We start from the raw sequence: 72089 nt of genomic DNA on the forward strand, positions 1-72089 counted from the left end.
ATAATATTTTATATTGGAAAGTAGATAATCCCACTTGTTCATAATAATGTAATTAATCTGAACTTTCTACTTTTATCAGTAAAGGTTAATAATTAAATAGAATTAACTTTTTTTTTAATCATGCTCCAATTTTAGAAACAGAGAAGTAACAGTTGGTATGATAATTGTTCTATCTGACCTACTGACTTTATTTAATAAAATAAAAAAAAAACTTTGTTAATAGTATGTTTCAATGTAATTTATTTCTTCATCACTCAATCATCATTTCAAGATAAAATCATTATGTTTCTTTTTTATTTTTGACTGTAGAAATAGCTGGAACCATACTTATATGCCCTTCAAGTTGTCAACCTTTCAAACCTAATTATTTCATTTTGTTGGATTGACACCTATAGGAGCTACAATCATATTGATCCATTTAAAATCTAAGCTGTTTTCATTGGTTTCATGGTTTCCTTTGACATATGGTTAATAGCTCTTACTGTGATCAGTTCTCAGATTCTATTTTTTAATAATCAGTTCAATAATGGAATCTCATATCTGATCCTGGGTTCTATCTACGGTACTATTGTCTCTGGAAGACAAAACAAAACACTCATGAGAAAAAAAAGGAGACAAAATCAATGTCTGGTCATACATGAAAATAATTTGAAATTGTAAATTAACTTGAAAAGACTTAGGTACTTTTAGTCATATCCAACATATTTGTAGTATCTAAATAATTGTAAAGGATCAAAAATACCTATTAAGTTATAACTAATCTATGGTATTTGAAGCTTCAACTCCAAAAATAATTTCATGTGCACCTTTAAGTGTAACAAGGGTATTGAGAAGAAAAATAAGGCTCCCTACTACACACAATGTTGCTTAAGGTCACTTTACAACCATTAAATATGCTACCTCAATTACAATCATATCACCAGGAAATATAACTTAATTGATAAAAATTAATAATGCTCACTACTAATTTTTGGATGTGAGAAACAAGGTCTAAAACACTAAAATGATCAGCTTATTGTAAATAAGGTAATATGAAATATAAAGTATCTAAGAAACAAAGACACTCTTACTGAAGGAGATATAGCTTACAATGACAGATTTCATAAAGTGCCTGATTTAAAACCTTGGCTTCCAATTACAGGAGACTCATCTACCATTTTGTCATGTTAAATACATAACTGCTTGATGTTTGAATAATATTAGTAATAATATAATTAATGAAAATTCTCTTAACGCAATATGGATTAAAAAGTCAGTCTTAGGACCTCCCCTGGTGGCGCAGGTGATTGAGTGGCATGCTGTGAAGATATCCCCAGCCTCAGCAGCACGGGTTCAATCCTGGCCAGCCAGCAACGGGCTCACATGACAAAGCAGACCTCTCCTATCTCTCCTGCTGCTCCCATCAGCAGTGTACTTCGTCAGTCTACCTGTTCTGTGCCCTTCTCTGTCTCTGGTGAATCCTCTCACCCTCTGGTGCATCTATCCTGTTCCTCAGTTTTTGTATAAATAAATAAATAAATAAACAAACAAACAAATAAATAAATAAATAGATAAATCTTTAAAAAAAAAGTCAGTCTTAAAAAACAAGTCATGCAACATTTCTTAAATAAATATGTAATTGTGTCAGAATAACAACTTTCCCCTCTGACAATAAAGTTTAGATTTCTGTATAAAATTTGGTAGAAAACTGTACTCTATAATTCAGTCTTTGACTTGATAGCTTCCCCTTCTTTCTCATTACATCAGGAAAATTGAATAATTACAACATCTTCAGACTTCACAAACCAAAGTCTTACGTAAAATACCAGTCTATTTCATGTCTGGAACTAGAAATTCCATGTTTAAAAAAGGCAAAAAGGTCCTCCCTGGTGGCACGAGGGTTAAGACACAGCACTATGAAGCTATCCACAGCCACTGCAACAGAAGTTCGATCCCTGGCCAGGGAGGTGACACACACGGTGCAGCAGACTTCTCCTGACTCGCCCACTGTTCCCCTCAGTGGTGTATTTCAGTCAATCTGTCTGTTCTGTTCCCTACTCTGTCTCTGGTGAATCCTCTCACCCCCCAAATCTCTGGTCTGTGCCCCAGTTCTTGTGTGCATAAATAAATAAATATTTAAAAAAAAGCAGATAGTTTCTTAGTGCTATGTCTTAAACACTTGCGCCACCAGGAAGGCCCCTGTTTATTTAATATTGAATTCATTTTTCTATTTCATGTTATTTTGTCACTAGAAGTACATTACCACATTTGGCTATCACAGTGTTTGAGAGGTTCTATAATTTATTATGTGTCTCCTACAATCACAGCCTTTAAATCTCTTCATAAGTAAAAGTTTGGAAAACTAGCCTAAAAGCAAATGGATATAAAAAAAAAAGCCAAGGACAGGTACATTTATATCAGATAAAATAGACTTGTAGCTATAAAAGGAAAGAAGAGAGAAAAAGACTTAATCAGGAAGAAATAGAAAATTTGATGATCAATTATAAGCAAGGAAATTGAAACAGTAATCAAAATATTCACAAGAATCATGAGCCAAGGATGGCCTCTCCAGTGGCGTGGCAGGTTGAGCACAGTGCTGTGAAGCTGTCTACAACCTCTGAAGCACAAGTTTGATTCCTGGTTGGCCAGGGAGATACCCACATGGTGTGGCATACGTCTCCTGTCTCGCCCACTGCTCCCCTCAGCAGCATATTTCAGTCAGTCTGCCTGTTCTGTTACCCTCTCTGTCTCTGGTAAATCCTCTCACCCTCCCATGCCTCAGGCCTCTACCCCAGCTCTCTTTTACAAATAAAATAAATCCTTAAAAAAAAAAAAAAAAAGAATCAAGAGCCCAGGAGCAGATGGCTTCAGTAGGGAGTTCTACCAAATCCAAATGACGCACTAATATCTATTAATCTCAAAAGTTATAAAAATGGAGACATAAAAAATGACAATCACAGTTTACAAGAATTACATCATCTTGATAATGAAAAGGAACATGCACCATGACATACTGGGATTTTATTATTTCCAGAGATGTAAGGAAGTTAAGAAATGTGTATAGGTAGTTAGTTAGGAACATTGTGCTCCAAACCCAAGCCCATTAATCGATCTGAACTATCACTGGGAATCAGGAGGGTGCCCCCCCACACACACACACAAATCCAGATGCCCTTAGTCTGTTTATAAATCTGATTAAGGGACAATAATGGGACTAGGAGGGTGCCCACACCCAGTTAAAAATGGAATATTCAGAACACCGAGACAATAACACAAAATTAAAGCAACAGACCAAAGCTGGTTGCAGAAGGCAGGCCAGGTAAACACATGACACTCATTCAGACTAAGCAGCCTAGAAGACCCTACAGGCATAGCCAATCAGCAAGAGACACCAAGTAGCCAACCCCCACTCCTTGCCCACAATACTCACATAAACTAATGCTTCTAACTCATCAGTGGCAATACATCTCTGTACAGAGAGCTTTCCCATCCTTCTTCCTACCTATCAATAAATCTCTTAATTTTCTGTAAACTTGGCCTTGATGTTGAACTCTTTCCTTTTCAAAGATAAGAACTGAAGAGAGCCTACAGGGGTCCTTGGATTCTGGACCTGAAACCCAAACCCCAATTCATTATTTGGTTCAAACTATGCTGAAAAGCTATAATAATTGAAGCAACATGGTGCTGGATTAAAATTAGACACAATGACCAATGAAATATAATTGAGAAACATGAATTAAGCCCATACTGACAAAAAGTTAATCCACAAAAAAGGAGCCAAGACTACACATTTTAGAAAGTCTTTTCAAAGAATGGTGCTGGGAAAACTGGACAGCCTCATGCAAAAGTAAGAAACTGGGTTACTATCTCATACCTTTAACTAAAATCAAGTCAAATGGGAGTATTGACTTGGATGTACATGCTGAAGACATACACCCAGCATCACTGGCCTCAACGATGTAGGGGACTCAAATCCCAAGACAAGGGAACAAAAGCAAAAGTAAACAAATGGGACTGCATTAAACTGAAAAGCTTCCAAACAGTGAAAGATATTATCACTAAAATAAGAAGATCCCCTAATGAGTGGTAGAACATAATTTCACACAACACATATGACAGAAACTGATGTTTAATATCTCTAATGCTCTGTAGAGCTATAGAATAATAGAGCTTAACAAAGATCTATAGAGCTCAACAAAAAGAATCCAAGAAAAGACTGGAGAGAAACATATAGACACCAAATAAGACATCAGTGTAAAAAATTAGTAACTGTATAAAACACAACAACGCAAAAACAGATAATTATAAATCAGAGACCTACTACAGGGGAGGGGGAGGGAGAGGGATCAGAGGGAGGGAGGGAGGGAGGAGCACAGGGGGCTGAGGTGATGGTGCATGGATGCATTGGTGAAGGAAACTCTATGGGGATTACACCTGAGGGGGTGGGGGGAAGCAAATATTGTTTAAAAATGAACAATGGTGTAAAAAATTAAAGAAATAATAATTAAAAATGAAAAAAAAAGATATTCCTCCAAAAAGGAAATAGAGATATCAACTAAAAAAAAAGTCATTACCATTTCTTATGGGAAAATGCAAATCAGAACCACAAATTATTACTATCTCACACCTATGACAATAGCCCATAGAACGGTGATCAGAAACAAGTGTTGGTGAGGATATGGAGAAAAATGAATATTTATACATAGTTAGAGGGAAGTATACTGATTCAACTTGTATAGAAAACAAGATGGGTGGATGGACACTTCTAAAATATTTTTTAAAGATTTATTTATTTATGCTTACAAGAACTGGGATACAAGCCAGAGGTGTGGGGGGTGAGAGGATTCACCAGAGACAGAGTGGGGAGCAGAACAGGCAGATTGACTGAAATACACTGCTGAGGGGAGCAGTGGGTGAGTCAGCAGAGGTCTGCTGCACCGTGAGGGTAGCTCCCTGGCTGGGCATAGAACTCATGCTGCAGTGGCTGCAGATAGCTTCATAGGTTGTGTGTTAGCCCCTTGAGCCATCAGAGAGGCCCACTTCTAAAAATATTAAAAAAGATCTAAGATATGATACAGTCCTCTACTCATGGCGCTGCTAAAGATACAAAAAGTTATTAAAAGGGATATATGAACCTCCGTGTTCATTATAATACTATTTGTTAGCTAAACCATGGAACTGACCTACCTAAGTGTCCAATGAAATGTGGGGATTTAGATGATGTGGCAGTATACTTAATGGGATACTACTCTGTGATTAATAAAACAGAATATGAACCTGTGTCATGTATAGCACTGTGGATTTACTGGGGGATTATGCTAAGCAAAATAATTCAGAAGAAGATGGACTCATATGAGCTGGAAAAAAAAAAAGGGTCAGACTAATCCAAATGAAATAGTCAAGCTTTGGAATCTAATGCTTAATGACAGAAATGTGGAGTAATATAATGTAACATATAGACAGAGTGAAGTACTATTCAGCTATGGGAATATGAACTCCAAATATATAAAAAAAAAAATTACATTCATGACAGTTTGGATGGAACTGGAGGTGAATAGTCAAGGTGAAATAAGTCAGCAGGAGAAAGACAAATAGAGGCTTATTTGAATCATAAGTGGAATAAAGAGGAACAAAAAAACATTAAACTGGGCCACCCTGTTGGCACAGCGGTTAAGTGCTGGACTGCAAAGCTGCCCACAGCCTCTGCAGCGCCAGTTCCATCCCCAGCCACTGGTGAGGGTCTCACATGGCGTGCAGACCTCTCCTGCTGCACCCGCTGCTCCCCTCAGCAGTGTACTTCGTCAGTCTGTTCCCCACTCTGGTGAATTCTCTCATCCTCCTGTGCTTCTGACTGTACCCAGTGCTTGTATAAATAAATAAATAAGTCTTTAAAAAACAAACAAACAAACAAAAAACATTAAACTGAAACAAAAATTAGAAATATGTCTGCAGAATTGAGGCTACTGGAAGTGGTGGGAGGGTAGATATGTAAGCAAAGGGAGGAGGGTAGCCAGAGGTTTATGGTGAACATCTACAGCTGATTTGGTGGTGGGCATGATCTGTGGATATCATCTGAGGAAGTGTCTATGTTTTCCCCTAAATCATGTATCTTGTTATAGACAACGTTAACTCAATAAAAACTTAAAATATAAAAAAAAACTAAACATGAGAACAGTTTAATTAATAATTACAAAAAATAAACCTAGTACTTATTAATGCAATACATTTTTATAAAAATCACTTTGCTTCCAAAAGCAAAAAATGTAATGAATGTTTGGTCAAAACCTTTGGAATGCAACTGATATACAACCTCTTTTAAATTCCTACACAACTTTGTGAGTATATAAATATAAAATTGTCAAATAGAACTTTTTTTTTTAGATATTTATTTATTTATTTATACAAGCACTGGGTACAGTCAAAAGTGTGGGAGGGTGAGAGAATTCACCAGAGCCAGAGTGGGGAACAGAACAGGCAGAAGGACCAAAGCACACTGCTGAGTGGAGCAGAGGGTGCGGCAGGAGAGGTCTGCGTGCCATGTGGGACCCTCACCGGCAGCCAGGGATCAAACCCGCATTGCAGAGGCTGTGAGCAGCTTTGAAGCTCAGCGCTCAACCGCTGCACCACCAGGGAGGCCCTCAAATAGAACTTTAATATTATAAAAAGTACTTGACTGTAGAGAACCCTTGAAGTGTACCATAATAGAGTTTATTATATATCCTGAAGTATAACTCACTGATAGGGTGAAATTTGATGAAGAGAGAAAATGTCAAGTCAAGGGAGGTTTCTGGATACTGATTACCTGTGAGTACAAAACCAGACCTATCAAGCTTCTAGCAGTGTAATCAAGGTCAATGAATATAGATTATCTATATCTTCAATTTCCTCACCTGCAAACTAGGCATATTAAGAAGAATGCCATCCTTGCAGTGTTGACTACGTTGATATTTTATTAAAAACAAAAAATAGTGTTTCATATACAGCATAATCTGGCATATGATAAAGACATGAACAAATCTAAAGTAGGGTATTTCAGGACAAAGATTTTTCTGTTAAAAAAAAAAAGTAATATGTGGGCCTCCCTGGTGGCCCAAGCTGTTAAGACACAACCTGTGAAGCTATCTGCAGCCACTGCAGCAGAAATTCAATCCCCGACCGGCCAGTGAGCAACCCAGATGGCACAGCAGATCTCTCCTGTCTTGCCTGCTCCTCCCCTCAGCAGTGTATTTCAGGAGATCTGCCGGTTCTGTTCCCCACTCTGTTTCTGATGAATCCTCTCAACCCCCACCTTTGGCCTGTACCCCAGTTTTTGGATGCATTAATAAAATAAATCTTTTTTAAAAAGTAATATTCTTATATCTAACCAGTCTGGAGAAATTATAGGGTAAATAATCATTTTCCAAAGCAGTTCTGATACTTAATGCTCCAACCCATAAACTCAATTTCCTTTTTCCTTCCTCACTTATTTCCTATTTTATGAAATGCAAATCCACTCAATATCATCTCTGTTAAGTCTGTAACAATATCTAATGTTCAGTGGATGCTCACCTTTACTACAAAGGAAAAATAAATAAAAATCAAAACAAAACGTAGAATTATACCATTAGTTATTGAGAGACAAAATAGCTTAATTCTTTGATAGGGCTAAAATATAATAAGAACATCATTAAAGCTGCTAATTTGAGTTATATCAAATGTACTGAGTTGATATGTAATATATTAGAAATGTGTGTCATGGAAATGTTTTTAGACCAAATTTATCCTTTTAGCCATGATTTTTTGGCAGCACACTTAGACTTTATTGCCACTAATCCACTTATGTAAATATACCTTTACTCATTTGAATGGACAACATTGATAATAAAAATATTTGTAAGATTTGATATACATTATTTTATAATTTCAATTTTATATTGCCTCAATTATTTAGATTTTTGTTTGATTTCCTAGCTGTTGGATATTAATCCACAAACACATCTCTGACATTTATGTTATAGAGTATTTTTGCTATGTGTTCTTCTATTTTATGGTATCAGGTATTATATATAAATATTAAATTAATTTTGTGTCCATTTTTTGTGGTGTTAGTGATCACTCAATTCTATTCCATTGTTTTGAGTGTCTGCTTTACTTTGAGCATTATAGCTTTGTATTATAACTTGAGGTTTGGACTTGTGATACTACCACACTTTCTATGTTTTCAGTCAGGATTGTTTTGGTCTCTCAGACTCTTTTCTGGTTGCATATAATCATTGCATAGTGTCTCTCCCTGTCTCTTGTTACATTTTCAACTGAAAATATATTTTGCCTGACATAAGTACAGCTTTCCTGGCCTTCTTATGTGTTCCATTCACTCGTAGGATTCTTTTCTAATCCTTTACTGTAAGCCTTATGAATTTTATATGTCACCTGGAGACAGCAGAAGGTTGGAACCGTATCTTTTTTTTTTTTTTTAAAGATTTATTTATTTATTTACACAAGCACTGGGTATAGTCAGAAGTGTGGGACGGTGAGAGGATTTACCAGAGCCAGAGCGGGAAACAGAACAGGCAGACTGACGAAATACACTGCTGAGGGGAGCAGCGGGCATGGCAGGAGAGGTCTGCATGCCATGTGGGACCCTTGCCAGTGGCCGGGGATTGAACATGTGCTGCAGAGGCTGCAGGCAGCTTCACAACCCACCACTCAACCACTGCACCACCAGGGGAGCCCCTGGATCTGTATCTTAACACAACCAGGTACTTGACGTCTTTTAAATGGTGAGTTCAGTCCATTTTTGTTGGACTGATTATTGATATGTGATGGTCTTTTGCTGTCATTTTATTTTTAAATTTTGTGGGTCAATATACTTTTTTTATTCAGTTCATTTTGTATGTTCCTCTCTTCAGTTTAGATTTGTAAACTCTTTTCTATAGTTCTTGGAAAGATGTTTAGAGTTTGCAAACTCCTTGAGTTTCTCTATATCTGGAAAGGCCTTTAAGTCCCAGCTAAAGATAAGAACAGGGCCTCCCCTGTGGCACAGTGGGTTGAGCTCAGTGCTGTGAAGTTGTCTGCAGCCTCTGCAGCACAGGTTCGATTTTTGGCCAGTCAGGGAGATACCCACATGGTGAGGCAGACCTCTCCTGTCTCACCCACTGCTCCCCTCAGCAGTGTTTGCAGTCCATCTGCCTGTTCTGCTTCCAACTCTGTCTCTGGTGAATTCCCTCACCCTCCTGCGCCTCTGGCCTCTACCCCAGTTCTTGTATAAGTGAAATAAATCTTAAAAAAAAATAAATAAATAGGGCCTCCCTGGCTGCGCAGGTGGTTGGGCACAGTGCTGTGAAGCTGTCCACAGCCTCTTCAGTGCTGGCTCTATCCCTGCCGGCTGAGGAGATACCCACATGAAAAGTAGACCTCTCCTGTCTCACCTGCTGCTCCACTCAGCAGTGTTTTTCTGTCAGTCTGCCTATTCTGTTCCCCACTCTGTCTTTGGTGAATCCTCTCACCCTCCCACACACCTGGCCTGTACCCCTTTCTTGTATAAATAAATAAATCTTTAAAATAAATAAATAAATAATAAAGATAAGAACAGATAAAGCAATCTGGTCTGTCCCTTCCTTTTCCCACTTCCTGGACAGCTACTCAGTAAGAGTTCTTAGACAGACAAGTCTCTGATCCTGAATACTGAAAAGGAGGTGTATTGATAGTGCTACAAACACAATTTTCCCATTTCAACCAAAAGGAAAGTTAAAATTGGTAAGACCCTATTAAAAAATGTGAAGAAAACATGTGATGTTTAACAAAATATTAAAGAAAACATGTGATGTTATCAACATTAACATCATACTCTATGATGAAAACTGAAAGCTTTTCTGGGCTTCCCTGGTGGCACAGTGGGTTGATTGAAATACACTGCTGAGAGGACCAGCAGGCAAGACAGGGGTGGTCTGCTGCATCATATGGGTAGCCCCTTGGCCAGGGATTGAACTCATGCCTCAGAGGCTGAGGCTTGCTTCATAGTGCTGTGCTGAAACACTTGCGCCACCAGAGAGGCGCCTAAGCTATGCATTTTTATAATTTTAAGAGTATTTTTAAATTCACAGACTGAAAGATAGTATGTATATATCAGACTCTTCTCTAATCCTGAATTTTTCAGCCTTATCCTCACCAAAACCTGTGTTCTTGGAGATAATGTTATAATTAACTGAAATTAAACTAACATATTGAATATTGGATTCAAAAGCAAAGTGCCATGGCAACCAGGAAAAGACAGTGTGCTTTTAATATGTGTTAAATTGGGTTATAACAAAAAAGTCATTCAGAAGACAATAAGAGGATAAATGCTCTTTAAAAATCTACAGCTGGAAATATTGAAATAAGATTTTTCTTCTGCCTTAATCTGATGATAAAAAAGATTAAAAGTTTCTTGTTTCACTATAATTATCATAAATGAATATAATAATATACGCCACGTGTAATACTACTACACACAAGAGATTTATAGTAAATTGTTTATTATTATTATGAAATATACTTTTTGTGACTTATTATTAAAAAGATTTAGTCAGTCATACATGAATGACAATATATAAGGCTATGATGTGAATAAAAAAAAACACTTCTAATTTTTTTTTCCCAGCTTAACATTGTGGATAAATTCATCTATTGATACATAAGAAATAAAAGGGATATATTTCATTTCTTGTTTTAGTGAAACTTCTAATGATTGTTTCTGAAACTATTTTAGAGAAAATATAAAATCTTACATTTTAATGGAAACCTGATTGATTATACTATGTATACATTAGGAATATGATTCTGGAAATTTAACATTTGCAAATATAAGAATGATGATGTCTCTATTTTTGTGCTAAACAAAAAAAGTAGGGCCTCCCTGGTGGTTCAGGAGGTTGAGCACCGCACTGTGAAGCTGTCCGCAGCCTCTGCAGCGCGGGTTCGATCCTGGCCGGCTGGCGAGAATCCCACATGGCCACATGGCGCAGAAGATCCCTCTTCTCTCGCCTGCTGTTCCCCTCAGCAGTGTGTTTCGTCAGTTTGCCTGTTCTGTTCTCCGCTCTGTCTCTGGTGAATCCTCTCACCCTCTTGGGCATCTGGCCTGTCCCCGGTTCTTGTATAAATGAATAAATCTTTAAAACAAAAACAAAAACAAAAAACAAAGTAATATTGTATATTACTCCATATTCCACTATTTTTTTTAAGAAGTTTCTAATTTTCTTTCTTTTTTTTTTTTTAAATTTTTTATACAAGCACTGGGTACAGTCAGAAGCGCGGGAGGGTGAGAGAATACACCAGAGCCAGAGCGGGGAGCAGAACAGGCAGAAGGACCAAGGTACACTGCTGAGGGGAGCAGCGGGCGGCAGGAGAGGTCTGCGCGCCATGTGGGACCCTCCAGTGGCCGGAGCAGCCGGGGATCGAACCGGCACAGCAGAGGCCGCGGGCAGCTTCTCAACCCAGCGCTCAACCGCTGCGCCACCGGGGAGGCCCCATATTCCACTATTTTAAATAATGTCTTTACCTGTAATGTTACCCCTCTACTGTTTTTTTTTTTTTTCTATGAAAATATATTTGGTGTCATGTAACCTTTACATCAAATAATGTTCAATCAAAACATTATACCATTTATTCCTAAACAATATCCAAAAAAATTACTGAAATAATTATACTGAAAAACCTATACTTTAGATTTCATTTATATCAATATAAAGAAACATAAACAAGCGCATATATGTATAGATGTATAATCAATTATGCTATTCATATATCTTTATGTTAGTATTATGTATTTTATCTTATTTTAATTTGTAATGCTGTTAAAATAATAGCAATGGCTAAATTGTTCAAATTGATAGGAACATTTTCTTCCCTATACGTATATAAAAGATAATTTTGCCTGACAAACTCCCAGCAAGACAAGATCATGTTTTATTAATCCCATGAATGATACTGTATCCAAAGAAAACTGTTCAACTGAATACTGAAAAATGATCTGCTGAGGTACTGGCAGAAATTAGAAAAACATAAGTTCTTGAATTCTAAGTTAAAGCTTATTGGAATTCATCATAAAATTCTTCCTGGTTTATATATAATTCATTCTTGGAAACATTATGGCTAGAGAATACATATATTATTTCTTTCAATAAGAAACCATAATGTAAAGTGTGACAATTTAAATACATAATATATTAAAATTTGAAATCAAAATCTACCTATGATATGAAAAATAAGTTACCAGTATGTATGTCCTTGTTAAAATAATTAGTAAATATTGGATAAATAAAATTATAGCAAAGAATTAACACACACCTTACTAGCAATAATAGACACCAGAAAATAATGGAATGTTATATTCAAAATCCTGAAAATAAGTGAACAAACCAAAGAAATCCCCAACAATCTAAGTTTAATGTTCAACTAAATTATCAGTCATGATTAAGTGTTATGAAAGACATCAATGGAAGACAGAGGCACAACAAAATTAACAACACTAAAAATACCATGACTTTTACAGTAGAAACAAGTGCAAAAATAAATTCCAGAAACCATAAATAGAAGTGAGAAAGGGGAAAAAAATGGTTCAAGGCCCTTAAGAGTTTGAATCTGCATAACAGAGGCAGAGATAAACAAAAGACATCTGACAAAACAGAGAACAGGAGATCAAAAAAATTCATCCTGTAAATCGGTTTGTTTGGAGGCGAGTAATACATTAAGAGTTTGTGAAATTTGGAGAAACTGTTACACTCATATTCATGAAATTTATCTAAGTTCCAAAATGACTCTAGAATATAGGCTACTGAAAAAATATTTTCTAAAATTTCTTTTCCTCAGATATGTTTTTACAATTTGGGTACTAAAACTTCACACATTGATATGCACATGTACTGCAATCATTTTCCACACACACACACACACACACACACACACGCACGCACACACAAAAAGCCCATTTAGATGTCCTACCGCTTTCATTCAATTATCTCCTAATCCCTTCCACATATTCCCAATGGTAGCAATATACCATTCAAAGAGATATAGACTGTTTTCTGTAGTTTAGAATGTTTTCTGTGCTTTGTACATGTTTTCTTTTTTCTTTTTTTTAAAGATTTATTTATTTATGTATACAAGAGCTGGGGAGTAGGCCAGAGGTGCCAGGGGGTGACATGATTCACAGAGACAGATTGGGGAACAGAACAGACAGATAGACTGAAATACACTGCAGAGGGGAGCAGGGGTCAAGACACGAGAGGTCTGCTGGTGCCATGTGGGTCATCTCCCTGGGTAGGGATTGAACTTGTGCTGCATTTGCTGCAAATAGCTTCATAATGCTGAGACTTAACCCATTGTGCCACCAGTCAGGCCTCACATGTGTTTTCTTTGCTACTTTATTTTTATTTTTTTTAAAGATTTATTTATTTATGCATACAAGAGCTGGGGTGCAGGCCAGAGGTGTGGGGGGTGAGAGGATTCACCAGACAGAGTGGGGAACAGAACAGAACAGAACAGAGTGGGGATCAGAACAGACCGAAATACACTGCTGAGGGGAGAAGCCGGTGAGACAGGAGAGGTCTGCTACACCATGTGGGTTGATCTCTGGCTGGCCATGGATCTAACTCGGGCTTGCAGTGGCTGCAGACAGCTTCATAGGTTGCATCTTAACCCCTTGCACCACCAGGGAGGCCCTTCTTTGCTACTTTAGTTTCTACAAATGAGTAGAATCTTGAGATAAACGTCTTTCACTTACTGACTTTAAAATCCATGGATTTAGCCTCAAAAGGTATCATTTCATCTTTTTTTTTTTTTTTTTTATAGAGGCATGTTTTTATTTATTTATTTGTTTGTTTGTTTTTTTGTTTATACATGCATTGGGTACAGTCAGAAGCACGGGAGGGTGAGAGAATTCACCAGAGCCAGAGCGGGGAGCAGAGCAGGCAGAAGGACCGAAGTACACTGCTGAGAGGAGCAGCGGGCGGCAGGAGAAGTCTGCGCCATGTGGGACCCTCCTCTGGTGGCCGGGGAGCAGCTGGGGATCGAACCGGCGCCGCAGAGGCCGCGGGCAGCTTCGCAACCCAGCGCTCAACCGCTGCGCCACCGGGGAGGCCCTCATTTCATCTTTTTAAACAGCTGAGTACTGTTCCAGTGAATATATATTCAAAATTTCTTTTTTTTTTTAAGATATATTTATTAATTTATACAAGCACTGGGGACAGTCAGAAGTACAGGAGGACGAGAGAATTCACCAGAGCCAGAGTGGGGAACAGAACAGGCAGATGGATGAAATACACTGCTGAGGGGAGTAGCGGTCGCGGCAGGAGAGGTCTAAGCGCCATGTGGGACCCTCGCCAGTGGCTGGGGATCAAACCGGCGCTGCAGAGGCTGCAGGCAGCTTCACAGCATGGCGCTCAAATGCCCGTGCCATCAGGGGTGGTCCTTTTTATTCTTTTAGTTAAGTAGTAGTACTCCATTGTGTATATACCACATCCTTCTAAATCATTCGTTTATCTCTGGGGATTAGGTCCTTTTCATATCTTGTCTATTGTAAACAATGATGCAATGAATGTAGCAGTGCATATATTCCTTCACATTAATGTTTTTTTTTTTTTTTGTAGGTACTTAGGAGTGGAATTGTTGTATCATAAGGAAGATCTATTTATAATATTTTAAGAAATATCTATACTGTTTTTCATAGAGAAATGACCAGTCTTCAATCTGACCAACAATGCAAGAGGGTTCTTTTTTTTCATACCCTCACCAACAGTTTTTGATTATAGTCTTTAGATATGGTACTACCTCACAGGTGTCATGTCACATTTCATTATGGTTATGATTAGTATTTCCCTTATGATAAGTGATGAGTATTTTTACATGTTGGTCACCTATATATCTGCTTTGTAGAAGTCTCTATTTAATTCTTCTGCTGAATTTTGACTAAGTTATTGTTTTCTTTTTGTTGGCTTGCATAAATTCTTTATAGATATTGGTTATGAGCCCCTTTCAGATGCACAATGTGACAAAGTATTCTCTGATTCATCAGGGTGTCTTTTTGTTTAAGTGATAGTTTCTCTCACTGTGCAAACACTTTATTTTTTCTCTCACTATGCAAATAGTTTGATCCTATTTTGATCACAAAAGTATTTGATGTAGTTTCAATTTTGTTTTAAGATTATTTCATTTATTTATGGATACAAGAACTGGGGTCAAAGCCAGACATGGGGCGGGTGAAAGGATTCACCAGACACAGAGTGGATCTACTGAACAGGTGGATCTACTGAAATATACTGATAAGGCATGCAGCCAGTAAGACTGGAGAGGTCTGCTGCATCATGTGGCTCCCTGGCTATGGATCAAACTCATGCTGCAGTGGCTGGTTATAGCTTGATAGTGCTGAGACATTAACCCCTGTACCACTAGGGAGGCCTTAATCTTCATGAATTTACAAAAACATTTTTTTGTGATTGACCATGTGATCTATAATGGACAATAATCCATGTTAAATTGAGAAGAATGTGTACTCTATTTTGGGGGCTATAGTGACATATAACTGTTAATTCTAAATATGTTAAATTCCTCACTTAAAGCTAATTGTTTTCCTTGTTGATTTTTTTCTGTCTGGTAGACCTTTCCATTGATTTAATTTTGGTAATGAATTCTGCTAAATTATTTTATTGTGTGTGTTTTTTTTTTTTTTTTTCTTGATCACATTTTTAGCTTTGGAGCTTTGATGGTCTCATCAGGACAACAGATAATTTGCTTTTGTTATTGTATCCAATCATCAATTTGTTCCTATTGATTGGTGAATTATTTCATATATACAATTAAAGTGATTATTAACTAGTAGTTATTTTCTACTGCCATTTTGTCTATAGTTTTCTGGTTCTATCTATTAAAGTCATTTATTCATGGAATTTCTTCAGTTCTATTTAGATAGGAGTACCCATTTCAGCATTCCTTGTAGGTAAGGTATTGGGTTTACAAATTCCCAGATAACTTTTATTTGTCTTTGAAGGCCTTCATTTCCCCCTCATAGCTGAAAGAGTGACTTGCATGATACAATGTTTTTGGCTAAGAGTTTTTGATCACTGAGTATTTTAAGTAATATGTAATACATTCTGCCTTGACAATAGAGTTTTTGATGAGTAATCTGATGTAAACTTAATGGAAATAACTTATGTCATCTTTCTTTTTTTTTTTTTTTTTATTTCCCCAGGCACCATTACTCTTCTCTCTTTGGCTTGAACTCTTACAAGTTTCACTACTATATATCTTGGTGTATGTCTTATTGCATTTAGGAAATTTTAGCTTCAGTGTTCTTTTAGCTTTGTGGACATGTATATTGATATGTGATAGGCTCTTCATTTTTCTTTTTTACATCTTGTTTTTCTCTCTCATCTCCCACCATTTTCTTAATGCCACTGATATATTTTTTAAAGATTTATTTATTTATTTATACAAAAACTGGGGTGTACAGGCCAGATGCATGGGTGGGTGAGAGGATTCACCAGAGACAGAGTGGGCAACAGAATAGGTAGAATGATGAAATATACTGCTGAGGGGAGCAGTGGGTGAGACAGGAGAGGTCTGCTTCACCATGTGGGACCCTCGCCAGCTGGCTGGGATTGAACTGGCGCTGCAGAGGCTGTGGACATCTTCACAACACGGCACTCAACCACCTGCGCCACCAGGGGAGGCCCACCATCGGTATAATTTATTGAGCTATTTACCTCCTGAATTTATGTTATACATTATTTAGAGCTTTGTTTCATACTTTCTGTTCACTGATTTTATTTGAGTTCATTATTTTCCTGAATTTTGTGATGTTTTTGAATAACTTTTCTTAGTTCTCTAGTATTTCTTTTTTTTTTTTTTAAAGATTTATTTATTTACTTATACAAGCACTGGGTACAATCAGAAGCATGGAAGGGGAGAAAATTCACCAGAGTCAGAGTGGAGAGCAGAGCAGGCAGACTGAAGAAGTACACTGCTGAGGGGAGCAGCGGGTGTGGCAGAAGAGGTCTGCGCGCCATGTGGCTGGGGATCAAACCCGCGCTGTAGAGGCTGTGGTCAGCTTCTCAATCCAGAGCTCAACCGTTGCGCCACCTGGGAGGCCCCAGTTCTCTAGTATTTCTGACTTACCTTTCTGAATTATCTACTATTACTTTAACTTGACTTTCTAAGTTTTCATGTATCTCTCTGATTTACTGTATTACAGAAATTCTGAACTAATGTCTATTATTAACACATAATCTTCCATATTATTTTGTGCTTGGATTGTGTAGGGTTGCTCTCACTTTGTTATGGCATACAATCTTGAGTCCCAATATATTCATGTGTTATATTTTTGTCTGCTCAGTTGCTACTTGATTTTCCCAATTTTATTATTGACTTCAATAACTTTAGCTATTAACTTATTGTCTTTTGTATGTAGTTAGATGCTTTTGTATTTTCTTAGTCAGCAGTTTGAGAGAGGGTTTTGAGGATTTTTAATGTTGGTGTGGATGATTGTGGTGGGATTGTTTGGTGATTTTTGTCAATCCTGGTATAACTTCTCTGGGTTTTAGGAATAGAATCCCTGTTTTCCTGTGTTCTCAGATCACCTCACAAATTAGCCACCAGTCCATGAGGGTGGGAAGCTGGAGTACAGATCAGAATGTCTACTCTTCTGTTATCTTTACCTGGAACAGAGTCTGTATGGAAAATCCAACTCCTCCACATGATTTCTCTTTTTCAAGAGTATGTGCCTCTATACAGCTGACACCCTCACAATCTGAGGCAACCAGTAGGGTAGGATGATGGTTTGGAGTGGAGGATGGACAATGCAATGGAACATGTTGGAACATTATCAGCCCACAGGCGGTAGGTCAGATGTCAAAACATACATTTGTAGATTCTTAAACCTATAACCCAAAAAGAAGACACAATGATATAAACCAAGTTCACCTCATAAACATAACTTGAAATAAATACATATAACAGGAATACATATATATATATATATATATATGTGTGTGTGTACTTTTATGGAAAACAATACTGCTAAAATATATAAAACAAATGAAATTTTAAAAATATGTATACTGTACACCATATTGTATCTTTAAAACCATTTCTAAGATCAGGGATATGTAATCATTAAACTTTAAGAGAAAAACAGCTATTGTTTAAAAATTACAAACACACTCTAATCATTAGAATTTTAAAAATCCTGTCAATTTGCATACATAAATGCTTGTTCAAATTCTGATATTTAGCAAATTCAAAATCATACTTCTAAATCTAAACTATGGTTGAAAGCTATGTGTTAATTGACAGTTAACTAAGTTTAATCAATATAGGAGTAGTTAATTAACCATATTTAACTGTTAAAATTCTCTCTCTAGGGGGCCTACATGGTGGCCTAGGTGTTAGTTATCAGCACTGTCACCTGCAAGGCTTGAATTCAATCCCAGGCCAGGGATCTAAGTCACCTGGTTTTCCTGTCTCACCTGTTGCTCCCCTCAGCAGTGTAATTCAGTAAATACACCTGTTCTGCTCTCCAATCTGTCTCAGGTGAATTCTCTAACCTCCCCTCCCCGCACTTCTGACGTAAACCCCAATTCTTCTACACAAAAATAAATAAAAATTTAAAAAGCAAAAGTTCGTGGGGACTCCCTGGTGGCGCAAGGAGTTAAGATGCAACCTGTGAGGCTGTCCACAGCCACAGCAAGATGAGTTAGATTTCGGCCAGGGAACTACCCAAATGGTGCAACAGACCTCTCCTGACTTGCCTGCTGCTCCCCTCAGCAGTATATTTCAGTCAATCAACCTATTCTGCTCCTTAGTCTGTCTCTGGTGAATTCTCTCACCCTCCCACACCTCTGGTCTGTACCCCAGTTATTGTATAAATAAATAAATAAATAAATAAATCTTTAGAAAATAAAATAAAAATAAACATCATGGAGATACAGGAAATAATTATTTTCAACACCAAGGTTGTCATAGGTGTAAGTAGAAATATGTAACAATACAATGATTTTAGTAATACTAAATGTTACTAGTGTAACATTAAAAATAATTATACTATTAAGACATATTATGTTGTCATATAGTTGGCATAAAAATAGAATAATTGTTGCAAATTTTGCAAATAAACTTTAGTAGATGATTAAGAAGAATAAGAATAAATAAAACCGACTTTCCTTTTTTTTAGGTTTTATATGAAAAAATTACTTTCATTCCTAAGATATTGTAACAAATATTAATTTTTAAAACAAAATTATCCTTATACTTCTTTGTATAAGGCTTATATGCGCCCCCCACCATGGTGCAAGGGATTAGGCACCACACTATGAAGTAATCCGCAGCCTCTGTAGCACAAATTTGATCCTTTGCTGGCCAAGGAGCAACCCACATGGTGAAGCAGACCTCTCCTGTCTTGCCCACTGCTCCCCTCAGCAGTGTGTTTCAGTCTGCCTGTTCTGTTCCCCGCTCTGTCTGGTGACTCCTCTCATCCTCCTGCATCTCTGGCCTGTACCACAGCTCTTGTATGCATAAATATATAAATCTTTAAAAAAATAAAAAAATAAATGGCTTGTATGAACACATATTATAAAACGGTTAAAATTATAATCAGCGGGCCTCCCCTGTGGCGCAGCGGTTGAGCGCTGTGTTGTGAAGCTGCTCGCAGCCTCCACAGCGCCGGTTCGATCCCCGGCTACTCCCGGCCACCGGAGGAGGGTCCCACATGGCGTGCAGACCTCTCCTGCCGCCCGCTGCTCCCCTCAGCAGTGTACTTCGGTCCTTCTGCCTGCTCTGCTCCCCGCTCTGGCTCTGGTGAATTCTCTCACCCTCCCGCGCTTCTGACTGTACCCAGTGCTTGTATAAATAAATAAAAATAATCTTAAAAAAAATCATAATCAGAGATAGTAAAACCTGGAATTATAATTATATGCCTTAACTGAAATATGGTAGACAGTTTAAAAGTGGGGTGACTAACATAATCGGTGTCATGATACTAGAATTTAGGTTTAATTCTGCTGAGGAAAAAGTAGTATGTTTTTATTGATGCAATTTTTAAAGCTTTGCAGTGAATGATTTTTTTTTAAAATAAATACATGGGCCTCCCCGGTGGCACAGCAGGTTGAGGGCAGTGCTGTGAAGTTGTCCACAGCCTCTACAGTACGGGTTTGATTCCCGGCCTGCCAGGGAGCAACACACATAGCGCAGCAGACTTCTCTTGTTTCACCCGCTGCTCCCCTCAGCAGTGTTTTTGACCCGTCTGCCTGTTCTGCTCCCTGCTCTGTCTCTGTTGAATTCTCTCACCCTCCTGCACCTCTGGCCTGTACCCCAGTTCTTGTATAAATAAAAATAAATCTTTAAAAAATAAAGATAAATCCATACTAAAATGAGACAGAGAATAATATGAATGAAGCATACCTATTAAGATCAACCAAAATTCAATTAATTAATATTTATTAAACATTCTGAATCCTGTATTGGGAATGGTAGACTTAAAAAGAAAAAAAAAAGTAGAATGTGCATTTTAAAGAGCAAGTCACAAATATAGATAAGTAATTGTCATGATTGTGACAGTGAAGAATCATTGCTTTGCTCCTAATAGGATCATCTGACACATAACCGGAGGGAGTTACATACAAAGAATTTCATAGCTTGGGACAAAAATGAAAAGTCCCTTGGACATTAGAGATCACCATAGACTTTGGGAGAGGAGAGAGGGAAGAGTTTCTTGCTTCTTTGAACAGGAAATGGTGAGAGCAGAGCCTGAGGATTATGGTTTAGGATGGGGTGATATAGTATGACTGCCAGCTCAGCCAGTAGCCCTGGGGAATGGAGAGATACACAGTGTGGAGTGCAGACCCTTGACAGAGGGGAAACAAAGGCAGAGGAGTTGGGATGCTTATGGTAAGAATGGTTTCATATAAAAGGAATGGGGAAGGTATACTGAGATAAATTTCCCATTCCCTCAGGAATTGACTAAGCATTTCAAGTGCACTGGCACTGTACAGACTGAAGAATCTCAAATCTAGAATTCCAGACAGGAGAGTTATTGGTGACTCCAGAAATAGGAAACATCCCTCCCTACCCAAACATATTTGCATCAATGACTAGACTCTGAGAGGACCCTGCCACATCCTCTCCCTCAACAACTGCATGAATAGGTTTCAGACCCTATGGAAGCCAGCAAAAGATAAATAAAATAAAAACACTGTCACCTTCTAGAAACAGCAGTAACAATCCAAATCATTAATACAATGCTACACATTTTAATAGGAAATCTAAAGTACCACTATGAGCAGTCAATAATAAATAACAAATGACACATTGAGAACTGTGGGTAAGTAAAAGAGAAAAGCTTCAGGCTTTTCTGCCTCCCTCCCACAGTGCATGCACGCTCAGCCAAGCAGCGAGGCATGACGTGTCTCGGCGTAGCATGGAGTGGTGCCGAGGCCACAGGAATGCAGTGGAGTGTGGAGTAGCGTGGCAGAGTGTGGCAGAGTGCGGCGACAAATAGTGGAGAGCATGAAAACACCAACACAGCTGCTTGCACCAGTAATGAACCTACCCAGTATGGGATGGTTGTCATACAAGAACTCAAAGCAGTATGTCATCACAAGGAGCAAAAAAATTGTTCAGAACACAACCAAAAGACATGAATGATTTTAAAATTGCTGTGAATATCAATACCAAGATGCTCAATGAAGAAATCTGAAGGGGTTATTATAAAGAAACAGAATGAATATGGAGATAAAAGACACCTAATATTTAACATAGAAATGTAGCAATATGGCATATCAGAATGAGTCAGGGAACAGACCATCCAATGAGTCACACAAACAGCCCAACATATACTAATCCCACTAGAACCCTCAGATAAATATTAATAAGTAATATAAGTAATATAAACTAATGGAAGTATAACTTAAAAAATAGGAATCTCTCAAAATAAGAGAAAATCCAAAAAAAACAAATAATGTAACAATTTGTGATTAAACACTTATAGCTCAATAATCACTTTAAAGATAAACAATGAATTAATTTCTTCAACATTGTTGGATAAATATAAAAGCAAAGGGTTCCTTCTGTTGTTCACAAAAAACCCATCAGATGGGCCTCCCTGGTGGCGCTGGCAGTTGTATGCAGCACTGTGAAGCCATCCACAGTCTCTGCAACGCGGGTTCTATCCTGTCTGGCCAGGGAGATAAACACATGAAGTGGCAGATATCTCCTTTCTCAACCGCAGCTCCCCTCAGCAGTGTATTTCCGTCAGTCTACCTGTTCTGCTTTCCACTCTGTCTCTGGTGAATCCTCTCACCTTCCTGCACATCTGGCCTGTACCCTGGTGCTTGCATGCATAAATAAATAAATCTTAAAAAAAAAAAAAAGCCCATCAGATCACAACAGAAAGTATAGTTTTACAAGCAAATATTAACTGCCCAACCCATAAAAAATCTGGACAACCACATATATATATATATATGGTTAAATAAACTTTAAACTAAGAAGGATAATAAAGGCCTCCCCTGGGGGTGCAGGCGGCTGAGCACCGTGCTGTGAAGCTGTCCGCAGCCTCTGCAGTGCCGGTTGGATTCCCCGACAGCTGTCGGGGTCCCACATGACACCCGGCAGACCTCTCCTGTCCCGCCCACTGCTCCCCTCAGCAGTGTATTTCTTTAGTCAGTCTGTTTTGTTCCCTGCTCTGTCTCCGGTGAATCCTCTCACCCTCCTGCACATCTGGCCTGTACCCCAGTTCAATTACAAATAAAACTTAAAAAAAAGAAGGATAATAAGAGGTAGAGTTGATGCTAAATTGTGATTAAAGTTTTTTTTTTCCATATTTATTTATTTATTTATTTATACAAGCACGGGGTACAGTCAGAAGTGCGGGAGGGTGAGAGAATTCATCAGCGCCAGACCGGGGAGCACAACAGGCAGATGGACCCAAGATACTGCTGAGGGGAGCAGCGGGTGTAGCAGGAGAGGTCTGCCCGCCATGTGGGACCCTCACCCGGTGGCCGGGGATTGAAACGGTGCTGCAGAGGCTGCGGGCAGCTTCGCAGCCCAGCGCTCAACCGCTGAGTCACCAGGGAGGCCCTGATTATAGTTTTAATAGAACAAGAAGAAATTGTAACCGGTGGCTAAAGCAAAAGACTGTTACTGTTTGTGCCCCCTGGAGGGGGTTGTAGGTAAGGATGGAGAGCCCCAGGGAATATGCTAAAAAGTATCTCATTTTGGGGTGGGATAACTGATAAAAAAATATAAGGGACTGCTGCCTTTGTAATTCAGAACCTGGCCTATAGTCTAGCTGTCACGTGTCCACAGTGGCAGGAATATGCCATTTTAGTTGCTTTTGCGCAGGACTAAGAAACACTGGACATGGCTTTGGTTGAGGTAAAGGCCGTTTTGTCCCCAGTAACTCTTTGTTTTTCCCTGGTTTATTATATAAATTCCATTGCTGTTTCCTGAGCCTCAGTAATCTTGCAATTTTGTGTGTGGGTGAAGAATTCATATAGTGACCAGAAAACTATTTTGTCAGAGTACTTTGCCAGTTATAGTGCCCCTTTGCTGCCCTGTATCAAAATGACAGTCATATGTGTGTGTGTGTGTGTTCCGTATATATATATATATATATGTGTTCCATATATATATGGAACACTGTGATATTTAAGATAATAACCACACTTAAGAGATATAGATGACAACACAGTAACACTAAGGAACTTAAATATCCCACTTAAAGTAATGGAAAGATCCACACAACAGGGCCTCCCCGGTGGCACAGCGGTTGAGCGCTGGGTTGTGAAGCTGCCTGCAGCCTCTGCAGCACTGGTTCCATTACCAGCCACCAGCTGAGGGTCCCACATGGCGCGCAGACATCTCCTGCCTCCCGCTGCTCCCCTCAGCAGTGTACTTCATCAGTCTGCCTGCTCTGCTCTCCACTCTGACTCTGGTGAATTCTCTCGCCTTCCAGCCCTTCTGACTGTCCCCAGTGCTTGTATGAATAAATAAATTAAAAAAAAAAGAAGATCCATGCAACAAAGCATAAATAATCAATAGACTTAAATGAATATGTATATCATGAGTCGACCAGGTATTTACAGAACACTATACCCAAAAGCCACTGTACACACATCATTTTTCATTACACATGTAAGATTTTCAAGAATAACTTATCATAGAATACAAGTCAATAAAATATTAAACTTGTTCTCATTGAACATAATGCTATTAAGTTAAAAGTCCATTTTAATGAAAAAATACTAAAGATAACTTGGAAACTAAACAATGTGCTGCTTAATAGTTATTGGGGAAAAAAGAGGAAATCAAGGCAGAAAAATCTAAAAGACAAATGGAAATGAAACTAAAATGTACCAGAGCTTACCTGTTGGTGCAGGGGTTAAAGTCTCAGCACTATCAAGCTATTACTAGCCACATCGGCATGGGTTCAATCTCTGGCCAGGGAGTTAACCCACAGGGTGCAGCAGACTTCTGTCTTCCCCCTAAGCAGTGTATTTCAATAGATCTGCCTGTACTTCTCCCCACTCTGTCTGTGATGAGTAATTGCATGTCCTGCACCTCTAGACCCAGTTCTTATATGCATAAATAGATTAAAAAACATAAATAAATCTTAAAAAAAGAGAAAATATAATGCACCAGAATCTCAGAGATGCAGAAAAAGGTTTCCATTGGAGGGAAGATTTATGCAATGCAAGTCCATATTAAGAATGAAGAAAAATCCAAGATAAACAATCTAATATCACCCTTAAAGTAATTGAAAAACAACAAATAAGAACAAAAGTTAGTAGAAAGAATAAAATAATAAAAATAAGTGCAGACATAACTGAAATAGAGATAAAAAGACTATACCAAATAATCGATGAAGCTAAGACATTGTGTTTGAGAAGATAAACAAAATAGATAAACCTCCAGCTAGACTAACAAAAAAGAAGAGAGAAAGCATTAACAAATAGTCACACTGATAGAAGAGAAATCACCAATTGAAAGCATAGCGATACATTAGAAAATACCCCAAACAACTATTCCACAATATATTTTATAATGTGACGATATGGGCAAATTTCTATTGTAATATAGTCTACCAAAACTAGCCAAAAAGAAACAAATGATTTGAACTAATCAATTCTATAACCATGGAAAATGAAACAGTAATGAAATGGTTAACAAATGATTTTTATCCAACTGTTAAGAAGAAATACTGCCTATCCTGTTAAAATTGCTTTTAAAAATATAAAATGTGTCCCCTAATATATTTTGTAATGCCAAAGTTACCTTAACATCAAAACATGACAGGCAACACAAGAAAGGGAAATTATAGACCAATAAATTTGGTCACACATATCTTCAAAAACCACTCATAGTTTGAGTTCTATAGTGTTGTACCACAAGGTTTATACACCATGATCAAGTGGGATTTATCCCAGAGATGTAAATATTGTTTAATATATGAATATTAACTAATGTAATATCATCTTAACAAAATCAAAGATAAAAATCGTAAGGTCATATAGTTTCAAAGACAGTGTTTCACAAGTTATAGCCCTCAATTATGATAAAAGTTCTTATAAGGATAGAAATAGAAGGAATCTACATCAATTTTACAAAGCTCTTACATCAAAAATCAATAACTGATATACTTACTAAGATAGAGAACAAGAGAAGGATATCCATTGTCATCACACATGCTTAATTTAATGCAAGAAGTTTTGGTCATGATCATCAAGAAAAAAAAAAAAAACCAGGAAATACAGGGAAGTCAAGTTGGAAAAGAAGAGAAATTATCAGTATTTGTAGGTGATTTGATATTATAGATAGGAAATGCTAAAGTGTCCATCAAAAAGTTATTAGAATCAATAAATGAATATAGCAGAGTGACAGCTTACAAAATCAAGGTACAAAATTGCATAACTTGTTTATATACCAAAAAAAGAATCTTTAATTCTGTTCCTTTTTTCTTAATAATTTTTTTCTTTCTCTAAAATAAAGCAAAAAGCATAAGAAATCATGAAAATTGTTTCATATGTAATTGCTTCAAAATGATAAAATACCTCAGACTTAGCTAAAAAAGGAGGTAAGAAACCTAAACTACAAGCACTGCAAGAGGTTATTAAAAGGCTTAGATAGTTACATATGGAGATATAGGATATTCCAAGTAGGATATTCCATGGATGGGGAAAATCAATATAATCAAGATAATTATCATGGTTTAAATGATATACACATTTTACACAATACATTTTAAAATATAAGCAATATTGTCCAAAAAATTGAAGAAAAATATTGAAATTTATATGAAAGAGCTTAAGGCCTCAAATTGTAAAACTACCCTGAGAAATACCCCGTTCTTGTATACATAAATAAATAAATCTGTAAAAAATTGAAAAGAAACCTTAATGAACAGGAATAAAAAAAATAAGTATATATTCTTCAAGGGGCTAATATCAAACTTCTGTGAAGAACTCATGCAAGTCAACTACAACAACAACAAAATAAAAAACAAATAGCCTAATAAAAAAGGGCAGAAACATGCAATAGACACTTTTCCAGCAAAGACATACAAATGTTCAACATCACATATCATCAGGGAAATCCAAACTAAAACAAAAAGATACTATCTAATATTCTGTTGGATGGCTCTTATCACAAGCCCAAAGAAAACAAGAATTAAACTAGAGTATGGGAAAAAAAATTGTCACTCACTATAGGTGGAAACATAGAATTGTTTGGTTCCTAAGGAAAATAAAGCATAGGTTTTCCAAATGTTGACATTTGATATGTCAACTTATTAATTCAACTCCTAGGTAGCTACCCAAAATATAAAAATATGAATTTATAGGTACTTATGTATTCCCATGTTCATGACAGCGCTATTTACAATAGCCAAAAATACACAATTTACATACCTAGTGACAGAGGAGTAGATTAGGAAGATGTGGGATATATACAAAATGGAATGCTACTTATCTATTAAAACAAAATGAGATATTTCCATTTGTACAACCATGGATGGTTCAGTCATCTGATGTAATTAAAATAAAATACTAAACAAAGCAATAGACGAAACTAAACCAAAGCAAAACTTCTAGTTTTTGAAATTGAGGTTATTAAAGAAGGAGGGTAAGGTTTGGAGAGTATAGGGAAGAGGGGTTCCAATGTTCTACGGTGGAGGATTATATCTATGTTGGTGTTGGAAATGTTGAGGCAAAACACATTTGAAGAGGTATAAACCTATTCCCTTAAATCATATACAGTGTTATACACAAAAATTTCCAAAATAAAAATGTATACAAACAACACAATTAAAAATAATGTCTCATGTATAGAAAAAAGGAAACAAAGAAGTAACCCTGAAATTCCATTTCTTATTGAGCATTATTTCCCCTACAAGTTAGTTCTATATATATCTATGTTGCCCATGTCTGTTATGTTAGAGGTTGATTGACATATAAAACTTCAGTGTCGGTGAGAAAGTCCTGATGAAGCAGGCAAAGTGATCTTTGAGTGGATTTGATTTGAAACACTACTTAGAACCCTGATAAATATGGTCATTACAGCAATAAGAGAATCAAAGTGAATCCTCAAAGGCTACAGACACAAATAAATGGAAGAGTGCTGACATTGTGTAAAAGAGATGGTTGATATAAAAGATTATTACTTCAGTCTCTCTAGGCAGAAATTTTTTGCATACCATTTGAAAATTGTAAAAAAAAAACAAGCAGAAAGATAAGTTTCAATTAACTACATAAAAATAACAGGTAGATTTTTAGAATTTAACTACAAAAAAAGCATCCTACTGAATTAACATGTTACATAACTGTTAATGGACAATATAAGGTAAAAGAAGGTAGCCACAGAGAAATTTATTGACTCAACCAGATCCTATTTCTAGTTCATAGAAAAATAAAGGCTAACACTTATATATTTCCTTTCCTTTTCCCTCAACCTTAAAATGTGTGAATGTATATTGGTTTTAGATGTTTAGCATGGGTCCCTTAATTTTTTCATCCCCAAATATAGAACCTAACAATTTCCCTTCAAATATGGCTTGAGACTACAGTATTAAAACCAGCCCCTCTATTTCTTGGCCTCACTCTCTGGTTCACTGAACTCTGGAGGAGGTCTGGAACCATCTTAAGAATATGGAAAAGGACTATGGGTGCTTTAATAGTGGGTGTGGTATGGTGACATACATCTGTGGAGATGTGAACTTATTCCTCTGAATCATGTACATGTTTGAATATTGCTTATTATTTTAACTTGCTAATAGTTGTATACATTAAACATAATATAATTTTGTTAATGTCTTGAAATTGAATGACAAGAGAACAATTTCAAAGATGAGAAAAAACATGAGTAAGGTCGATATTATAAAGATTAATATATTAAAATTATGGACTAAAGAAAGAAAACACCCTGAAGTATGTTAACAAATGAAAGGGCTTTTCCCTGAGTGGAGGACAGTTATTAAAATTTTAAAATTACCCTTTATTTGAATACTGTTTAAGAACAACGAACTCTTTCCCTAGAAAGAGTGCTTATAAGGCACATGGACAATTTAAATTGAGTTTCCATTTCCTATGTATATCTGTTTTCTACAAGGTCTAATAAAGCCACAAAGGCTAAGAACCCCAAATGATATTAAACTGACTGGGCAAGTGCAAACTTTCAGTTAGAACAAATCTCATGCATATTTCATATGCAGAAGAAAACTATGTGAAATAATCATTTGCCTTGCCCTGATATTTCAGGCAGCGGAAAATTAAAAAAAAAAAAAAAAAAGGAAAAGCATAAATGAAGGGCCCCAAACAACTCTTTGAAAATACATCTGGTGAGGCTGTAAGAATGCTGTGGTTGTTGAATCTTTTTTACATATTCATAAGCATTTTTTTCTCAAGACTTGCAAGTTACAAGATCCTACATTTTGTTATTCACATATTCAGTGTTTGAAGTCTAAATATTTTACACCTTGTAAAATAAATTGATATAAAAATAAACCAAACCACTTTGCAACCTCTTGAAAATAATGAATGTTTCCATGGCAAAATATCATCTTTGTCAATCTGGGAACATATGTATCCAAAACTTCAAATACCATTATACAAAATGTAATGAATATGAAAAAAATAAGGATTCTTTATAAGAAAATATATGCAGTTATTCCTGCATGCCACCTAAATGTTAGGTGTTATGTAAAAAAAATATATATTTTTTGACATAGACACCTATCACAGTACGTATTTTTCTCTTAGGGACATAGGGAATTCTCTACCAAAATAACAATATGGGAGCCATGCACTTGGTAAATATACCTCTAATGAATTAAAATGGAAATGTGCATGTGGCATAAACTTATTGAATAAAATGAACTGAGACATTATGAAGAAATATTGGAAGGGAATAACTCTGCTTCTGTGTATTGGGCTGTTAAGGTGAATTTCACCCAAATTAGTAGCACCATTTCCTTAATTCTGAGAGACACTGATCTTTCATTTTGTAGTATTGATACAGAGCAGCAATGGACACTAAAACTGGCCAAGGACGGGGCACAAATTGTTTACCGGTCACTGAGTTCTTCACCCATGCACATAATCGCAAGGCTACTCAGATTCAGAGAACAACAATAATGGTATTGATTTAATAAACCAAGGAGAACAAGAGTTACTGAGGCCACAAACAACCGTTTACCTCATCCAAATCATCGTCCAGTGTTTAAGAAACAAAACCCAACCTTTTGCTGTCTCCAGGAAACACATTTAGCTACAAAAGATAAAAATAGGCTCAAAGTCAAAGGATGGAAAACAATCCTACAAGCAAATGGGCCAAAAAAGAAAGCAGGAACAGCTATACTTATATCAGATAAAACAGATTTCAAACTCAAAAAGATAAAAAGAGACCCCAATGGTCACTACATTATGATCAAGGGGACAATACTTCAAGAAGAAATAACACTCATTAACATATACTCACCAAACGAAGGAGCACCAAAATATATCAGACAACTGTTGTCTTCTCTGAAAACAGACATCAGAGAAAACACATACGTAGTGGGAGACTTCAACACACCACTATCAACAATGGATAGATCAACAAGACAAAAAATAAGTAAAGAAACCAAAGCTCTAAATAAGGACCTAGAGCAATTGGGCTTAACAGACATCTATAGAACACTAAACCCCAAAAAAACGGAGTACACATTTTTCTCAAGCGCACACGGATCATTCTCCAGGATCGATCACATACTGGGGCACAAGACAAACATCAACAGATACACCAAGATTGAAATCATACCAACCATCTTTTCTGACCATGAAGGCATCAAACTAGAACTAAACCATAAAAAGAAGGCAAGGAACTTTCCTACCTCATGGAGATTAAAAACCACACTACTGGAAGACCACTGGACTAATGAGGAGATCAAAGAAGAAATTAAAAAATTTTTTGAATTGAACGACAAGGAGGACACCAATATCCTAAATGTATGGGATGCAGCAAAAGCAGTAATAAGAGGAAAATATATAGCAATAGAAGCTCACATCAAGAAACAAGAAAGAACTCAAAGAAACAACCTAATCTCGAAGCTCAAAGATCTAGAAAAAGAACAACAAAAAAACCCCAAAACCAGTAGAAGAAAAGAAATAATAAAAACCAAAGCAGAAATAAATGAAATTGAAACTAAAAAAACAATCCAAAAGATCAATGAAACCAAGAGCTGGTTCTTTGAAAAAATCAATAAAATAGACAAACCCCTAGCCAGGCTCACAAAGGAAAAAAGGGAGAAAACACAAATAAACAGGATCATCAATGAAAGAGGAGAAATCACAACGGACACAGCAGAAATCAAAAGAATAATCAGTAACTACTATGAACAGTTATATGGAAATAAGTTTAATAATCTAGAGGAGATGGACAAATTCCTACAACTCTACAATCACCCAAAGCTAGATAAAGAAGAAATAGAACACCTAAACAGACCAATTACAATTAGCGAAATTGAAATGGTAATCAAAAACCTCCCCAAAAACAAAAGCCCAGGACCTGATGGATTTACAAATGAATTCTACCAAACATTCAGAGACGAATTAGTGCCTATCCTTCACAAACTCTTCCAAAAAATTGAGAAGGAAGGGACAATACCAAACACGTTCTATGAAGCCAATATTACACTAATACCAAAACCGAACAAGGACAACACTAAAAAGGAAAACTATAGGCCAATCTCCCTAATGAACACTGATGCAAAAATCCTCAATAAAATTTTAGCCATCAGAATCCAACAATGTATCCATAAGATAATTCACCACGACCAAGTAGGATTCATTCCAGGGGCACAAGGATGGTTTAACATCCGAAAATCAATCAACGTTATCCAACTCATCAACAAAAAGAAATATAAAAACCATATGATAATATCAATAGATGCTGAGAAAGCTTTCGACAAAGTGCAACACCCATTCATGATAAAAGCCCTTGAAATTCTTGGGATACAAGGAACATACCTCAACATCATAAAGGCCATCTATGACAAGCCAACAGCCAGCATCATTCTCAATGGTGAAAAGCTGAAAGCAATTCCATTAAGATCTGGAACAAGACAAGGATGTCCACTCTCACCACTGCTTTTCAATATAATACTGGAAGTCCTAGCCAGGGCAATAAGACAAGAGAAAGACATCCAAGGAATCCAAATAGGAAAAGAAGAAGTCAAACTATCACTATTTGCAGACGATATGATATTATACATAGAGAACCCCAAAAACTCCACAGAAAAGCTAATTCAACTCATCAATCAGTTCAGTAAAGTGGCAGGATACAAAATCAACATGCAAAAGTCAGTAGCCTTCCTATACACAAACAATAAATCTGAAGAAGAAGAAATCAAAAAAACCATTCCTTTTGTTATTGAAACAAAATAAATCAAATATTTGGGAATAAATTTAACAAAAGAGATAAAGGACCTATACAAAGAAAACTATAAAACACTGTTAAAAGAAATAGAAGAAGACACAAAGAAATGGAGAGACATCCCCTGCTCGTGGATTGGAAGAATAAACATTATTAAAATGGCCATCCTTCCAAAAGCAATATACAGATTCAATGCTATTCCAATCAAAATTTCAATGTCATTCTTCAAAGAAATAGAACAATTATTGATGAAATTCATATGGAATCACAAAAAACCCGAATAGCCAAAGCTCTCCTGAAAAAAAAGAAGGGAATGGAGGCATTACACTCCCAGACTTCAAACTATACTACAAAGCCATAATCATCAAAACTGCATGGTATTGGAACAAGAACAGACATACAGACCAATGGAATCGAATAGAAAATCCAGAAATAAATCCACAGATTTATGGTCAACTAATCTTTGACAAAGGAGCAAAGACTATGCATTGGAGCAAAGAAAGTTTGTTCAATAAATGGTGCTGGGAAAACTGGGTCGCTACATGCAAAAGAATGAAGCTTGACCACTACCTCACACCATACACAAAAATCAACTCAAAATGGATTAAAGAACTAGACATAAGACCTGAAACCATAAAATATATAGAAGGAAATATAGGCGAAACACTACGTGATCTGCACATCAAAGACATCTTTACAGACACATCACCCAAAGCAGTGATAGTGAAGGCAAAGATAAACAGCTGGGACTACATCAAATTAAAGAGCTTCTGCACAGCAAAAGAGACAATAACAAAAACAAAGAGAAACCCACTGACTGGGAGAACATCTTTGCACCCAACACTAATGATAAAGGACTGATCACAAAAATCTGCAAAGAGCTGATGAGACTCAGCAACAACAAAGAAAATAATCCAGTCAAAAAATGGGCAGAAGAGCTAAAAAGAAACTTCTCTGAAGAGGAAATGCAAATGGCCAACAGGCATATGAAAAAATGTTCAACATCACTTGCCATCAGGGAAATGCAAATCAAAACTACCATGAGATACCATCTTACACCAGTGAGAATGGCACATATTAAAAAAACTAGCAACAACAAATGCTGGCGAGGGTGTGGAGAAAAAGGAACTCTTCTGCACTGTTGGTGGGAGTGCAAACTGGTCCAACCACTGTGGAGAGCTGTGTGGAGATTTCTGGACCTACTAAACATAGAGCTTCCATATGATCCAGCAATTCCACTCCTAGGTATTTACCCAAAGGACACAGAAACATCAATTCCAAAGAACACCTGCACCCCTATGTTTATAGCAGCACTGTTTACAATAGCTAAGCTTTGGAAACAACCCAAATACCCAAAAATAGATGACTGGATCAAGAAGATGTGGTACATATATACCATGGAATATTACTCAGCATTCAAAAAAGATAAACACATGCAATTTGCAGCAACATGGATGGCGCTGGAAGGGATCATGCTCAGCGAAATAAGCCAAAAAGAAAAAGAAAAATACCGGATGGTCTCACTCATAGCAGGAATCTAGAAAACTTAAATAAGGGACCAGGAAAATGAATAACTATAAGAAAGTGAAAATCAAAATCAACAAAAAACTATGAACCAGAGACACTTTTAGGCGGGCGCGGGGCGGGAGGGGAGGGATTGGGGTCAGAATGGGGGCTGCAATTGTATGGGGAATATAACAATAAAATTTATAAAAAAAAAATAAATAAATAAAAAATAAATAAATAAATAAACTAAAAAAAAAAAAAAAAACAAATCATCGTCCAGTGTTCTAAAGTCTTAAACGCAAATGCTCCCAAGATGACATCTTTCTGCCACTGGGAACCTGGAATACGCCAGAATATAGGTTGGTGTCCAACTCACATAGACACCAGAAGACACAACAGGAGATACTCATTTGTGCTGCAGAGATGCCCAGCATAGCACCAGACAAGTGACACTCAAAACAGCAGCTTCAGCAGCCAAAGGATCCCACAAACAGTCCACTTTCATGCAGCTCAGCAAGGTGCCCCAGCTCTGGGTCTTTGACTTCCCTTCCAGGCTATAACAGCAGCAAAGCTGGGAGCCATATCAGTTATCAGGCTACTTGCAAAGACCCTGGACTTTTCTTCTCTGAGACTGACTGCCAAAAGCCTCTCTATGTCCTTCAGAGCCTGCAACAGCTTTCTGGAAGATCAGCATGGTGGGGGAAGAAATGGCTGACTCCAGAATCACTAAAGATCCCACATCACTGAGATCCTGAATGCTGAATCCTGGGGGCTTCACCTGCAGTCCCTTATAATTCTTATCAGAGTCTCCATCCCCACTGATAACTTTGCTCGTATTCTCCCTGGGGCTACCAATCCTCACTAGTGCCCTTCACCAGTGGGCACCACCTGTAATGGTATTTGGCTTCAGCCCCCATTGGGTATCTTTATATCCAAGTTAATGTCTTCAGTATAAAGTCAATTTTGCATGAATGGGCTCATAAAACAAAGACAAATGCCTAATTTGTTTCTCAATTATCACATCAATGATAACTTTTAAAAACAGCAATCCAGGCTATATGGCTTTTGAGAATTTATAAGCTTTTCATCTTTTTTAAAATTATTTCTGGAAGCTGCATTGGAATTGAATAGTTGGTGAAACAAGATCCTGTAAAACTTCAAGTTGGTTTTGGACAAGAGAGAAAATTCTCTAGGCATGGAACATATAGTGACAAATACAAGAGAAAAAAGTATACTGAGCTCAATAGCTTTGACATACAAAATGATTCTGAATATGAAATATATAAGAGATAAACAACAGAAAAAGCCACTACTATTTCTTTCAATACATTGAAATCCTTTTCACATTGCTGCGAGGACAAGCAATAACAGTACCTCTCTTGAAGAAGAGACATCAAATTGTAAAGGAGGTGAGGTTAAATGTTTTTTGTAGAATTTCTTTTTAGGTTGTTATATTAGATTCCTATTGATGCTACAAATTATCACAGGCTTATCTATATAAAACAATAAGATATGTTATCTTATAGTTCTGAAAATCAAGTTTGAAATGAATTGGGAAGTTTATATTTCTCTGGAAACTTGCCTGTAAATTATACTTTTAAATATAAATTATTTTGTGTTATTTTTATTTAGTTAACATTGGTTTACAACATTGAATACAATACCCATATAGGTTTACCCCTTTTAAATGAATTCTAGTACATTATACCCTCAAACAAAGCACCATAATCCTGCACCATAGTCTACTGGGTCCCTATCCCTTTTTTTGGTACCCTCCTCCTTCTGTAGCCTCAATTCTATAGCTAGACTGCTAGGGTTTGTTTTCATTTAGTTTTGTTTGTACTTTTGTTTTATTATCTTATATTCCACATATGAATGAAACCATACAACATTTGTCTTTCTTTTTCTGAGTTATTGTGCTTAGCATAATTCCTCTAGTTCTGTACAATTGTTGCAAATCTCATGATTCAACCTTTTTTAGAAACCTGTGTAGTATAACTAGCCATGTGAAAAATGATTGATTTCAAAGTAGCTGCAGAATATATTTTGTCACTTGCTGAGAAAGTAGGGAATAATTGGGTAGTGTGAGCATCAGCATACTCTATAAATATTTTTGAATATTTTATGTAATTAAAATTGGTAACATTAAAGGGAATATACTTATACCATGAAGAAGCCTTCTTTTCTAAATAGACAAATCTCAAAAATATGTGTGAAATTCTTCTCAATATGGAACATTAGGCAGATTGAGACCACAATATTTATTTGACATCAAAAGGTTTATTGAAAAATGCTTTAAGTTTTTGAGCCCCATACTGAAAGGTATCAAAGTCTAATAGAATATAATTTTTTTAATTCAATCGCCAGATAATACATTATACATTCTCTACTTCTTTTATGAGTATCTAGTTTAGGAAGTGCAAACATGCAAGGTTGGTCAAAATAAGCAAATCAATTAATATAATATACCACAACAGTAAAAGGAAGGATAAAAACCATCATATCAATAGATGCAGAACAAACATTTGATAAGACTCAACACTCCTTTGATAAAAACTCTTAATAACATGTGGGTAGAGCACAGAAGGAACATATCTTAATATGATAAAGGGCACACATGTCAAAGTGTAAGGGAAATGGGATTACTCAGGTCCTTTTTCACCTCCCACATGTAGTAAACAACAGATGGCCCACAACCTTGAAAGTGCTTTCCATGCATAAAAAAGTATCAATTATGTGGCCTTGAGCACGTAACAGTATAAAGGAGGGCACACAACAGTATAAAGGTGGCTAGGAAGTTCAGTTGCTTCTCCTCTTTCAGGCTTTCTGATGCCCTCTCTGCCTGTGTATCTAGTCACTTGCTTCAACAGCCAGATATACTTTAGGCTCCAAGATTCTTTTTTCCATTTGCCTGAATCAGCAGTGAACCTGCCTGGCCTAGGATGGCTGTAAAACAAGTGGTGTACAACACACAGATGGGTATGGAGCCCTCTGAGGCCTGGGAAGGGATTGAAAAGAAGCCAGCCATTCTTGGGTGGTACTTAGTGGCTGACTCCTCTCTCTGTGGGCACCACCCCATGAATGGCCAGAGGTAAATGGATCCCCATTACAGGTGGAACAGCACCTGTGAACAGTACAGGAGACCTTGGACAGGCAGAGTGCCTGCAAGGCAGCAGGGGCTGTGGGAAGCATATAAAAACTTATTTATGCATATGAGAACTGGGGTGTAGGCCAGAGGTGCAGGGGATGAGAGGATTCACCAGAGATAGTGGGGAATAGAACAGGCAGACCTACTGCAATACATTGCTGAGGGCAACAGCAGGTGTGACAGGAGAGGTCTGCTGCACCATGTGGGTTAGCTCCCTGGTTGAACTCATGCTGCAATGGTTGTGAATAGCTTCATGGTGCTGAGACTTAACCTCTTGCACCTCCATGAAGGCCACAGGGGATGAGTATTTCCCACAGCTTTGTGAGAGTCTATGCTCAGATACGAAGCCAAGATCCAGGAGTTGCAGGATGAAATTCAGACCCTGAAAGAACACATGAGGAAGCTGGAGGAGAAGGCTGTCTCCTTGCTCTGGGGTTGCCTGATTGTGACACAGAAGATGAACCACCAGCAGCATATGGTCCTGGTTTGGTGCAGTCAGGCTGCTGGGCCACCACAGATGACAGAGTTCACCACGTATCACTCATATACCCAAGTGGATCTGGTAGACTTGCTACATATTTCAGTCAGAAACTAGGAGAACTCTTAACAACCTTGTGTTTTTGATTGACCTGGGTGTGGGCAGGATGGTCTACATATCTCAGGAGATGGAGAAACTTCCCTCAATGACCTTGCGTGTGTTGTTGTGGTAGCGACTGCACAACAGCCAGTGGCATGACCAGGGTGATCACTCTCTGTTGGAATGGATAATGGCTGCTCTGCAAATAGTGTGAGCTGATGCGGAAGATGTGTGCCAGAAACTAAGTAAATGGCAAACATATACTAGATTGTGCAGGTACTTTTTGAACTGCGGATGAGGCAGGCTATGTTTAATGTACACACACATGGCCCTGATGATAAGCATTTTACTGTGGGAATGAGGGATTTGGTAAATGCCCCTTCAAACCCATTGGGTCCCCCATGGCAATTCCAGCACATGTGGCACACCGAACAAATAATGTCACTACAGTTGTTGCCAGCTTGGGTGAAGCTGAGAGCTGGCATTGTCAGAAGGGAATACTGGTTGTTGTTAAGCAACTGAAAAGGACAACAAAAAAGGCAAGCAAGCTTCTTAAAGTCACCCTTGCCCCAATGTGGGTGGATCTCCTGGGAGTGGTTGTAGATCACATCAAAATAAATGCAGGGCCCAATGTAAACTTGGTAGAGTTAGGGAAACAATTTGTGAGAGGACCAGAGGTTCACATTCATGAGAGGAGACAGTTGCAGTGAAGGCAAAAGCTGAGTAATCAGGATTCAGGCACATACCTTGCCCCTGGAGGACCATTTGCTGCCAACTCTGCTCCTGGAGGATGCCCTTTTCCTTTTGAAATAGGGAGAGGGCCGAGGAACCCATCCACAGAGGATGGGTGAGAATCAGAGGCTGCAGTGGACATCCACTGATCCCCAACCAGTGTGTAAAACATTTTGGCCTGAGTGCATATGGGGACAGAATATACTCTTTATGTGGGAACCCGGATCTGCTTGCTACAATGACAGCTATGGAGGCCAGAGTATCAAGGTGACAGTAGTGAGAGTATGACTGGAAATTGGGGAATGTGAAGTATATGTGTCACCATTACCAGAGTACATCCTGGAGGTGGATGTACTACGTGGCTGGTAGCTGCAAACCACAGCTGGAAAATTTCACCTTAGGGCACATGTGGTGAACACTGTGGTTCTCAGGCATGCTGAGCATCCGCACATACAATTGTCCGTCCCTAGACTAGTGACCAATAATAAGCAGTATCGGTTGCCAGGGTGGTCATGAAGAGATTACAGGCACTATAGCAGAGTTGGACAAAGTTGGCATTGTATGTGCTGCCCATGGTCCCTCTAAATCACCCACATGGCTGGTGAAAGCCTGATGGCTCTTGGTGAATGATGGAAGATAACCGTGAGCTGAATAAAATGGTTCCCCACTTGCATGCAGCTATGTCTTCAGTAGCAGACTTGATGGATCATCTGAGCATGAGCTGGGCACATATCATTGTGTAATTGATCTAGCTAACACTTTTTCTTTCATTGCTATAGCTCCAGAGAGTCAAGGCCAGTTTGCTTCACCTGGGAAGGCTGGCAGTGGACATTCACTGTGCTCCCAAAGGGACACCTTCATAGCCCTACTCTGTGCCACCAGCTGGTGGCTCAGTAGCCTCTCCTGATGGGAGAGGCAATCCTCAGTGCACTTGTACCGTTACACTGATGACATTTTGTTGACCAGATCTGTAATGATATTTATTTTATTTATTTATTTATTAAAGATTTATTTATGTATTTATATAAGCACTGGGTACAGTCAGAAGCGTGGGAGGGTGAGAGAACTCACCAGAGCCAGAGCGGGGAACAGAACAGGCAAATTGACAAAACACACTGCTGAGGGGAGCAGCGGGAGCAGCAGGAGTGGTCTGAGTGCCATGTGGGACCCTCGCCCTGCAGGTGGGGATTGAACCTGTGCTGCAGAGTCTGCGGGCAGCTTCGCAGCCCAGCGCTCAACCGCTGCGCCATCAGGGGAGGGGCGAAATCCAAATATATTCTGTCCAGTAAGCTATCTTTTTCTGTGGATGACAGCAAGAAGAATTTATTTCATGTGGTCTTCTTTTGTTTTATTTTTGCTTTTGTTTCCCTTGCTGTTGGAGTTGTGTCCCCAAAGACATTTGAGACTGATGTTATAAATGTCTCAAATGTTAAGATGTTGCTTAAGTTTCTATGTGTTTTTCACACCCAAGTCCTGAATCCATTTTGAAATATTTTTATATATGGTGTTAGATGGCAATCTAGTTTCATCCTTTTTCATGTGACTGTCCAGATTCCCAGGCAAAATTTGTTGAAAAGACTTTTTAAAATTCTTTTATATATATATATATATATATTCATGCACACACATGCATATATATATATGTATGTATATGCATGTATTTTAAATATTTATTTATTTATATAACCACTGGTGTACATGCCAGTGGTGCGGGAGGGTGAGAGAATCCACCAGAGACAGTGCAGGGAACAGAACAGGCAGAAGGACCAAAATACACTGCTGAGGAGAGCAGCGGGTGAGACAGGAGAGGTCTGTGGTGCCATGTGGGAATCGCCCCCGGTCTGGAGGAAATCGAATGGTGCTATGGAGGCTGCGGAGGCTGCGGAGGCTGTGGAGAGCTTAACAGTGCTGCGTTCAACCCACTGCGTCACAAGGGAGACCCTTATGTATATTATTTACATCATTGTTCATTTTTAAACTGTTTGCTCTCCCCACCCCCTCAGCTGAAGTCCTCATAGAATTTCTTTCACCAATGCACCTGTGCTCCATCACCAGTCCTCTATCCCTATTCCTCCCCTGTAGTATGTCTCTGCTTTATAAATGTCTGTCTTCAGTCTACTAAAAATGAAGCTACCATATGACCCAGCAATTCCATTCCTATGGATCTACCCACAGAACACAAAGACATTGATTCAAAAGAACACCTGCACCCCTATGTTTATCGCAGCACTATTTACAATAGGTAAAACCTGGAAACAACCCAAATGCCCACACATAGATGACTGGATCAAGATGTGGCATATATATATATAATGGAATACTATTCAGCAATCAAAAAAGATAAACTCATGTCATTCACAGTAACGTGGATGGAGCTAGAAGGAATTATGCTCATAAAATCAGTCAGAAGGAAAAAGAAAAAAATATAAGATAGTTTCACTTATAGGATGAATATAATGGAACCAAATAAGACATCAGGGGAAAAATAATAACAATACAAAACACAACAAAACAAAGACAAACAATTGTTGAAGATAATTTCTTGAGAGAATTTTTGATGGGCCTCCCTGGTGGCACAAGGGGTTAAGTGGCAGCACTATGAAGCTGTCTGCAGATACACACTTCCAGCCGCAGCCAGGGGGAGCTGACCAACATCATGCAGCAAACTTCTTTCTCCCCAGCTGCTCCCCTCAGCAGTGTATTTCAGTCAGTCCTCCTGTTCTTCTGCCCACTCTGTCTCTGGTGAATCCTCTCAACACCCACACATCTGCCCTGTACCCCAGTTCTTGTATGCATAAATAAATAAATCTTTTTTAAAAAGGGATTTTTGAGATCATGTAAAATATCTATTATTTTACTAGGAAGTATTGCTCTGCAATTAGTACTACTACCAAAATTAATAGTTCTAATTCACACCTAGGTGTCAGAAAGATAGCACGAGTCTACAACTAAATGAATCATATATCCTTATATATAATTTTTTTTTTCTGAGGAAATAATAATTCCTTCTTATTTCAGTCCAATTAGTAGGATAGATAACAATCTGTTTTTTTTTATTTTTGGTTATTATTTTTAATTGTAACTTACATCATTATATTTTATTTTTTAAAAATATTTATTTATTTATGCATACAAGAGCTAGGGTACAGGCCAGAGATGCAGGAGAGTGAGGGGATTCACCAGAGATAGAGTGGGGAATAGAACAGGCAGACTGACTGAAACACACTGTTTAGGGGAGCAGCGGGCGAGCAGGAGAGGTCTGCTTTGCCATGTGGGTTACTCCCTGGCCAGCCAGGAATCGAACTCACACTGCAGAGGCTGCAGACAGCTTCACAGTGCAGCACTCAACCTGCTACGCCATCGGAGAGGCTCCCATTATTATAATTTAAAGCTAAATGTACTTATTGATGCTTAATTAAGTTCAGACCTACACTGCCATAAGTATCCTTCTTATTTTCTAGGATAACAGAAGCTGTTCTCTATTGTCTAGCTCCAAATCACTTTCTATTTTTTTTTATATATTTACAACTCTCAATGAAATCTCTTGAGCAATCATTGTCCATCTTTCATTTCCTTTGAGATATCTCCTCACTTAGTAAGATTAAGTGTCATGGTAAGAGAAAATAGTCATTGATGCAGCTAGTCTGAGGTGGATTTACCATATATTATTTTAGAATAGACAAAAAAAATGGCTCTCAATTTGCAATGAGAATACAAACACTTGACAGGATTCCAAATTTGAATGTAGAAGAAATGTTGGCACTAACAGAATTATTGTATTTTCATGAGCTGAATGTAGAACAAAACATTTCAATTTAAGCTATGTCATTCATTGAGCTAAAATTTTACATATGCACAAATATATTCTCATGGCTGAAGTAGTACATAAATACAGAAGTCAAATGAATAAAAATTTGTATATGCTAATTGTATATTGTATATGCTAATTAGATTATATGTATTTATATATATTTTATAAATAAACAGGATAACATTCCTTTTAACAATAGAAAATGCAATGAAATATGCAGATTATTATATTTTTGTAATATAAGTAGGTTTATATAAACCACATCAATTGTTATATATATTTTTGTGAGTTATTAAAAATCTTATTATCTCTAAAGGGAAGATGAAACTCTTTATATCTGATTTTAGAGGAAATTTTTTATTTCATGTGATTGAATAAATAATTCTGTAATTCCATATCAAATCTTCTTTGTACTTCTCTCTAAATTCATTAAATTTGCAACAAAGCTGAATTTCAACAATCTTAGATTTTCCTTAGACTAGACTTTCCTGAAGGTCAAGACTATCTAGAAATGCAAACTGTCTGTAATATGCTATTTTATATATGAACTGATTGGTATTAATATTTATATTAACTCTATTCATTATTTCACATAAAGGACAAACCAATTAAAGTTATTTAAACATTTTATTTAGCATTCATTTTGCTTATGTATTTGTTGCTACAATATTCCAAGAATGCAAGTATTAAGACATTGGCTTTCCTATTAGGCATCCATTACATAAAGGAAACCTCAAAGTTCAGTTGTGTGGAATACATGTTTTAATTGCAATATAATCTAGAATATAGAATCTCAATGTAGACATCCTGGTTTATCATTTGGCACTACATATAGTCCATAGAAATTCAGGGAGACTTGGAATATATTATGATATAATACTTGATTTTCTTGATAGGTCAGTGTCTCAAAGTCACATATTAACATTCACTATTATCCAGAATGATGCATCATTTTCATTATGGCACAAGTTAATGGCTACTATCATTTCTGTGTCATCAATAAAAACACTCTAAAGATTATCAGATCAATAAATTATTTAAAACCTATACCCAAAATTCATAATTTCTGAGATATAACTCATGTAAATTTGTGCATGTTCCCTTACCATTCTTTTGTAGGCAACTGAAGTTAATCATTTTTTGTTGTAATTCTTACTATTAGTAGGTGGGGAACTAGACCACTTAGTCTTATTTCATGATATTAACCTTCTGAAAACAGATAGGAATTGCTATTAAAACAATGCCACAGTGGGGAACAGGTGACTGCTTGTGTGCTCTTACCCACACACTCAGAATCACAAGACACCACTCACACTCAGTATGCAACAATAATGGAGTTTATTAACAAAGGGGAAATTGGGGAAAGGAAAGAGTTTCTAAGTCCACAGATGACCAGCTGTCTTAATCCAGTTGGTGTCTGCATTTTCCAGTTGTGCAAAACAAAGGTGGATCATTCACAAAGGAGCTGTCCCTTTGACAAGAGCCTGGAGATGGTGGCACCCTGAAAGCAGTAAACCAGGATCCAACTCATGGTAACAACTGAATGTAACCATGGGTAGGTATGCTGAGATGACGCTGCAGTAGCCCTCAGCAACAGAAGATTGGGTTGGACATCAGATGCTAGTCCAGCAGCGCTGGAGGCAACAGCACCAGGAAGCAGTACCAGAAAATCAGAAGTGGTAAATAGTTTTCAGAGGTGGTCCAACACAGAGTGCTAGTCACTGGTCAGCATTTCTGGTCAACATTGGCTAGCAGTGCTGGTTAGCACCAGTCATGAAGAGGTGATGCCAAAGATACCAGTGTTACAGATCTTTGTGAGTTATAGAAATAAGCCAATGACAAGTAGATCTTTTAGGACCAGGCCCAGGTCTGTGATGTTCTCTGCAGGCCTTCAGAGGCAGGGCCAAAGCAGATACAGCTCTCTTCAAAGGTCTACAGAGGTCTGGAAGTTTATGAAAATCTTAAAGTTCACAAAAGCCTGAAGAGGTTTCAAAGTCTACAAAGGTCTTAAATGTTGTGAGGTCCTGAAAAACCAGTTTGTGAAGGTACAATGAATCCTCTCTAAATGTTGTCACTGCAAACCTTTCTAGTCTGAAGGTGTCCAATGAATGAATAAAAGTTGGTTCGTGTCCTGCTTCTATCCTCTTCAGGGACCCTGCCTTTCAAGACTGATTGGACCATTTTAATCCAATCTGTTTGCTTGGTGTCAACTAAGTACAAATTTGTTGCTCCATTTTCACAATTTCTCAATGGATTCAGCATATTGAATGGAAATGGTGAGAGCTCAAAACTGATTGGTCCATAAGAGCTCTAACATGATTGGTCAATTTTCAATCCTGGATCCCAGGCTGTCTGCCCAGGCCAGACCTACATTTTGAAAATCTCATTGCATCTTCTCATTTTTTGTAAAGTTTCTTTTGAGAAGTCATATGTATGTCTGATGAGAGTACCTTTATAATTTACAATTTTTTTTTCCATAACCACATTCAATAATGCTCATTTTCTTCAATCCTCGGTAATGTAATTGTTATATGGCTTGGGATATCTCATTTGAATTTAGATAATCAGACTTTTTTTTTTTTTCCGCTTCATGTACTTATGCTTTTTAGTTCCTACCCTGGGTTTGCTAAACTTTCCGTTATTATTTTGAATATGCTCTCTCTTCCTATTGCTTTCCATTCACAGGTAATATTGTTATGTGTCTTTCTTAATGAAATTGAGAGTTTCCAATGTTTTCTCCATTATATTTATTTATTTATTATTTATTTATTATTTATTTATTTATTTATTCATTTATTTATTTGTGTGTGTGTGTGTGTGTGTGTGTGTGACCCTCACCGGTGGCCGGGGAACGAACCGGCACTGCAGAGGCAGCGGGCAGCATCGCAGCCCAGCGCTCAACCGCTGCGCCACCAGGGGAGGCATTCTCCATTATTTTTAAGGATTTATTTTATTTATACAATAGCTGTGGTACAGGCCAGAGGCGCGGGAGGGTGAGAGGATTCACCAGAGACAGAGCAGGGAACAGAACAGACAGGACTGAAAGCATTGCTGAGGGGAACAACTGGAGCAACAGGAGAGTTCTGCCACCCCATGTGGGCCTCTCCTTGGCTGGCCAGAAATTGAACCCACATCGCAGAGGCTGTGGACAGCTTCACAGTGCTGAGCTCAACCCCTTGCGCCACCAGGGAGGCCCCTCTCCATTATTTTTGAAATTTATTTATTTATTTATTTATTTATTTATTTATTTATTTATTTATACAAGAACTGAGGTACAGGCCAGAGATGCTGAAGGTTGAGAGAATACATCAGAGACAGGGATTAGGGATTTGAACAGGCCCACTGACTGAAATACACTCCTGAGAGGAGCAGCGGGCGAGACAGGAGAGGTCTGCCGCACCATGTGGGTATCTCCCTGGCTGGCCGGAAATCCACCCTGCACTGCAGAGGCTGCGGGCAGCTTCACATCTCTGAGCTCAACCCGCTGTGCCACTAGGAAGGCCCTCTCCATTACTTTTTCCTGTGTATTTCTTTTCTTGCACCTTATTGTATCTTCATATTGAAGTTATTGATTCAATCCACTATTTGGTCTTGTCTGTTTCCAAAACATTCACATAAATTTCGTCTAATCTATTAAGCTATTTATATACTGAATTGCTTATTTTTTATATAAAGCTTCATTTTCTATTTCTGTTCAGTAGTTTAAGTTTTCATTTCACTCATTTATTTTTCCTAATTTTGTTTTTCTTTGATTAGCCTTTCTGAGTTATTTTATATCACTTTAATGTGCTTTGTAAAAATTGAATGAGCGGGTCTCCCCTGGTGGCGCAGCAGCTGAGCACTGGGCTGCGAGGCTGCCAACTGTATCTGCAGGGCCCGTTCCATCCCCTGCCGCTGGGCGAGGGTCCCACACGGCGTGCAGACCTCTATTGCCGCGCCCACTGCTTCCCTCAGCAGTGTTTCATCTGTCTGCCTGTTTTGTTCCCCGCTCTGGCTCTGGTGAATTCTCTCACCCTCCCATGATTCTGACTGTACCCAGTGCCTGTATAAATAAATAAATAAATCTAAAAAAAAAAAAATTGAACCAGCAATGAAGACTTTGTTTTCTATTAATACATCGGTATCAAAAAATGATTTGTCTCTGAAAATATCTTCCAGAGATCCATTTTTTTGGCCAGTTAGAAATTATTTTCCTTACCATAAAATCATACCAAAACATTTAACATTTATATTTTTCTCTATTGTTGCTTAGAAAACATTAGTTTATTTCCATGAGCCAAGTGAAAGGAAAAAAATGTGATTGTAACTTTGTTGTGTTTTCAATAATCATCTCTCAATAATTGCAAGAATAGGAAATCTCATTTATATAGATATTTACAGTTTTCCTAATGCTATAGAGAAAAGTGAGAAAACACTAAGCTATCTTAAAATTTGAATAAAGAAACTAAGTAACTGAAAATTAGTTATGAATTTAAGAAATGAAAAGAAAATTTAAAGGAAATATTGAGTTTTTATAGTTATTAAATGAGTTTTCACATGGTCACATTCAAAATACCTAAGAAATAATGTAGAATAAATGTTAGGAAAAATTTCCCTTACTTTGGTAAGTTTTTATTTAAGTTTAAATTTTCAAATATAGCTAAGCAAACATTGATTACATTTTAAGAAATAAATATATTCTTCCTAGTAATAACTAATGAAATAAAGGAAATATTGTATTTTCTGAAGAAAATTTTCTATGATATCCTTCAAGCTTTAGTTTATTCTAATTGTAACTAAATTAAAAATAGATATACATATGTCCAGCATATCCATGTTCAACATCACTTATTTTTAGGGAAATGCAAATCAAAACATCAATGAGATGCTATATCACTACAGTGAGAATGACCTATATCATAAAAAGAAAAGGGCAAAACAAAAACAGTTAATGCTGGTGAGGATATGAATGTTGAGGTATGTTCCTTGTATCCCAAGAATTTCAAGGGCTTTTATCATGAATGGATGTTGCACTTTGTCAAAAGCTTTCTCGGAATCTATTGATCTTGTCCTATGGTTTTTATATTTCATTTTGTTGAAGAGTTGGATAACGTTAATTGATTTTCAGATGTTGAACCATCCTTGTGTCCCTGGAATGAATCCTAGTTGGACGTGGTGAATTATCTTATGGATACATTGTTGGATTCTGATAGCTAAAATTTTATTGAGGATTTTTACATCCGTCTTCATTAGCGAGATTGGTCTGTAGTTTTCTTTTTTTGTGTTGTCCTTGTTTGGTTTTGGTATTAGTGCAATGTTTGCTTCACAGAACGTGTTTGGTATTGTCCCTTCCTACTCAATTTTTTGGAAGAGTTTGTGAAGGACAGACATAATTTTTTTCTGAATTTTTGGTAAATTTCATTTGTAAATCCATTATGTCCTGGGCTTTTGTTTTTGGGAAGGTTTTTGATTACCATTCCAATTTTGCTGCTTGTAATTGGTCTGTTTAGGTGTTCTATTTCTTCTTTATCTAGCTTTGGGTGATTGTAGAGTTGTAGGAATTTGTCCATCTCCTCTAGATTGTTGAACTTGTTTCCATATAACTGTTCATAGTAGTTTCTGATTATTCTTTTGATTTCTGCTGTGTCCGTTGTGATTTCTCCTCTTTCATCTGTGATCCTGTTTATTTGTGCTTTCTCCCTTTTTTCCTTTGTGCATCTGGCTAGGGGTTTGTCTATTTTATTTATTTTTTTGAAGAACCAGCTCTTGGTTTCCTTGATCTTTGGATTTTTTTTTTTTAAATTTTGATTTCATTTATTTCTACTTTGGTTTTTATTTTTTTTTTAAAGAGGCATGCATTTTCATTTATTTATTTGTTTGTTTGTTTGTTTATACATGCACTGGGTACAGTCAGAAGCGCGGGAGGGTGAGAGAATTCACCAGAGCCAGAGTGGGGAGCAGAGCAGGCAGAAGGACCGAAGTACACTGCTGAGGGGAGCAGCGGGCGGCAGGAGAGGTCTGCACGCCATGTGGGACCCTCCTCCAGTGGCTGGGGAGCAGCCCGGGATCGAACCGGCGCCGCCGAGGCTGCGGGCAGCTTCGCAACCCAGCGCTCAACTGCTGTGCCACCGGGGAGGCCCTCTACTTTGGTTTTTATTATTTCTTTTCTTCTACTGTTTTTTTTTTTTTTTTTTTTTTGTTCTTTTTCTAGTTCTTTGAGCTTCAAGATCAGGTTATTTCTTTGAGTTCTCTTGTTTCTTGATGTGAGCCTCTATTGCTATATATTTTCCTATTACTGCTTTTGCTGCATCCCATACATTTAGGAAATTGGTGTCCTCCTTGTCATTCAAAGATTTTTTAAATTTCTTCTTTGATCTCCTCATTAGCCCAGTAGTCTTCCAGTAGTGTGGTTTCAAACTCCATGAGGTAGAAGAGTTCCTTGCCTTCTTTTTATGGTTTATTTCCAGTTTGATGCCTTCATGGTCAGAAAAGATGCTTGGTATGATTTCAATCTTGGTGTATCTTTTGATGTTTTTCTTGTGTCCCAGTATGTGATCGAACCTGGAGAATGATCCGTGTGCACTTGAGAAAAGTGTTTCCAGATTTTTGGGGGTTTAGTGTTCTATAGATATATGTTAAGCCCAAGCATTCTAGATCCTTATTTAGAGCTTTAGTGTCTTTACTTATTTTTTTGTCTCATTGATCTATCCATTGTTGATAGTGGTCTTTGAAGTCTCCTATTGCATATGTGTTTTCTCTGATGTCTGTTTTCAAAGATCATAATAGTTATCTGATATATTTTGGTGTGCCTTCGTTTGGTGAGTATATGTTAATGAGTGTTATTTCTCCTTGAAGTATCGTAACCTTGATCATAATGTAGTGGCCATTGGGGTCTCTTTTTACCTTTGACTTTGAAATCTGTTTTATCTGATATAAGTATAGCTGATCCTGCTTTCTTTTTTGGTCCATTTGCTTGTAGGATTGTTTTCCATCCTTTAACTTTGTGTCTGTTTTTTTTTGTTTTGTAGCTAAATGTGTTTCCTGGAGACAGCAAAAGGTTGGGTTTTGTTTCTTAATCCAGCCTGCGACTCTGTGTCTTTTTATTGAAGAGTTTAGTCCATTTACATTTAGAGTTAATATTGATATGTTAGCATCTCTATTTGCCATTTGTGTTTGTCTTTCCTTTGATTTTATTTATTTATTCTTTTAATAACTTTTTTTTTTTGGCCTTCTTTCATTGTTATTTTTTCTCTCTGAGGTTCTGGCTTTAGGATTCCTTGTAGTATTTTTTGGAGTGGGGGTTTAGTCGTAATGAAATTTCAGAGTTTCTGTTTGTCTTGGAAGGTCCTTATTCTTTCCTCATAAAGGAAGGAAAGCTTTGCAGGATAGAGTATTCTTGGTTGGCATCTGTTGTCTTGAAGTCTGTTGACTATGTCCCTCCACTCTCTCCTTGCCCGTAGTATTTCTTCGGAGAAGTCTGATGTCAGACTGATTGGTTTTCCTTTGTATGTTATCTGTTTCTTCTCTCTTCTCAGTTTCATTGTTTTTTCCTTGTCTTGGATTTTTTGGAGCTTTACTATTATGTGTCTTGCTGTATTTTTCCTTTCATCATGGAAGTTTGGTGTTCTTCTTGCTTCTTGTATATCAATTTTCAGCTCCTTCTTCATGTTTGGGAAGTTCTCTTCAATTATTTCCTTGAATATTTTCTCTGTTCCTATATCTCTCTCCTCTCCTTCTGGGATTCCTATAACTCTTATATTTCCTTTCCTCATGGAGTCAGATAGTTCCTGAAGTCTTTTCTCTGTCTTTTTCCTTTGTACTTTGATTTCCTTTTCTGTTTTGGTTCTTTTTATTTCCGTGTCTTCAAGAGTACTTATTCGTTCTTCCATTTCATCTATTCTCCTTTCATTGCTTTTCGGAGTTCTTTAGCACCTCCATTAATTCTTTGATCTCCTACATTTCTTTTACTGCCTACTTTAGGGACTCAATTTCATTCTTCTGAACATTGTTTGCCTTAATGACTTCCATCAGTTTTTTCATCATGTCAATTTTAAATTCTTTTTCTGGAAGGCCAAGAAGTTCTTCCAAGTCACTGTAGTTGCAAGCTGGTGAGTGTTTTTTTTTTTGTTTGTTTGTTTTTTGTTTTTTTTGTTTTTGTGGTCCGTCTTTTTTCTGAGGCATTGCTACTTTGCTTGTAGTTTTTCTTTTCCCTGCTGCCTGTCTTCTAATTTGCCTTATGTGTTGGGACACTGTGCCACTGGTACTGGCTGGCATCTTTTTGGTGTGTTCTTTTGGGAGTCTCAGAAACTGGCAATCCAAACGAATCAAAAACTGTTATGCCAGAAGTCTAGTGAGGCAGTGGTACTTTGAGTATGTTAATGGTCACTGTCACAGAATCTCTCCTCCTTCTGTGTTTAGTTACAAAGGTGCATCTTGAAGTCCTACAGACTTCCCTGGAGGTGGGGCAGCTGGACTTCACTCCGGGTTCCAAATCTCTGGATCCTCCTCTGGGCTTCGACTTCCTGCCAGGTAGGACTGGGCTTGTGGGGGCTTTCAGCTCACCTTTGACTGTGCAGGGAATCTTCTCCCTCTGGCTCCATGGGGAGCCTTCTGCCAGATTCAAGCAGTCTTTATTGAAGAAAGGTCCCTGTTCTAAAATGGCGCTTTGGAGACAGGCACACTCTTCCGCGAGCCCAGTCTGCCCCAGCAGTGGGTGCCCACTCCCCCTCTGGGTTCGGACTGCTGGCCTAAAGGGGCCTGGCGTGGGTGGACTTGCAGCTCACCTCTGGCTCCTCCGGGAGCCTTCTGTTGGTTTCAAGCAGTCTTTATTGAAGAACGGTCCCTATTCTAAAATTGCTATTCAGAGACAGGCACACTCTTCCGTGGGCACGTCTGCTCCGGCCGCGTGTGCCCGCTCCCCCTCTGGGCTCAGACTGCTGGCCAGAAGGGGCCTGGCGTGGGTGAATTTCCCAGCTCACCTCTGGCTCCTCTGGGAGCCTTCTGCCAGTTTCAAGCAGTATTTATTGAAGAAAGGTCTCTATTCTAAAATGGCGATTTGGAGGCAGACACACTCTCCCATGTGCCCAGTAGGCCCTGGCCATGGGTGCCCGCTCCCCCTCTGGCCTTGGACCTCTGGCCAGAAGGGGCCTGGCATGGGCGAACTTCCCAGCTCACCTCTTGCTCAGCCAGGAGTCTTCTGCTGATTTCAAGCAGTCTTTATTGAAGAAAGGTACCTGTTTTAAAAAGGCGATGCAGGTACTCACTCCCCTGCACACCAGCCTTGTGTGCCCGCTCCCCCTCTAGGCTCGGACTGCTGGCCAGAAGGGGCCTGGCATGGGCGAACTTCCCATTTCACTTCTGGCTCCTCCGGGGGGCCTTCTGCCGGATTCAAGCAGTCATTATTGAAGAACAGTCCCTATTCTAAAATGGTGATTCAGAGACAGTCACACTCTTCCATGCTTCCGGTCTGCCCAGGCCGTGGGTGCCTGCTCCCCCTCTGCACTTGGACTGCTGGTCAGAAGGGGCCTGGTTTGGGCAAACTTCCCAGCTCACCTCTGACTCCTCTGGGAGCCTTCTGCTGGTTTCAAGCAGTCTTTTCTGAAGAAAGGTCCCTATTCTATGGGGTGTTGGTGATTTTTTTTCTGGTCGTTAGGTTGCACCAGAGATCTCTCCTAGTGTCCTTGGGAAGCTTTTTTTTTTTTTTTTTTTACCCCATGGGACATGGGAACAGAGTGGGAGTGGTGGGGAAAGCCTCAACGGCTTTGGGGTGCTGTGTCTGCCTTGTACCCCACCGCCGTGGGGATCCCACACCCCCGTCTCAGTTCCAAAGCCCTCAGGTCCAGGACACGGGCTGTAGCCCAGTTCAGTGTCCGCAGAAATGGCGCCTTTTGCACCCCCTCTAATGTCTGGGTGCCTGGTTTCTGATTATTCAGTGAGGGACATTCACCTCAGTGAGGGGTCCCGCGTCCTCTGCAAGCCGAGGTCCAGGCAGGGGACCTGGGCAGCCGTGATCCGTATCCTTTTCAAGCGTGCTGCTCTTCTGCACAAGCTTACCGCCTGAACTGGGGCTGTTTGTAGGTCTCCGGGAGTCTTTGTTTTTCTCTAATGGTGCCTGGAGCTGTTCCCTCACCTCCACAGCGAATCCTGCAGGGTTCTCCACAGTTCCAGTTCACGGGTGTGGTGGCTGAAATAGTTCCTTTCCACTCACAGTCCCGCTTGATGCGTAGTTTGTTCTTATTTGTTGTTTTAGTTTTTTTTTTTTTTTTTTTTTTTTTTTTTTTCCTCCTTTCTGTTGGTGGGATAGTGTGGACTTTGTGGGTGGGAGAGGGTGTCATGGTTCTGAGCTTTCCTCAGTCCTCTTTTATGGCAACTTTCTTCTTGGGGTAGTTTGCTGGAGTCACCCGTTTATCTTCCGTGTCCCTGTTCTCACCCGAATCTGCCGCTTTTCCTGCCTATTAACTTTTTTTTTTTTTAATGGGAGATCTTACTTGCAGCATTTTCTCACCGCCATGTTGATCCGCCCTTTTATTTTTTCTCCTATACTTCAAAATCACATACAACGTTGTCAACCCAAAAAAAAAAAAAAAAAAAAAAAAAAAACCTCAAGGAATATTTCACTTGTAAAATAAAATGGGTACATGTTTTATAACAAATATATTTTTTAAACATTTTTTAATTACAATTGATTTACGACCTTGTTAGTAGTTTTTACAAGTTTAGGATCTCTGCCTTCAGGTGTAGTCACCACAGCACAGCCACCACCAAAATCATCCAGATTCCTCCATAATAATCTATTTTTCTCTCTTGTCATGCTCTTATTATCTCTCTCTCCCAGCCCCTTCCCTCAGACGCCTCAGTTCTATAGTTAGTTTTCAAAGGTTGTTTTTAATGTTTTTTTTTTCTTCCCTTTGTCTGACATTTTGTTTGGTTTCCATATATTAGTGACACCAGCTGGTTTTTATTTTTCTCCTTTTGGCTTTTTTTGCTTAGCATAATCCATTTCAGCTCCACCCATGTTGCCTTACATGGCAATAATTTATCATTTTTGATCAATGAATACTATTCTATTGTGAATATATAGCGCATCTTTCTGATCACCTGTTATTGGTCATTTAGGTTGCACCCATAACTTGACTACCATAAATAGTGTTTCAATAAATATGGAAGTGCATGCATGTCCTTTCAAAATAGAGTGTTTGTATTCATCAGGTAGACACCTAGAATTGGAACTGCTGGGTCATATGGCATATCTGTACTTCTTCCTTTAGGGCTGGAGCACTGTGCCTGCCCACCAGTAGTGTAGGAGTATTCATTTTTCTACACATCCTCACCACTAATTGTAGTCTCTGGTCTTTTTTAATATGTGTCATTCCCCCAGGTGTGTTTTGGTATCTAATATGGATTTCATTTGCATTTCCCTTATGGACACCTTTACATGTTTTCTGGATAAGTGTCTATTTAGCTCTTTCACTTTTCTTTTGTCTTATTTGTTTTCTAATTGTTCAGTTGTATGAGGTTTTAAAGATTATTGATATCAGTTCATTGTAAGAAGTATGGTGTGCAAACACATTATTCCATTTAGTCAGATGTATCTTTATTTTAGTTATGGTTTCTTGCACTTTGCAGAAATGTTTGTTTATGTCCAAATTGTTTATATTATCTTTTGTTGTTGGAGATGAATCTGCAAAGACGCTGCTGAGGCTTGTGTCACAAAGTGTTTTGCCAATGTTTTCTTCTATATATTTTATGATTTCAGAACTTATATTCATCTATTTTACCAATCTAGAGGTGATTTTTGTTTATAGTGTGAAATTGTTTTTCTCTTTCTTTTTTTTTTTTTTTTTTGATGTTACTGTACCAATTCCCAGCACCATTTACTGAAGAGCCTTGTTCAAGTATTCAAGTATATATTCTTGGCTACTTTGTCATGTATTTCTAGGTTCTTAGTTCTTTCCCATTGGTCTTATGTCTGTGTTATTGTTCCAGTTCCATGCTGATTTACTTATTATAGCTTCATAGTATAGTTTGAAATCTGGAAGTATTATGTCATCATCTTTTATTTATTTATTTATTCATTCGTTTGTTTGTTTGTTTGTTTGTTTTTGGTCAGGATAGTTTTTTTCTATTTGGGGTCTTTTATGGTTCCATATGAATTTCAGTAATTCTTTCTCCATTCTTTGAGGGTTGTCTCTTAAATTTTTATTGCAATTCCATTAAATCTGTAGATTGCTTGGGATAGGATGACCATTTTAATAATGTTAATTTTTCCAACCCATGAATAGGGAATATCTTTCCATTTCTATGTGTCTTTTTTTTTTAACACTGTCTTATAATTTTATTTTCATAATTCCTTCACATCCTATATTAGGTTTATTCCTACATATTTAGTTTTGGGTGTGTATGTGCATGTGTGTGCATGCTATAATTGAAGAATATGATTTAAATTATAATTGAAGCTGCTTCAATTGAAATACAATAATTATTCAGTTAACTATTTTAACAATCATTGATTTTATTTGAAGACAGAGTTTCTGTAGGGGAATAAAAAATACCACACCAAAATATGTCTTTTTGGTATAAATATTTCTCTAGGGGTCTCCCCAGTGGTGCAGCGGTTGAGCGCTGGGTTCCGAAGCTGCCCACAGCCTCTGCAGCACTGGTTCGATCCCTGGCTACTCCCCGGCCACTGGAGGAGGGTCCCACATGGCGCGCAGACCTCTCCTGCCGCCCGCTGCTCCCCTCAGCAGTCTACTTTGGTCCTTCTGCCTGCTCTACTCCCCGCTCTGACTCTGGTGAATTCTCTCACCCTTCCACACTACTGACTGTACCCAGTGCTTGCATAAATAAATAAATAAATAAACCTTTAAAAAATAAATAAATAAAATAAATGTTACTCTATATGGAGATCTTTAAAAGCTGGTAAATGTTGCCTTTTTGTAAGAGATATTTACATGGAAATAACTCTTTCCTCTTACAAAGGAAAATCTCCCTTTGTAATTGTCTTGTTCACTGTGCTGGAAAGACTAAATCTCTTCAACTGTTATCAATGAAAAAGGAAGCAAATTATATCTGCATAAAGGTCATGCCCTTGTTTGCAACACCTTCCCTGCCAACTTCTCAAGGCTTGACATTTCTACAACATCCTCTGTGTTTATCTGAATGTTTTTTAAGAACTTGACTTAAGCCACTTTGCTGTTACTCTATTTACTGGGTTTATCTCTTGTATAAAGGAAGTATTTGTGATATTATTAAACTTCCTTGATATTTGAAGTTTATATTTTTTTGTCAATCTGATCTTTATTTATTTGTCATTCAAGAAAAAACTAGAAGAAAGATGATAGGCATTTTCATTCCTTCATGTTGCCAATAATGAACTGTACTTTTGTAAGATATTTTATATGTTCTATAAGAAGAACCCATATTTGTTTATCTGTAAATTTATGTTCAACTACTTTTCAATTAAATTTGTTAACTTTTATAGTTAATTATGGAAACATCATTAGGAAGTCATGCATTCACATTAGATTAAATTGAAACATTTATCTAACTAATTTAATGAGGTATGATAGATGGTGATAAGTCTGATAGATGAGTGATGCTATACCCCTGAATCATATGTGGTATTGTAAAGCTTTTATTGATATAAAAGAAATAAATTTTATTTAAAGTTATAACAAAAAACAATGTATCAATTAATATTTCAATACTTCTGCAGTTCAAGTTTGTGGTAGTAAATGATATGTGTTATAAAACTAAATCTGACATAGAAATTATAGTAAAATTAAATGATGATAGTATTTCTGGGTAACTGAACAAACAAAAGAAATTATTTCAAAATAAAATAAGATACAATCTAATGAAAGAGTGCTCAAGATCAAGAGATTTCACATTTTTGGCTTAGATATTGCCCTATACATGTCCCTTTACCTCTCATTCCATGATACTCAAGTGCCCTATTCCATTCAATAGCTCAAGAATATACAGCCTCTGTCTGTTCTATTTACTCTAAAATTTAGACACATGTAAATTCTCCTTATGTATGTCATTCAATTTGTTCTTTTTTTCCTACTAACTTTTGTGATATTCATTTGTTTGCTCTACTATCCTGAGAACAATCCAGAGGAGTGAAGGAATTTCCTCTCTGTACTCCTACAAAGTATTTTTTGAATTTTGCTGATATTTGAGATGACTGAAACAGTTCCTGATTAGTTCAGTTAGTTGTCTTGCTTTAAAGGAATGTGTTTTACACGGTTTAAAGTCTAGATATTAAATATGGATGTTCTAGAACTTAAATTCTAAATAAAATAGAGTAGCTGTAGCTGCTAAAAAAAGACATCTGAAAAATAGGAGATCAGATAATATAAAAGAAAAGAAAAATAGTGCTTAAGTCTGTCACAACTGAGGAACCAAGGTCCAAGAGACAAGGGGGATCATAGAAAGTGAGTCAATATTATGTGTGGCAGCACTTTTATCCTTATATTGTTACAGAGAACTATAAGTCTTATACTTACTACAATACACTGCAAAATATTGCATTCTACTTTTTGTTAACATTTAGTGTGAAATGTTTTGTAATTTTCCCAACTCTACTTTGACATATGGATTTTATTGTATTTCTAGATAGTGTACATTGCTGTGATATAAATTATTGCTATTGGGCCTCCCTGGTGGCACAAAGGGTTAAGACACAACCTATGAAGCTACCCGCAGCCACTGCAGCATGAGTTCGATCCCCGGCGAGGGAGCTACCCCTACGGCACAGCAGCTCTCTCCTGACTTGCCCACTGCTCCCCTCAGCAGTGCATTTCAGTCAATCTGCCTGTTCTGGTCCCTACTCTGTCTCTGGTGGATCCTCTTACCCACCTGCACCTATGCCCTGCACCCCAGTTCTTGTATGTATAAATAAATAAAACTTGAAAAAATAATTTTTTGTTATTGTTCTTATAATATCGTGGTTATTATGCCCATATATGTTGGTGGTCATCCAGGGTTTCTGGCTTTCAGCTCCCCAAATTCTTTGAATTTCCTGGGTGAAAGAAAAATGGGGACATGCATTGTTATAATATTTGGTTTCTAGTCCATATGTCTGAAAATTCAGAGATATAAAGTTAAAATGGGTATATTGTTATTCATAATGCACCCCTTTCAACCACAACTATGCTAATGATGTGACTTTTAAAGTTGAGGAGGAGGTAGGTTGCCAGGGAAACCAACCATAAATAGAAGGTGCAATTTTCAGTCCTACTCCATGAATCTGGGCAAGGAAGTGGAGCTGGAGGTTGAGTCAATCTGAATTAATCACCAATGGTTAATGATTTAATCAACCATGCTTATATAATGAAACCTCTAAGAAAAAAATGCAGAAGGAGCAGGCTTGATGAGCTTCCAGGTTTTTGAACAAAAGCACTTCCACTTGTCAATGTGAAAAGCCCCAAATTCCAAGAGCACATAAGCCTTTTTGTTCAGGACCTTTCATATGTATCTCTTTATCTGGTTGCTAACTGATATGCTGGTTTCCTTCATTCTGTGAGTCACCTAGCACATTAATTGAACCCCAGGAGGGAGTGAGATTTAAGTACCTTTGGTTTATTTTCAGTTATTCAGAAGCACATATGGTAACCCGGAGTTGGGATTGACATCTGAAACTGTAGGCAGTTTTATAGGACTGAGCCCTTTCCCTATTGGAATTTGATACCATCTCTAGGTAGATAATGTCAAAATTGATTTTAATAGTAGGGAATCCAAAAGTTGCCATAGAACTGCTTGCTGATATAGGAAGAAAACCCCACACATTAGAATTATAATCAGAACACTTAGCACACATTTTCTCTCTCTCATCTATCTATCCACTTGTCGTATTTATATATCTATCATCTATCCATTGATCCATTACTTGTCTGTCCATCTGTAATTGCCTTCAGGTAGATCTTGTGGCTATTTTAATTTAATGCCTTTCTCATTTGAGGACATACTTAGAATAACTTAAATAATTTTAAATATATTGAAACTTCCTTTTGCTTTATGACACAAAATGATATACTGAGGTCAATATTCCATGTAAATATGAAAGCAATGTGTATCCTTCAGATCTGAGGTAAAGTGTTCTAATGTATCTATGAAGTCAAAGTGCTCCCTCACAATGCTCAGATCACCTAAGGCAACCCACAGTCATTTTCTTGTTGTCTGAAATATTGCTGAGAATGAAATAATGCTTTCAAACTTAACTGTTGACATTGCTTTTTGTCACTAGTATCACCATATCTAGCATTTACTTATATAATAAGCTTGAGCATTATAGGCAATGGGAAGGGACAGCAAGGAGACCAAGAAATAGCCAAGTTGGCAAATACAAATACACTTGATTAATAGTGAGTGTGGCTTACAGTCTCAAACAGTGGAACTCATGCCAGAAGCCAACAACTGTAACTCATCTATATAAAATGTCTGTAGGAAATAAGCCCAAAGAAAACCAAATTTTATATAAAATTAGAAAATGGGAATTTAGGAAATATATTTTCACAAAATGATTTTAGTAGACATGAGAAAATAAGACAAAACAATGCTTTACTTCTGCTGAGGAGGACCTCCCCTGGTGGCGCAGTGGTTGAGTGCAGGGGTGCAGAGCTGCCCGCAGCCTCTACAGCACCGGTTCGATCTCCGGCCCCTGGCAGGGTCCCACATGGTGCTACAGACCTCTCCTGCAACACCCGCTGCTCCCCTCAACAGTGTATTTCGTCACTCTGCCTGTTCTGTTCCCTGCTCTGGCTCTGGTGAATTCACTCACCTTCCCGCGCTTCTGACTGTACCCAGTGCTTGTATAAAAAAATAAATAATAAAAAAAATACTTCTGCTAAGGAGAGTAAAAGATGTTAAAGGAAATAGAACCTGATTAAGTTGGTGGATTCATTCAAAATTTTGGTGAAAGCCCTTTGGCACTGACGATTTTCTTGAATTATGACACTCTTAACCACATGTTAAAGTTGAACTTTTGCTTTGAGGGAAATCAAGCACCTTAAGAGATTCTTATTCTTCTTGTTATAACTTCTCAGAGGATTCAGTGTTAACCAGATATGAATGCTTTTACATCTATGTGTGCCTACCATTCTTAACTAATGAATGAAAGAACCAACAATACAAAAGTGTTGATTCTAAGTAGATTTGTGAGGTGAAATATATATAACAATTGAAATAATGCTTTAAAATATTCTAGATTACATACTAAACTGCTATAGAAGAAGAATAGCAAATTTGATGGGGCACTAGAAGGTTCAATTTGTTAAGCAAAATAAATTCTCATCCACACTGATTTATTTATTATTGAACATGCTATTGCACATCATCTTTTCTTTTAATAATTATTTATGTATTTATTTGTTTGCTTGCTTATTTATTTATTTATTTAGTTATGCAAGAACTGGGGTACTGGCCAGATGTGCAGGACAGTGAGAGGATTCACCAGAGACAGAGGAGGGAACAGAGCAGGCAGACTGACGAAATACACTGCTGAGGGGAGCAGCAGGCGAGAAAGGGGAGGTCTGCCACTCCATGTAGGACCCTCGCCGGCAGGCCTGGATCAAACCGGCACTGCAGAGGCTGCAGACAGCTTCACAGCACTGCGCTCAACCACCTGCGCCACCAGGGGAGGACCCATCTTATTTTCCTAAGAAACTACTGTTTCCTATCATTCTTCATAAACTTGAAGCAAAATCTTTCCAGTCTTGCAAGCAAAAAAAAAAAAGGCCTGGTTTTTATAAATATTATATTGTGTCATATAATGGTGTGAGCACTTTCCATTGTAGAATCTAAAAATTAGTAAATACTTAAATCTGTTTATAAGATGCTGTTTAGCAACAATTAATGTTCTATCTTTACAAGAACAGAGCACAATAAAGTTTTTTGCTTTTCTGTTTAAGATTGATTTATTTATGGACCTCCCCTGGTGGCGCAGGTGTTTGAGCACAGTGCTGTGAAGCTGTCCACAGCCTCTGCAATGCAGGTTTGATCCCTGCCGGAGAAAATCCCACATGGTGCATCAGACCTCTCCTGTCTCGAGGGCTGCTCCCTTCAGCACTGTATTTCAGTCAGTCTACCTGTTCTGATCCCCACTCTGTCTCTAGTGAATCCTCTCACCCTCCTGCACATCTGACATGTACCCTGGTTCTTGTATGCATGAATAAATAAATCTTTAAAAAAAAGATTGATTGATTGATACAAAAACCGGGGTACAGATGTGCAGGAGGGTGAGAGGCCATATGCGCAGGAGGGTGAGAGGATTCACCAGAGACAGGCAGATTGATGAAATACACTGCAGAGGGGAGCAGCAGGCTAGGCAGGAGAGGTCTGTTGGACCATGTGGGACCCTCCCCAGCTGGCAGGGATCTAACCAGCTCTGCAGAGGTTGCGCACAGCTTCACAGTGCAGTGCTCAACTGCCTGTGCCACCAGGGGAGGCCCACTATTGTTAAGGATCTTTTGATTACCATAATCATACAAATCTTGTGTGTAATTTCTACACACACATACATATTCACAAACACACATAAAATGTTTCTTAGTGGCTATAAATTACAAAAATTACTGAACTAAAAGTATTCAAATTATATAACCACTATGTGGAAAAAAGTTATTGTAACAGGCAGAGCAGTTGATTTAAATGATGAAAGTACTGGTACTTATGCTGTGTAGGTGTGTCCAGTTAAACTATATAACTCTGAAACATTGCCATTTTCAGATGTATTTTTATTTTCAAAAATGCAATTTATATAGTTTGATGAGATTCATTTAAATTATTCTCTTCTATATTGAAGTCCTAATACAGAAGATAATTTTTAAATCAATATCATTTGTGTTTCATCACTAGTGTGCTCTAGTATAGAAGTACATATGCTAGCAACTAAGAGGAGAGTAATATTTTAAAGTTATTCTTAGCCCCTTTGCATGGAAGATTGGTAACAGAATGATCTGTTTTTATCCATGTTTCTTTTAATACATTTTTTTATCTGATAATTCCACCTAATAAAAAGCATAGCAGCTTCAAAATAACCTCCTTTCTGAACTTATTTTGAGACAAATTTTATGATGCCAAGCTTCCAACTTCATCACATCTGAAATAGCAAATCAACTTGATATGAATGTTCATAATGATGACCTGCACAAGGACAATACAGACTGACCTCACAACAGTCACTGACAGCATACATGATAGCAGAATCTGGGATATGTTACCTTGTGATTTTTCAAAGATTCTGATTTAAATAGGGTTTTATCCAGAGTTGGGTAAACTCTGGAAAACAGAGATGTGAAGGACATGATGTGATAGTTCTTGAAATAGTATTCAGTGTGATAACTCAAATAAAATTAACTCCCATTCACCTGTCAATGATATTTAACTCTTTCCAAAACTTAAATCTACACCTAAATCTCTCCATTTTGCAAATGACTTTACAAGTCAAGATTCAGGAAAAATACATATAAGACCTGTGCTCATTGCAACAGTGGATAAAATAAGAAATTGACATGGGTAAGACTAACTTAGGACATGTGTGAAAATCTTACTGTGAGAATTTAGAGAGGAGCTAATGAATGTCTGAACTGAAGCCTTGATGTAAGAGTGGAAGGGGAAACTATGTAAGAGAGGGAAGCAAAAGAAACTGATCTATTTCCTAAAAAGAGGAATTATGCTAGATATGAAATTTTGAATCTTTGATGAAAAAGAATAATGTCATTAGTGAGAGAGTGAGTGAACAAGGTAGAGACAAAAAACATAATAAAAGATAATGTGTATATACTTGTGAGTATATATTGTTGAAACATACAAACAGTATGTTTGAGTAATACAGATAAAAAGAAAAAATATGTGAGTGTGAATGTGCATTTAGATATTCAGAAGACAAGAACCTATTGAAGATATTAATTTTGAAATAACATAATCTTTAAATAGCTTCAAAGTATTTTTATTTAAAAAATATCTCATTAAAAGTTTACATGAAAGGGCCTCCCCGGTGGCACAGGGGTTGAGCGCTGGGTTGCAAAGCTGCCCGCAGCCTCTGCAGCTCCGGTTCAATGCCCGGCTTCTGGGAGAGGGTCCCACATGGCGCGCAGACCTCTCCTGCCGCCCGCTGCTCCCCTCAGCAGTGTATTCTGGTCCATCTGCCTGTTCTGTTCCCCACTGGGGCTCTGGTGACTTCTCTCACCCTCCCGCGCTTCTGACTGTACCCAGTGCTTGTATAAATAAATCTTGAAAAAAAAAAAAAGGTTTACATGAAATAAAGTCACTATTTTGAATTGATAGCAAACATCTAGTTATAAAGTGATTTTTTTAAATTAAAATGTGATTTTGTTGGCATTGTATTCATATTTAATATGAGAGGTCGATATGAATTCTGGTGACACTTGTCCCAAAATATTTTTTTGTTTTTTCATTCTCCCCTCAGATTATTACACTTATTTCATTTTTTATTTCTGTGTTTTATTTTTCTTTTTTATTTTATTTTGTAGCATATTTTGTAACATTGGTTAACAACGTTGTATCTGATTAAGGATAAAGGTTTACACATCTTCAGATGTATGTTAACATACCACAATTACCACAATAGCACCCAGAATCCTTCATCATAGATGACTGAGTTCCCTCTCCCTCTCTTTAACCCAGACCTTAGCATCCCCATACAGCAGCTTCAAGTCTGAAGTGATCCTTGCAGTTACAAATGGCAATATTTCCTTTTTTTTTTTTTTTAAGTAGCGAAGTAGTCTATTGTGTATACATTCCATAAGTTCTTTGTCTCTTTACCTCATATTGTAGAATTTGTTTCTATAACTTGGCTATTGTTCTGCAATAAACACAGCATTGTAAATATTCACTTAAATAGATTCCAAAAAAGGAATTCCTGGGAGTAATTTGAGAGATCTGTTTTTACATTTTGAGGAACATCTATGTTTTGTTTTGTTTTTTTAAATAAATTTTATTTTTATATTCCCCATACATTGCAATCCTCTTATTTTGACCCCAATCCCTCCCCTCCCCGCCCCCACCACTCATAGAGTGTCTCTGGTTCATAGTTGTTTGTTGATTTTGATTTTCACTTTCTTATAGTTATTCATTTTCCTGGTCCCTTATTTAAGTTTTCTAGATTCCTGCTATGAGTGAGACCATCCGGTATTTTTCTTTTTCTTTTTGGCTTATTTCGCTGAGCATGATCCTTTCCAGCGCCATCCATGTTGCTGCAAATTGCATATATTTATCTTTTTTGAATGCTGAGTAATATTCCATGGTGTATATGTACCACATATTCTTGATCCAGTCATCTATTTTTGGGCATTTGGGTTGTTTCCAAAGCTTAGCTATTGTAAATAGTGCTGCTATAAACATAGGGGTGCAGGTGCTCTTTGGAATTGGTGTGTCTGTGTCCTTTGGGTAAATACCTAGGAGTGGAATTGCTGGATCATATGGAAGCTCTATGTTTAGTAGGTCCAGAAATCTCCACACAGCTCTCCATAGTGGTTGGACCAGTTTGCACTCCCACCAACAGTGCAGGAGAGTTCCTTTTTCTCCACATCCTTGCCAACATTTGTTGTTGCTAGTTTTTTTTAATATGTGCCATTCTCACTGGTGTAAGATGGTATCTCATGGTAGTTTTAATTTGCATTTCCCTGATTACAAGTGATGTTGAGCATTTTTTCATATGCCTGTTGGCCATTTGCATTTCCTCTTCAGAGAAGTTTCTTTTTAGCTCTTCTGCCCATTTTTTGACTTGATTATTTTCTTTGTTTGTGTTGAGTCTCATCAGCTCTTTGCAGATTTTTGTGATCAGTCCTTTATCATTAGTGTTGTGTTAAAAAATGGAACATCCATGTTTTTCCACAAGGGCTGGACTAAAGTACATTCTTGCTGAAGGTATAGAAGTTTTCCTTTTTCTCCACACAGTAAACACCATTGTTGTGTCTAGGCTTTTTCATTTTTGCATTTAATATGGCCCATTCTCAAGGGTGTGAAATAGTATCTCATTGTGGTTTTGATTTGAATTTCCCTGATGATAGTAATGGTGGGCATTTTTTTGTTTCTGCTGAGCATGTATGTATGGTATGCCCTCCTTAGAGAAGTATCTATTTACTTTGCCCATTTTTTGTATTGTTTACTTTTTGTTGAGTTATTATGTGTCATTCCTATGATTTTGATATCGGCCTCTTGTTAGATATAAGATATGTCAATATTTTTTTAAAAGATAATATAAAGAGAACACACTTCACAAAGAATCAAAGAATACCTTACAAATAAATAAATCCAGAAGATCTCAAGATCGCTATAAAAATCATACTTTTGTGATATGTTAAAAAGACATATTTATGAAAGATTAATTCCACAGTGAGACATAGAAAAAAAATCATAAGTTTCCAATGTATCCCCAATTAAACCACAGATTCAATCTCTCATTGGAGACAGACTCTTGTAGATAATCATGGCATTGGCCACCATCAAACTAACAGAATACAAATGACAAGGGCTCCTTAAAGCAGTATGAAATGGAGTCACAAAAGAAATTTCAATTGTGGAATAGATCCCCTAGCCATGGTCATTGTGCATTGGTTCCCTTCCTTGATGTAAATAAATTATGTTAGTATTTTTAATTAATTTAAGCAAACAAGAACTGTGGTATAGGCCAGAGCCAGAGGTGCGAAGGCAGGGTGGGTGGTGTGGGGAGGTTAGAGGATTCACCAGACAGTGGGGAGCAGAACAGGCGGATCTACTGAAATATACTGCTAAGGGGATCAACAGGCAAAACAAGAGAGGTCTGCTATGCCAAGTGGGTTAGCTTCCTGGCCTTCCCAGACTGAATTCACACCATAGGGTTGGCAATAGCTTGATAACTCTGAGGTTTTAACCCCTGCACCACCAGGGAAGCCCAAATTATCTTGATATTTGTGCCTGTTAGGCATGTTTGTTCTCAGAAACCTTGAGTTATGGGCTAGAATACTAGAAGTCTCTGTATGTTGAAGTGAAACTGGAAGGATCCTGATATAAGGCAAGGACAAGAATAGGAATCAAGGACATAATTTGGAAGAATTTTGCCATTTCCCATGAGCTGCTAAACAAGATGCTAAAAACATGATGCTCTAGGTCCAGATAACAAAAAGTACCATGCTAACAAAAAGTAACAAAATTACCATGCTAACAAAAAGTAACAAAAAGTACCATGGCTCTTTTTTTTTTTTTTTAATATTTCTGAGTACTTTCCAGTTTATCAAGTTGGCTGCAAAAGGGGAAAATGAGGTATAGACCCAGAAGAAATATTCACAGACCTTGAGACCAGGCCAGATCAAACTGGAGCTTCAGACAGACCACCTTCATGAAATAACCATCTCTAAGATGATCATGAGCCCTGCACAACCAATGCAATGCTGCTGACTGGTGCCCAATAGTGGCAACAATGATGGTCATTAGTCAAGTCCACTTTCCTTGATTTTTTAAAAAGATTTATTTCTTTATACATACAGGAACTGAGGTACAGTCCAGAGGTGCAGGGGGGGGAGGGTTAAGAAGATTCACCAGAGACAGAGTGGAGGACAGAACAGGCAGACTGGCTGAAATATATTGCTGAGGGGAGCAGCAGGAGAGACAGGAGAGGTCTGCTGCACCATGTGAGTAGCTCCCTGGCTGACCAGTGATCAAATTTGTGCTGCAGAGGCTGCAGATAGCTTCACAGTGTTGTGCTTAACCCCTTGCACCATCAGGGAGGGCCTCAGATCTCAGCCAATGAAGTTTATTTTTTTGTTCTCAAATCCCCCCCCTTTTTTTTTTTAATATTTGTTCCTTTATACATACAGGAACTGGGGTACAAGCCAGAGTTATGGGAGGATGAGAGAATTCACCAGAGACAGAGTGGGGGACAGAACAGGCAGATTGACTGAAATACACTGCTGAGGGGAGCAGCGGGTGAGACAGGAGAGGTCTGCTGTGCCATGTGGGTAGATTCCTGGCTGGGGATCAAACTCATGCTGCAGTGGCTCCAGCTAGCTTCATAGGTTGTGTCTTAACTCCTTGTGCCACCAGGGAGGCCCTACCATTCTTTTTATTTTAAAAAGATTTATGCATACAAGAGCTGGGGTACAGACCAGAGGTGTGTGGGTGTGTGTGTGTGAGAGGATACAACAGAGACAGTGTGGGGAACAGAATAGGCAGATTGACTGAAATGCATTGCTGAGGTGAGCGGCAGGAGAGTCAGGAGTGGTCTGCTTTGCCATGTGGGGAGCTCCTTGGCGGGGGAACAAACTCATGTGCAGTGGCTGTGGATAGCTTCATAGGTTGCATCTTAACCCCTTGCACCATCAGGGAAGCCCCTCAAATCCAATTCTTAAACCTAGTCCCAGCACCTTCTCAAGTCTTCTCTCTTGCCCCAAGAGGTCTTCCTGGAGCACACTTTCCTTGCTCTTTTCCTTATCAATGAATCATAACTGCTTGTCTGTTGAGTCATCTTTTCAATTTTGACCAGAGAGACTCATGAGCTCAATTCATAGCCTAGAAGTGGTACCTGTTGTTCCATCTCTGACTCCTGATAGGTGAAGCAGTGGGAAGTACAGGTTTATTGTTAACTCATCTGTCTCTTTTGTGGGGTGAGGTTGGGACTGGGCTGAGACACCCCCAGACCTCCACCTTATCCTGTGACGGAGATAGTACAGTTGTGAAAATTTGATTGGAGGAATTTGAATTGCAATATCAATAGAAGGAAATTTAGTCAGGGACATGCTGGACTTGTTAAGGGATGAAGGGACCTATATTAGAACTGTAGGGGGGACTCAACACATTCTAACATCAGCTGATAAATAACATAAAACAATCATCTCTCTTTCATGTGATTGTGACTGTGTTGCTGATTGGCTGGACCCACAGTGTTCCTTGGTAAGGTTTTCCTAGGCTACTGAGTTTGTGCAGTTTTCTTAGGCTACCAAGTTCCACTGAATTGGTGGGGTCTCCTAGGTTACCCAGGCCCACTGATTTGCCCATGTTACCTGGACTACCTTCCCGAAACTAGCTTCAGTCCATTGTTTTAGCACTGTATTATTGTTGAATAAATCAGACTGATAAATGGACTTACGTAAGGCACCCGGGCTCCTTAGGGGGGTCAGGAGCACACTCCTGGTTCCAACTGAGTGTTTCTCAATTAGGCTTATAAGTGGACTTAGAGGTGTGGGGTGCCCTGTTCCTAACTGATTGCTTCTGCCCATTTCCTAACATCCTCCCTCAGGTACACTATCTGAAACAGAGTTCTTGGTATGGTAATGGCTCCAGAGAAATAAAATAAGTATGGATCAATAACTCTCTATGTAATAATGAGTCTGACTTACTTACTTAATTTATTTATTATATTTGATGAGAGATTCTAAACCTTATCTCCTTCTTCCCCATGCATCTCACATCTGGGCAAACTTATAAGGAAGTCCAGGCATCATCTACTTTGACACCAACAGCAATTCTTATCTTGTCCTCACCTGTTAGTCACAATAAAAACCCCAAATCAGCCTCCTAACACTCTTTCTCAATCTAATTTTGAATTAGATTGAGAGTCACGTCAATTGCGCAATGTCTCATTATGCTAGTAATAAACCTTTCATACTCTTGATGTGAGTATGAAATAATAAGTTGATCACTTTAAACTTTGGGTAGGAGTTAATTTTATTTGTGAAGGTTGTCTACACAACCCGGATTTTCTTAAAATTATTCATCATATGATGTGGTTAGAATTACAGCAACAATACATAGTAAATGGAAAATGTGTCTTTATGCTCAGATTAAAACAGGGCAAAAGGGAAGATTTCAGTATCATCCTCAATTTATGTATAGCACTGCATGGTGGCACTGTTATAATCACTTATAATCACTGACAAAAGGAAAGACTTGTTGTTTTCAAGGATATGTTAATTTGATATGTAGGTACATGCTAAAAATGGACTGGTATTATAATGGGGCTCTATTTCAGCTTGGCTGTGTTGATGAATTGGTTTTCTTCAAAGGGCAGATATATAAGTGGAAAATCAAGATCCATAGCTTTTTATCTTAAGATTTATTTATTTATGTATACAAGAACTGGGTTGTAGGCCAGAGGTGTGGGAAGGTGAGAGGATTCACCAAAGATAGTGGGGAGCAGAACAGGCAGATTTACTGAAATGCACTGCTGAAGGGAGTAGTGGGTGGGTCAGGCAGGAGAATTCTGCTGCACCATGTGGGTTGCTACCTGGCCAGGGGTCAAACTCAAGCTGCAGTAGCTGGTAATAGCTTGACAGTGCTGTCTTTAAACCCTACACCACCAGGGAGCCCTCCACCCTTTTTTTGTGGAAAAGGAGATGATGTCAAGTGCATTGGTAGTTGGTCAGTGGCCTGGAAATTAAAATATAAATAAATAAAAATATTGTGAAACAATGAAATCTTTGTAATTAGCATGTGAGCCTGTTGATATAGGTCCAAATTGTGAAAACCTTTGTTTTATGTTGATGACGGAGACCTTCCAAAGAGTTATCTGAAACTGCCAGCTGTAGATTGCTACATTGAGGCCTCAACATAGCATCATATATTGAAGAGAGCAAATAGCCATCTGCTGGTATATTGATTACATTGGATCCTTCCCATTTTGTAATGGCAGTGATCCATTTAGACCCAAATTGGTTTATATTCTGTTATGGTGATATCTTTCCTGTGTTTAGCACTTTCTTTAGCACTGCAATCTGAATATGTAGTATCATAGTATCATCTGAATATTTGAATCATAAAGACACAATTTTATATAGTATCACATTATTATCAGGCAATCCACTTTAACAAAAAGAAGGGAGCCATTATTCTGCGCCAAAAAATGAAACCCATTATAATACCCAGATGTTGCTGGTACTTCATAGCATCTAAGTTAAAACATTGTAATTAATGTACAAGGGAGCACAACGATGACCCAGTTGTAAAAATTTGATTCTTTTATTTTTTAAAGATTTCTTTATTCATTTACACAATAACCCAGGTACAGGCCAGATGTGCAGGAGGTTGAGAGGATTCACCAGAGACAGAGCAGGGAACAGAACAGGCAGACTGACGAAATACACTGCTGAGGGGAGCAGCGGGCATGACAGGAGAGGTCTGCTGTGCCATGTGGGACCCTTGCCTGCTGGCTGGGAATGAACATTTGATTATTTTACATACAATTTTAGGCAGTATGAATGTAGACACACTGGTTCCAAGCAGGGCTACTTCTATTTCCACTAAGGACAGAGTAAGTGTTCACTTAGCTTTAAACTAAACAAAATCCCCAGTATAAGCTATGCTCCCCTTGCTAAGAGATGAGGATGAATTGACCAATGCAGTGGTTAGGACAGCCAATGAAGTTCTCTGCCATTAATGTAGACTCAGAGTCTAAATGAATTTGCAGCAGGGGGAGGCTAGGGACAGTGTCATCAAGAGCAGCTTTGCCTTTCAATCTCCCAGCCCAAGCTTTTATTACAGATATGAACAAAGGAACAAAAAAATTGCATGCAATTCTGTTTTTGTTTGTATGGATTAATAAGTTACTGCTAAAAACAAGCTTTTCTGGTTAGTAGGGAACATGCACACAAGCCAGCGTGTCCTCAGAGAACAGGAGTCAATTCTGGAAAGAAGTTCTGTTTGCAGAACTTCTAACATCCTGGAACTCTGTATGCAGAGTTAACAGGTATTGTCCAAAAACCCCAGCTCCCTTTCAGGCAGCAGGCTGCCAACAGACAAGTGTTACCATATTGGCAGGAATAATTGACTCTGATCACCAAAATGAAGTGGGGTGGCTCTTATTCAATGGGAGCAGGAGGATATATGTTTGCAACTCTTCTCAACATTAATGGCAAATGTGACAATAGTAATTCTCATTACTTCAAAGGCATAATTCATTGCATATTCTATTGTTACAAAAAGTACATCTCCATTCCTGTTTCTCTCTCTCTCTCTCTCTCTCTCTCTCTCTCACACACACACACACACACTCACACAATAAATATATATACACACATATCTATATATACACACTCATATGTGTATTATTGAAATAATTTCTTCATATATATCATTATATTAAAGTTTATGGTAGGGATAAAATGCTGTGGGAGATTATGTTGTCATGCTCATATATAAAGAATTTTCTGTTACACAAAAATGTTGGTATATGTGAGAACCACTGAAAGTATTTAATTTTGATATCTGAAAAACTATAAGCAGAAGTATCCATGACTTTGTGTATGTAGATACCGGTTCAATGTCATTTTCTAAAATTTTCTTCTGTATCATCATGGTATATTGACAACGTGTCTGGCAGCTTCATTGAAAGCTCTTAATTAGGTGGTTACTCCCTTTGCAATGATGACTGCCTCTGCCAACCCTCTGTCACAGAACAGTGTTTATACTGCTGGGTAATTTGCAGTCAATGGTAATATATGGAGGCATTCAAGATAGAATATGTAAGCAAGGGCATTGCTGAGCATGAGTTTCTTAATAGTGGGATTTAGGTCATTGTCATCCTAGGCTTGATGGGCTACTGTTACATGATGGCATTAGGAAAAAAAATGTGTGGGATCCCCAGCCCTCCTTGTTATTGGAGCTATTGTCTCACTGCCCAGAGTTCTTGCTGGTCAGCTAGACTTGTAGTCAGGCAGGGGCCACTCACCAAGAACAAAAGTTCTGGTATGAGGAATACACTGGGAAACAGTATCTACTGAAAACATCAGGCAGATATTATGGCAAGATTAGCAATGTCAGTTAGAATAACTTACTTGTAAACATTAGCAGAAAGTTAGGTAAAAATAAAGAATTGAAATAATGTGCTTTAATTAGCAGTAACTATGGAGCTCCCAAAGCAATAGCCCCTGGTCAATTCACCATAGCTTGCACCAGAGGATAATGCATCCCTATTAATGCATCCCCAATAATGCATCCCAATGCATGCACATTCCCCACATGCTTGCCCAAATTCTCTGAACCTGGTTCTATATAAATATAAGATGCCTTTGGATTGGGGCCGGGCCTTCTTACTGTAGTTCCTTTAGGCTTCCCATTGCTCCAACCTGGTTTGGACTTTGAGTAACTCTCTCTATCCTTGCACACCACTCCCAATACTGCCACTCTTGAGGTGGCAGTTTTTGTATTTAATTAGTCACATTTTAAAATTTAGATTGTATCCTGGTTATTGTTCAATTACAACTTGCCAGAGCCTAGAGAATTATTTTTTATTTAAAAATCAATAGCACTTTCAAAAACTCATTTCTCTAAAATAAATTAACTTCCATGTCTGGAAGCTCAGGTAAGTTTCTAAATTCTTTTTAAAATTTGCATTCTATAATACATTTACAACATTGACACTCATATCTTGAGCTATCTATCTTTCAGCTTCCCTTTAAAATGAATACAAAAATAATAAAATCCCATTCAGGATCTAGATTAAATACTGAAACTCAGCATTTTTAATTTGATTTTTTTTTTTTTCACAGCTTCATGCTAAAATGTTTTGGCTTCATGCTAAAATGTCTTGCATTTGTAGTAGAATGTGAGTAGAAAAGAAGCTCTGGAACCAGGATACATACATAATAACCAGGTTACAATTTGAACATGAAGATAACCAAGACGAGCATAGACTTGTTTAGCCAGTTACAGAGTTTAACCTAAAAATATTGATAGACAATGAAATATGAATAGGGCCTCCCCGGTGGCGCAGTGGTTGAGCGCTGGGTTGCGAAGCTGCCTGCAGCCACTGCAGAGCCTGTTCGATCCCCGGCTGCTCCCCGGCCACCAGAGGAGGGTCCCACATGGCTCACAGACCTCTCGCCTCCCGCTGCTCCCCTCAGCAGTGTACTTCGGTCCTTCTGCCTGCTCTGTTCCCCACTCTGGCTATGGTGAATTCTCTCACCCTCCCGTGCTTCTGACTGTACCCAGTGCTTGTATAAATAAAAAATAAATAAATAAATAAATATGAATAAACAACAAAAATACTTTAGGTTAGTAAAAAGACACATACACATGATTGAAAAAATCATGTGCTTTGGAATAAGAAAAAAATCATTCAAATTACTTTAAACTCAGCATGATGTAGACGAACTATGTAGTTAAATTTTTGCATATAGTATTTTTTTTTAATATTTATTTATTTATGTGTACAAGAGCTGGGGTACAGGCTAGAGGTGTGGGGTTGAGAGGATTCACCAAAGGCAGAGTGGGGACAGAACAGGTGGACTGACTGAAATGCACTGCTGAGGGGAGCAGTGGGTGAGACAGGAGAGAGGTCTGCTGCACCATGTAGGTTGCTCCTTGGCCAGGGATTAAGCTCTTGCTGCAGTGGCTGCTGATTGCTTGATAGTGCTGAAACTTTAACGTCTGTGCCACCAGGGAGGCCCTGATTTTATTTTTAATTGCAAAGTAACCAGATGGAAAAAGTAGAACTTTAACAAAATACATTATTG

This window comes from Talpa occidentalis, unplaced genomic scaffold (assembly GCF_014898055.3).
Source record: "Talpa occidentalis isolate TD23 unplaced genomic scaffold, MPIMG_talOcc4v2.1 talOcc4.4, whole genome shotgun sequence".
Lineage (NCBI taxonomy): Eukaryota > Metazoa > Chordata > Mammalia > Eulipotyphla > Talpidae > Talpa > Talpa occidentalis.